This window comes from Ambystoma mexicanum, chromosome 5q (assembly GCF_040938575.1).
Source record: "Ambystoma mexicanum isolate Mex_15411 chromosome 5q, UKY_AmexF1_1, whole genome shotgun sequence".
Taxonomy (NCBI): Eukaryota; Metazoa; Chordata; class Amphibia; order Caudata; family Ambystomatidae; genus Ambystoma; species Ambystoma mexicanum.
Window position 1 is genome coordinate 965,291,592 of NC_090933.1, and position 72,089 is coordinate 965,363,680.

Sequence of the window (72,089 nt, forward strand, 5' to 3'; positions counted from 1 at the left end):
GATATCTGTAGAGCACCATAGAAGTAGAAACCCTTGTGCCAGGAGAGCTCCAGCGAGAGGCTGCTAAGGACAATAACCACCTTGGACCTCATAAGAGGGGTGTGCTCCATTATGGGGGAGAAGATCCCCTTTAATCTAGAAGAGGGATGACCTCCAGTGATGGGAAAAAGAGCCCCTTAAAGTACAGAAAAGGGGTGTGCTCCAGTAAGGGGAGAAGAGCCCTCTGAACTCCAGAAGAGGGCTGTGCTCCCGTGAGGAAGAAGTGAACCCCTGGGATCCAAAGAGAGGGGGATGCCCTAATGAGGAAGAGAAAGCCCTTTAAGACCAGAAAAAATAAACCCTTGACCCAGGAGAAGGAGGTGAGAAACAGTAAGAGGGGATCTGTAACAGAAGGGGTGAGTGCATTGAATACCACGGGGGGGGGTGCTCCAGTGAGAGGTACTAGAGCTTTGTACGCCCAGAAGAGGAGAGTCCTTCAATGAAGAGAGAGAGAGACAGAGAGAGAGAGCGAGAGGGTGAGTTTGATCCGCAGGCAAGGGGATTTGTATCAGAGGGGAGAGTTCCTTAGCTCTGCAGGAGGGGAGTAAATAAAGAGAGAAGGTGAACCCCGAATAAGGCAAGGTGAGAAAGCCCTAAAATCCAGAGAGAGTGATACAGAGGTCTTGTGGTCCCCAGAAGAAGGGATAAGGACTGAAATCTAAACGGTATGCCTTTTTATTGCTATCCTTCATATATAACCCCGAGCTCAGCTACTACGTTTCCCAAGAACCTTTATGTTATGCATCCTGAACCAATTTCCATGCAATAGTCTTTGTTTAATAAAACCCTTTTACGTTATTCCTGTTTGGGTGAATGACACCCTAAAGCCTCAAGAAGGGCAGAAGATGACTTCCAGTCTGGAGCAGAAGGGGGGGGGGTGCGTGCGTGCGTGCGTGTGTGTGTGTGTATATAATGGCCTGCCCTGTTTTGAAGTGCACCAATGTGTTAGGTTTGGTGTGAAACATTGTGCTATGTTGTGCTTCTTTAAACTGTAGAAACATGTGTAATGGCGTGCTGTGCTGAAGTCAATGTGTTTTATTCCCAAAGATATTCACATTTTCAAGAATCTACCTCAGTGCTACTGTATGTACTCATTCACTTCTTTTCGGGGTGCGGGATATGATGTGAGTTTCCTTTAATATACTCACTAGTTATATCAAGTCAGATTATGTTGTGCTTTCATTGCAATGTTTTGCTTTCAATGTCTAATTTTCAAGACTCTGAAATCTTACCTGTTCACTAGACCATACATCCTTTTTCTGACCTAGCATTCACATGATTCCCTCTATTACCAGTACATAGTAACTGCAGCCCAGGGTGAGAAGGCTATTCAATGCCTGGATTATGTAAGAACTCCCATAAGAGTCCAGCCTCAGTCTAAGCAGAGGCCTGCCTGACGTATCAATATAACCATTACCTTAGAGGCCCTAGCACGACTCAGGAACTTCAAGGAAGGCTGGAATGGGCTTCTGTTTCCAAGTAAGCCATGGATGAAACCCCACCCTCAGTTAAATGTGCCCATATTTCCTTCCAGCTTTCCGATATATACAAACTGGCCATCTGTGGCCGTTTGCTGCTTAGGGGAGAAAGTAGAGGGGCTATACACACAGTGATTTCATGTTTGCATATCAGGCAGGGATTCATTGTAATTGTGAGCATCGCTTGCCATGCGAGCATGCCAAGTGGTGCTCACAATTAAAAGTAAACTCTTCCTGGCATGTTAACATGCCAGGCAGCATTTGCTCACTTTGCGCGGTGGAGTGCAAAAAGTGCAGGGTAAAAAGTGGTGTACACATGTGTATGCGGTCTTTTGACATGCACTTTTGCACTCCGACGTGCAAAAAATGAAGAATCGCTTTACATTGCACTGCAAACATAACAGTTTCTGCGGTCCCATTACGCATTTCAGGAGCATTTGTTCCTTTGTCCCTTTGGAATCTTTATGGAGCTATCCACTATTTGACTTCTACACATTTGTGTACCTGCCCTGATACTCTGAGCGCATCCTGCACTGTAGGTTAAAGGCTCTGTGTCACCATATCATCCCATCCTCGCTTGTAGGGGGTGGCTCTGTATCCCTGTAATAGTACTCTGAACTATCCAGCCATAGAGAGGGAAAGCTCTGTACCCATATGCTAATACTAGATGTTGTTACTGTTTTAACAGGTACTCTGCCACTTGGTTAAAAATAATGCTTTTGTGTTGTGCTTCCTGGTGGTTTCCTCATCTTCTAAACCCTTTAATAATAGGTGTTGTCATTAGCCTTTGTAATTGTACTCAATTTATAGACCTCAGACTGGCGAAGGGCTAAGTCAGTCTTGCTGGGCTTTGAACCTGTGCCCTTTTGGTTAAATATAAATGTCTAAGGAAAGTACTTAATGTAGAACTGTGTCCCTGGCCAATGATGACTCTGGCATCTTGGTGTATACTGGTAACTTCTTTACTTAGTTCCTAGTACATTTCATTTAGTTCATCAATTTAGGTATATATAAGATAGGGACATCATCCACCGGCATCCTCTATCAGTAGTGACATTCACCAACTGACATCCATACACACACTCATACAACAACATTCTCTCAGCCTGCATGCTACATCAATCACTCCAACATTCCATGCATTCCAGGAAGGGTCCAGGGAAGACTACATCACAACGTATCTTACCCCATAATAACACAAGACAACACCCACAAGCAAGACACATACACCCAAACACACAATCCTAACGCACGTATGTCTCTAAACTCTTATACTGGAACTATCCACAACGCACCCACACAAACCCTGCGACTGTCCTCAACAAGTGGGAACATTTCTGCTCCATACAATGCCTCTCCCTTTTTCTACATAGTAAGGGAGTGACACCAACAACATAAGAAAAGATATTGCTCCATAACTCTTCAACAAAATCAGTCCACCAGCCCCTCTACACATCTGCTCAACACGCAGTGCAGCACACACTTGAACATACACTCGGCTCCCTCTCAACCCACAAACCATTCACGCACAACTCGCTGGCTGTGCACCCCATATGTGTCCCATTCAACAAGGATGGGTATTCCAAATACCCAGGTAGCCAACACCACAACAACAAAGTCACCCGATAGTGCTCCAGTGTTACCACCCCACAAGACGCCTGTGTCCAATGACAACATTCCACACAACAACACCTCAAATTTAGGGAGTCTCGCAACACCAACACATATCTGCATCATACATTCAGACATAAGCAAATAAGCAACAACTTATCTTCACTAAACTGAATTTAATAATTTAAACCTGCTCATTTCATCATACTATCCATTTAAACTGTGCATGTTATACTTTAAACTCTACTAAATTCCTAATGAAGTCCAAACTGTAAAAGCAAACTTTAACATTGCAAGTTTCATAAACATTACATTTCTAAATTCCCTACATAATTTAGCCAGTCCTTACCAGCTATAATTATAATCAAAGTCCAGCTGTGGAGAGAACAACAAGTTAACAGCAAAACAAACACTGTGTATAACTCACTACTCTCACAGTTCTAAATTCTAAATTTCACTAACAGAGCCCATGCTATAAAATCATACCATTAAATGCACACCAGACACAACACTGAATCTCCTCACGCCTCTGATCACTCCCAAACTGTTGGAAATGTTTTTCAGGCCTCACATCACAATTCCCTATACTCTATGAACTACACATCTACTTACAATAACTGACAAAGACAATAAAAACACTGCATCCACTTTTATGACTCTCTTTACTCAACCGAAATTTCTTTTGAAAAATCTCAACAAATCCTGATCTACCTCTTACAGCGTCAACAGATAACCATTTTCTAGGAAATTTAGAACAGTACCACACAGTGAGCAAACATGTAAATTCACTGGCAACTTCTACTTCAACTCTTCCTCTAGTGCTGACCCATAACAATCTTTGCATAGCCCCTCACAGCACCCTATGGGCAGATTAGGAACTCATTCATTGTCCTCCTTGCTCTCGTAGGGATTCACTTCCCCTTTGTTACCTGACAGCCTCTACACAATGGGGCCTCCTACACAGTATCCGGTCGCTCTCCGCACTTCTGACTGGCACCCGTTTTAACTGTGCCTCACACAGTGCATGAAAGTAGCTTTCCTGTTCCAGTCCAAAACATCTTCAGTGCTTTCACTCCTAAGCAAAGTCAGATTTTTAGCTCTCAGGCCCCTCCAAAGCCCTGCAATGGGCTCCAAGTCCTCCAAATGCTCTGCTAGTGGGCCCTTAGCCCCACCAATGTTCACTTTTCCTTTCAGCCCCTTGGGACTCACTATTAATTTGTCTTCTTGCTGGAAGACTCACTGGCACTTGGCCCTAGTGCTGCCCCTCTACATCCAGCGCTGGACTTCTCTGCGCCTATTAGCAAACAACGCCGCCCCTACCTGAGAGAAGATCTTCTGTTTGGTTGGGGGGGGGGGGGGTGGTGGATGTCCCCTTCCTTGTTCTGTCCCCCCAGTGCAGCCAGCATCCTTTCATCCCATCCTTGTCACCAATGTAGAACTGGGTCCCTGGTCAATGATGAGTCTGACATCCCAGTGTATACTGGTAACTTTTTTACTTCATTCTAAGTAAATTTCATTTAGTTCATCAAGTCAGGTACATATAAAATAGGGACAACATCCACCGACATTCTCTCTCAGTAGTGACATTTAACAACTGACATCCATAGAACCCACTCATACAACAACATTCTCTCAGCTTGCATTCTACTTCAATCACTCCAACATTCCATGCATTCCAGGAAGGGTCCAGGGAAGACTACATCATAACACTTAACTTGCCAACCTTTCTCATACACTTAATCTCCAAACAACATTCCTATTCCCTTGAGGGTATCCTTCGACAACCTTCTTTCCTACAGGCACTAACCCGATCATCTATAAAGAATGCCCAGACCCATTCTTTCTGCATAGTGAGGATTATCCTTCCCTGGAAGAACCCATCTTTTCTATGATCAGTAGTTTCCCCATCCATGTGAACCCACCTTTAGTACAATTAACCTGCTTTTTATCACTGAATCACAATATGTAGACTGGCCTTGCTACAGGTACATGCTGCCCGGCCTTGTTTTAAAGACAGAGACCAGGTTGTTCCTCGGAGTTATAATTATAATTGGTTATTTATATCACGCTTAATAGCAGACCCTGGGATCAGAGGCATTGTTAGGGGGTGTCAAGGGGGATATAGCCCCTGGTCTTTTGGTTGTAGCCCCAGATAGAATCTCAGGCGCTACAACGAAAATGCTAGCTAGCCCCCAGTCCCGACAGTTCCAACATTAGCATAGCCCCTGATCTTTTCCAGAACTTGCAACACCCCTGCTGGGGATCAAACCTGTGTTGCTCTGTGTCGTCTTGCTTTCTAGGTGAGGGCGTTGCCCTGAAGCTATCCTCCTCAGACAGGTTGTTCCTCTGAGTGACAAGTGTTATATCCCTAGTAATCTCCGAATCCATTCTTCCTACAGGTGACAGAATGTATTTGGCTTGTGAATTTCATGTGAATTTCATGAATGCATTCTTGATCCAAACGATTTTTATTTTGCATTGTTATTGTGGGTCAAAAATCACCGGACAGATTGGGCAGAGAGAAGTCTTGAGCTTCACTTATGCTGCATATGTGTACGATTGGCATACTTTGTGTTATACTTTGTGGAGGCACTTGACTTGTCTCTGATTATGGATGGTTGAATGGGGTGTTGTTGGTTTCCCCTGAGAAAAGCAACAAGTTCTATCCACAGGCAAACTACTAGAGTTCATCAATGGGTGACAGTGCATGGGACTTGGTAAATTCCCTTAGCTCATGCTTTTCTCAGGTAAAATCCTATCTCAAAAAGTCATCCTTTCGAAATGAAAAGCTGTCCCCACTTCATCCATCCTTCCTACAAGTTACAGACCCTTCGATCCTTCCAGTAGGCTGCAACTTTATTGTCTCTATATACAGGATATTTTGCAACCAGAACTAGGAAGTAATTCTGTTAAGTACGTAGGTACACTTCTCCAGTGCTGCAATCTTAAATGTACCTCAAGCACATTGGTCCCTCCAACATTTCAGGGTAGTTGCTCCTATGCCATGTGTGTATATTGCTCACTTTAAAATACAGATACTCACTGGTATCTCGGCTCTCCCTAACTGTTTGCATTCAACTGGATTTTCTGGGTCTCCGGCTCCTCCCATGTGTCACCCAATAACATGTGTGTCATTCACTCGTGTCAAGAAATGGGCAATGATTGGTATCTCCTGCTTCCCTGACTCATTGACACTTTCTCCCAAGAAAATTACATAAGTATGTTTGTGCACAGCCTGCCCTCATGGCTTTTCTGCCCTGCCCTCAAAGTGGCACCTGATTGTCTTGGGGCCATTTGCTAACTTCAAGAGACTGACACTAAATTGTAGCTTCCACCACCCTGAATCTTAGCTGCCTTCTCTCACACAAATCACACCAGCATGAGCCTCACACACGCAGGATGCTCTGCTCCCCCTAAATGTACAGTGTTTTCATCTTGTAGTACATGTGCCATTTATAGTAACACTGAATATCTGATGACTCCTGCCTTACACAAGCACTGGTATATTCTCCCAACTCCTTTCATTCTTCCTCAAAATCAAAAGTCACATGAGTGTCTCTCTGACGGCCACTCAAGCTGCTCTGACTCTTAGGGATTTCCTCTCCTTAGACTGACTAGTTGTCACTTGTATTGCTCACTCACTTAAACCCCTTGAATGTGTTAAACAACAGAAACATAATCTAAATCTGTAATTATAACCAGTTCCTGGAGTTGATGATTTATGGCAGCAAGATAGCTTTACACATGGCCATCACTACTGGTACTTCACTACTCTCAGGACCAATTCCATAACTGGCTGAGGGTTCAGTGGTGTCTTTCACCCAAGCCTTTCCGATGCCAGCTACTAATACCTTCTCTGTATTTTCTTCATTGTGAAGGAATATCTAACCACACAAACTATGGGCATTCCGTGACAGGTGTTTTCTTCATACACCTTTGAAGAGACGCTAGATATGCCTCCATATGATCCTTTAAAAAAAAAAAAAAATTATTCATCTTCTAAATAGTTATCCTCAACGCAGCCATGTAGATGTGCTAATCCTTGAGCCATTGGAATTTTTATTTTTGCTCTATCCGATTTATAAAGGGAAGCCCTGCATAGATGCATAGAAAATATCCAGGAAGCAGACCTGGAATTAGAGGCATTCACAATCCTTATTTGGTCACTCTTCAGATATTGTAGAGGGTGGTGGGAGGTCTCAACTATAATATGCTTCCCAGGGGTCAACAGGTGGACGTTTATTAAGGCCCATGCCATTGCCATGAGTGATTTTTCACATTCCTTTAACTGAAATTCAAAAGGAGATCATGTTTTACTTGCATGTGAAATTACCTTAGTAACATGGTCATGCTTCTGGCTCAAGTAGTTAAACAGATATCGGAAAATCCTGTTTCCAAGAAAAACTCTTTATTTTGAATAGCGGAAGCCAAGCAGGATGCTTGGGAAGGATGTCTTTTCAGTTGTTTCACAGCCGCTGTTTGAAAGTCCCCACCTTCCATGCTTAAAATAGATGGATCATGAGCTGTGGGGTCTATGCATAATTTACTGAATTTAGGACTGCAGTCAGTCAATCCTACGAAACTTCAAAACTCATGCAGATTTGTGGGTTTCTTCAACTTCAGTGATCCCTTAAACTCCTTTTTCTGAGGATTAAGGCACTCATCTGTGATTTCCTGGTCTGGAAAGTTTACTTTGGTTCTGCACCACTGTGCTTTCTGAAGAGACCATTTCACGCTTGCATTCCCTAATTTTGTCAGTACAAGGAGGACTGCATGTTCTTCTACAGTTGTACTTTTTATTAGTGGGTAATTTTCATAGGACAATGACATTCCTTCTACCAGATCAGGCATGTCTTCATGCTGGAATACTTTAAATTAATTCCCACTGATAATGTTTCCAAACAGTGTATGGATCCACACAGTCTGCTAACACTAAAAGATAAAGGAAAGTTGGTCTTCACAAAGTACATAGAAAATCCAATATCCATTCGTCAAATTGAGAGCACAGCATACTTTGGAAACTTGGATCTGTGCAAGTCCCTGAATGATATATGGGAGAGGCTACCTTAATATGCACCCTCTTGCTCAGTTCCCTTAGGTCTGCATAGAATCTCTACTGTCTGTTAATATTTTTAGGTTACTAAAGGTAGTTTGGATTAGACGAATGATCCCATGGGTTCCAAATTTTCATTAATCTCTGTGAGTGATTCCATGGAATGGAGAGGGCAACCAGTATTTTGTTACAAATATCAGCACCAAAATGGGGTCCATAGGTATTGTTGGGTAATGAAGAGATGGATGTTCACAATCATATTAACTGACAGAAAACATTTTCTAGAAAACCAGAAATGTGTTTGTCAATTGTTTTCTCTCTTCTTCTGTCGTAAAGGCATCAGCCATACTGATCTCTACTTCTACCATCTGACGGAAGTCTGGCAGTAAAATGCAAACGTTCATGAGTAAAAGGTCAAAAACATGATCCTGCCTGTATTTTTAGAGGGAACTTTTTTTTTTCTATCTTTTTTCTATTGCCTGTGCGATGGACCATACTATTTCCGCTTAATTAGTATACATTAAACAACATTAGTGTGGATTATGTTCGTTATTGATCCCTTGTAATGCTTTCTCTACCAGTATTTATTTTATTTTATTTTGTAGTTTTGTAATGGGCATCCTCTCAGAGAATGACTTTGAAGTGGAGAAGTAGAGCCAGGTACTCCCTCAAACTCATCTTCAATGGAGACTTTAACATCATCTTGACACTCTAGATGTGGCTTCTGTACTATTTCATGACCTCTGCCACTCTCTTTGCCTCACTATCCTTCCCTCTGGCCCAACCCACTCTGCCGGACACACCTTGGATGCTCTCATCTAAACAGACATCCCGCTCTCCAACCGTCTTACTACGCAACTCTAATGGTCTGACCACTCTCTCCTTTCTTCCCACCTTAACCTCCATGATCTCATGACGATGCCTCCACCCGCACTACCAGTCTCCTTCTCCGTCATTCGACCGATGAAGCATGTGTCAGTCGATGCATTTACTACTTTCTGCATCCCTCCTCTATCCCCTTCTTTGGACTCTCCTTCTGACTCTGTTCTAACTAACCTCCATCTCTCTATCTCTAACATCCTGGACACCCTTGACCCTGTCATTAGGATCTGCATGAAGCCTGCCTCCAAATGCTACTCTTGGTATGATTCTAACCTGGCAGCTTTGAAATGCAAGTGCAAAGCTGCAGAGCAGAAGTGGCAGGCATCTACATCATCCTCTGACAAACTGGCCTGCCGCCTACTCCGAAGGCAAAATCGTCTCACTGTCTGCTCCAAGAAGAGGGCCCATGTCTAAGCCTGTATCTCTGGAGTCACCAATAACACTGCTGAGCTCTTTAAAATCTGCAAGGAATCTTGCCAAGAAGTCCAACTTTCAACTTCACCTCCTGAGGGGCATTCTACCTTTCCTCACCTTCCCCCAGAAGCTCAACGTCTCCAGAACCCTGGTTCTCTTTAGGCTGGATTACTGCAACAGCTTCTTCCTCAATCTGCGTATTTTCTCCCTTTGCCCCTTCAACTAATCCAGAAGACGACTGCAAGACATATCCTTGGCCTCAAACCCAGGTACCCAGGACCGCATTTGTCCATCCCTAAAATCTCTCCACTTGGTTCCGGTGACCAGAAGGATCAAATTCAAGCCCCTTTGAATCATCCACAAGGCTTTGTGGGGCCTGGGACCTCTCCACATCCAGCTTTCCCTCCCTAAATACCTCCCTACCAGAGTACTTTGGTCCTCTGGCTCCAACTCTCTACAGGTCAAATGATTCTCCAAGCAGAGGGTGGGAGGTAGATCCGGATCTATGTTGTTACTGCAACGCTGAAAATGTCACCTTTTAAAATGCTGAGGACATTCACAGCGACACAGTAACAACATAGATGTAATGCATGAAGAATACAGATAAAGAAAACATAACTCAAAATAGGCAGGATGCAGACAAGTGTAAGGAGAGATAATCATTTTAATATTTACTGAAAGGAATGACAAAAAATCTACGTTGTTAGTAGATACGAAGGGATCTTAGTAGATGCGAAGGACCGCAGGCGTTGTTTTCGTTCTCTAATGAAGCCGTAACAAATGGGTTTATTATTTTACTTTTTGTTTTGCATGCCTGCACGCATAAAAAATGGAAATAGCGATGTGCATGCATATTGTAATGTAAAAAACAAAGGTTATGTGTTTGTTTGAACCATGATATTAAGGGCGTAATTCATAGAAATCGGCGAACAAGTGGCGGACGCGGCTGGCGCACAGAGTGCGCATGCGGCAGTCTGCGCCAGCCGCGTGCGCCAAAACCCATTTAGGCGTACAGCGTATTCATGGATTTTAACATCCATAAGCAGCAGTGGCACAGAGTGGCGCAGCAACCTTGCAGCAGCGCCAGTTACACCCCCAACCCTGCCCCGTACGCCAAAAACATCACACAAATCCAGTACATGCCGCAAAGGCCAGTGGACCAGCTTACAGCCCCCCAACCACGAAAACGTGTGTAAAAATCCCCGCCCCAAAATACACGTACCCTGCTTGCGCCAGGTGTCATGGGTACTAGACGGAACTGGTCACTCTGGCGCCGTTGGCGTGTTATACATTTCATCAGTGTATACCCTACCAAGATGGCGGCGTGCACTTTGAGGGCCGGTTCAGCTCTTCAGTTGCCGAGATGAACTTCGACTCCTCCCCGTATACAAGAAACAGTTTTCTGGACTCTCAACAGGCACGGCAGTGCGTTGCTACGATTTGTGATAAGTTAAGATTATTCATCTTTTCCTTTCTGCTTTCCCCCTGATCTTACCTATTTTCTGCCCCTTGTCAGCAGCGGTCCTCCTCCTACGAACCGAAACCTCGGAATCGATCGGTTCTTAATCAGCATAAAGCCGACACACCTCTTTCATTACCGTAAATCCAGAACCTCCCCTCTCGATTCCCATTCGATTGTCAGGCTGACACACTTACACTCCCGCTTGTGCTCATAGCCACAGGAACACGCTCTCCGCCAACCCGGGACTACAATTCCCAGCTATCCTTGCAGTACAGTGCAAGCAGATACAAACGGAGCTAATATTCAGCAACGTTTGTCCATCGGTAGGTGTGGTTTCTACTCCATTCAATCCAGCTAAGCAGTCTATCTCACTCCTAATAGTATTTCTTTCATGTGCAGCACAAACCTCTTACATTCCAAAAAGTTCTGTTCATTTCTCACAGATTTGGAAGTACTCACGGCTTCTGCCGTCCTCAGTCCGCTTAAGACCTACTTGTTAGAATCTCAGGTACTATTGCCAATCATATCTTTCTTTCCTTTACAACTTCACAACTTTCTTACCTGAATCCCTCTCTAACACATATCCTTTATCTCGGCAGCCACCCTTGAAACCCAGAAAACAAGACTAGCCACCTCCAGCATCTCCTAAATCCAGCGCTTTCTGGCAGTGAGAACAGACTGGTTTCACATCGCTCCCTAGCTACACAGGGTTTTTTTCCCCACAAGGGTTTCCCTGGCACCTTCTCTCCCCACCTGTTCTACAGGCCGGGTGAAGGGGTGCCGGGTAGATTCCTCCTTTCTACATTGGGTTTCCGAAGACAAGGTAGGATTACTATTATATTACGGTTGATTCATTTGCTGACTTATGTCAAAGTCTATTTCTGCCTTTGCTCCTACAAGCCTGATCCTTTATATAGTCAGCAGAGCTTAAGTGATAACACCAGGCCCATTGCATGTAAAACTCCCAGTGCACCCATTGGAATACACGTACCCCGCTCACGCCAGCGAAAATGCATGTAAAACTCCCTGCGCACGCCCTGGAATACACGTACCCTGCTCGTGCCTGCGGAAATGCGTGTAAAACTCCCCGTGCATGCCCCAAAATACACGTACCCCGCTCGCGCCAGGCCCATCGCATGTAAAACTCCCCTCGCACCCCTCGGAATACACGTACCCCACTCACGCCAGCAAAAATGCATGTAAAACTCCCCATGCATGCCCCAAAATACACATACCCCGCTCGCGCCAGGCCCATCGCATGTAAAACTCCCTTCGTACCCCTCGGAATACACGTACCCTGCTCACGCCAGCAAAAATGCATGTAAAACTCCCCGCCCACTGCCTGGAATACACGTACCCGGCTTGCGCCAGCGAAAATGCATGTAAAACTCCCCACGCACGCCCCAAAACACACGTATCCCGCTCGCACCAGGCCCATCGCATGTAAAACTCCCAGCGCACCAATCGAAATACACGTACTCCGCTCGCACCAGCGTAAATGCTTGTAAAACTCCCCGCGCACTCCCTGGAATACATGTACCCCGCTCGCGCCAGTGAAAATGCGTGTAAAACTCCCTGCGCACGCCCCAAAATACACGTACCCCGCTCGCGCCAGGCCTATTGTGTGTAAAACTTCCCTGCACCCCTTGGAATACACGTACCCTGCTCCCGCCAGGTAAATTGCATAGAAAAAGCACCCCCCTGTGTTGTGGGCTGCCTCTGGGGCATGGCCAGGGTAGATGGCCTGCCTGTGGGGCATGGCCGGGGTGAGTGGGCTGCCTGTGGGGCATGCCCAGGGTGGATGGGGTGCCTGCGTGTATTTTGGGGCTGCGCAGGAAGTTTCACACACGACAGGCCTTGGGCGAGCGAGGAATGTGTATTTCGGGGGTGCGCAGGAAGTTTCACACGCGACAGGCCTTGGCCGAGCGGGGAACGTGTATCTCGGGGGTGTGCGGGAAGTTTCACCTGCGATTTGGCATCAGGCCCCCTCCCGGGTGTGCGATTTCCCCCCTCCCCATGCCCTGCAGGCAGCCCACACCGCAGGGGACTACCCTACAACCCTCACCATGACCTGCAGGCAGCCCACAGGCACCATACACTCGTGAGCGCACTTGTGAGCCCCGACTCATGTCTCCCACCCAGCCACCCACCCACAATTGACAGGCACCTGCCAGCCGGCCCCAACTCATGTCCCCCACCCAACACATCATCATGATCCACACTCATGGGCCTTATGGCCACCCAAATCCCACGCCATCCCAGTCCAAACACCCAACCAAGCATTCCATCCTCTCCACAATGAAATCCCCATGTCATGATAGATCCCAAATGACAAGTATGCACATCAATACATGTCTGTCAGACACACACAATGGGGGCACGTGAATGAGAAAACCCTTATTGTGACATGCACGAAACAAATGAGAGAATACCACACAAATGAAGTATGAAATAAAAATGTATTATATACAAAATTGAAGGAATGAAAGAAAATAACACAAGAAAAGAAATAATAAATAAAACCCTGGATGTCCAAGATGAATGAAAAATGTGAATGCTGAATCCAATAAAATCCAAATTAAAATGGCTCCAAAGCGTTTGTCCATTAAACCAAATCCAAAGTTTAAAAAATAAGAAAACCATTGCTCCATGGAAAAAAAAATCAACAAAGTCAAAACCAGTCCAGAACTATATACAATGTAAAAATCCAGGGTCCATGAGCCCAACAATCCAAATGAAACCTACCAAAAAGCCTACCTAATAAATAACTATATACAAAAAGGTGGGGAATAGTCCATGCGCCCCAAAGGAAAAAAAATAGAAAGGAAACTTACACCTACAGAACTATTTACAAAGGTGGCAGGCAAGTCCAATGGGTCACTTGTTGATGTCCCGGGCCAGGACATCATTGAACTCTTCTTCAACGTCCTGGAGGCGGCCCTTCCCTGGCCCCGAGGTCTCGCAGGGATAAAGTCATGTCCACCTCCAACTCCACCTCCAACTTCCTGCAAATTTCCTCGAGGCACTCAGCCCGCCTCAACGTCCTGCGCATGGAGTTCTCCGCCCTGACCATAGTGAGCCGTGCCTCTTCAGCCCGCCGCCGCTCTGCATCTATTTGCTGGCCCAATTGTTGCCACACGGAAGACACTCCCAATCAAGGGTCCTCCTGCCTTCTGGCCGATGCCAGCCCCTGTGATGTTGATGGCCCCAAGCCATCATCGCTCCCACCTTGAGCCTGCTGCTGCCGTGCATGTGCCCTGCCTGTAGATGCTTGCAAGGCCTCCTCCTTCTGGGGTCCAGTTGTTGTGGTGGCCACCCCTGCTGGACCTCCGACTCCCAAATGTGACAGGGATGTGCCCTCCACCAGCCTGGCCGCTGGGTCAGGGCCAGCTCAACAGGGTGGCCAGGTGATACCTGGAAGATGGCACGGAGGACAACTGGCACATAGGGGGTTCAGTTGAGGAGGGGGTCAGTAGAAGGTCCAGCACACAGAGGAACCCAGAACTGGTGACCCATCCTAGTAGGTCGACGCGGTCAACGAGGCATCCGAAAAAAACGTGCATTGTCCACATGGGAACCCTGCACGTCTTCCCGAATGCCACGTTGACGCAACACCACCCCAGCCAGGAGAGGCTCAACACAGTCCCGGATTGCCACGTCCGCAGGGAGAGGAAGGCCAGTTGGTGCGGGATGATGCAGTCACAGGATCAGGGACAGGATTACACACAGGCACCTCCGCGGCCACCTGTGCTGCCAGTCACAGGATTGGGGACAGGATTACACACATGCACCTCCGCGGCCGCCTGTGCTGCCTCCTGTCCCTGCCCCTGGACTGCACCACTAGCACCAGAGGAATCCCCCCTCCAGACCCCGTGCGTGGGCCTTCCATGGCTGCCTCCTCAACCAAACCCCCCAACAACCTGGGTGACTCCGTGCCATCTTCCTCCATTGGCCCCTGTGGGGTCTCAGCTGCCCCTTCTGCTGCTGAGGAGTCCACCTCCGACCTCCGCCTCTTTGACTTACCCTCGGCAGCTGCAGCCGTGGACACGGCACCAGACTCCTCACTCCCCGATGAGATGACAACATGGGAGGGGAGCTGGGCCTTGCATCTCCGGCTGGCGATGGGATCCCTGCCACTGTGCTCCACAGCACCATCTCCGCCCTCTTCATCAGTTGACGCTGCAGACAGGGAGAGACAGAACACAGGCATCAGGGCACTGTACAATGGTCTGATACACACATGACAGTTGCACATGAGTTGCAGTGTCAAACTTCACAGATGGCATCACACTCCCCAACACACATATCATTTGAACCCACACACATGCGCAAATTAACAGGAATGTTGCAGCAGGCAGCACCATCCATACATATACAACAGCATGAGTATCCGAAGGTTAGCCTGACGTCACATGCAACACGGGGAGTGCCAAACACATGCACACACGCCACCAGACATACATGCATCTGTACATCTCCACCACCTGTTACAGTGAAATCATCGGCATCCATGTCACATCTGCCAATCAGCCTCCTACATGTGGTTGTCACATGCATCCATGGTGTATCACAGTGGCACACATGTCAAATACACCCACACGCACATGTACATTGTGCACATACATGAAGGTGGAACCAGCATCCATGTGCCACACCACAACCATGCCACAGTACATACTCAGAAATGTATACATGTGTGCACCTACACATGCATTTGGCCATCATGCATTTGAACACATACAACATTGATGTGCCTCACACATGACTTGACTCACATGCGGCAGGCTCATGTCCCTGTACATACACATCCATACATGGGCCTTTCAAGACATATGTCCAACCTGCACCTTCCTGGCACACCTCAACATGCACTGAGTCCAATCAGTACGCATGGACACTTACCGCTCGACTCCCGACGGGTCTGCCTCTGAAGGACCTGGAGGTGGAGCGCTGGGTGTATGCATTCCAGGACCCTCATCTGGATTTTGGTATGGTGGACCCGGCACCCCTCTGCATGCTTTGCCTTCAAGAGGCACTGGGCCTTGCTGAGGGTCCTGGACCTGAAATCCTCCCAGCGCTTCCGGACCTGTTGCATGTCACGGGCTGCCACCCCTTCCATGTTGATGACAGCCACGATGTCCTTCCAGATCCTCTTCCGTCCATCATTGTCGGCGTGTGAACTTCCAAAGAGGGCATCATAATTCACCAGGACTTGCTCCAACAGGATACCAACTTCTGCAGCACTGAAGCTAAGCTGGTAGCCCTCTGCCTCTCTGGCAGGGGGTTGCCAGTGGTCTCTGATGGTGTTTCCCCCGACATGGCAACCCCTGAGGCAGGTGTGGGTGGGCAACTGGTTCCTGGTGCTGGGCTGTGGAGCGATGGAACTTCAGTCAGGAGTCTTCTGTTCCAGCAGGGGTGTTCACAGCAACTGGACCCCTGCAGATGGTTGACGTGCAGGCACCAAACAACAGGGCACGTGGCAAGCAGGCAGCCAGGCAGCAGGCGATGGCAGGTGGGAGCGGGCTCAGGGATCTGGGGGGCAGGAAAATGGCCTTCTGGGTAGGAGCATGGTCTTCCGTGTGTTGTCGCGTAGCCAGCTTGATATGGAGTGATTTGGCACGTGAAATAACTGCACGTCAGCATGTAATTTGAGGAAAGGCCCTTAGAGCGTAAGCGCATCTGTGACGTGACATGTGCGGGCATTCCCCTGGCACGGGTTGAAGGTCCCACGTGGGTTTCCATCGCTATGTACGTGCTTTTCGTGGGAAGCGGTGCGTGTGTTTTCCAGGCGTTGGGGTTCACCCGTGATTACTTTACAGCGGGTGGGTGTTGGCTACGCGTTCTTCTTCTACACGCAAGGAAGACGGTGAGTCGCACACACTATTTTTCCCACTGCGGGTATCCATGTTTGTCACGTACCCTTTTTTTACAGGCATACTAGCCTGCGTGTTGATCGTGTACGTATTTTTTGGGCTCCTGGCTGCCACAGTATACTGCGTGTGTTTTTTTACATGCATGTGGGCAACGGGGGTCGCTTATCTCTTTTTTTTGCTTTTCGGGGATGCCTGTGCGTTGCGTCATTTCTCGTAGGGGGCCACAGAATGGGACATTCATCGTAGCTGCATGTTTTTTGTTTGCGCACACTTTTGTAATGTGCAGGGACGCTACCGCCTGCCTTTGTGTGGCGTACGTGTTTAGGCCTGTGCGTGTCTTTGGCCGTGCACTGGTTTCCCCTATTCGATTCCATGAATACGTGTGGTTTGTGTGCGTGTGGGGGTTCTGTGTACTTCCCAGCAGTACATCCCGTTACGCCCTTATTTTCACGCGTTGTTCCCAATTCCATGCGTTACACCCCATGTTCCGCCCCCTTTTTGGTGTGTGCGCTAACATTATGCGCTTTCACTGTGCGCCTCACTTGGCTTTCTGGATGTTGCAATGACGTGTGTGCCCATGTGCGCCACAGAATGGCAGAAAGTGAACACTGGCTAATGGATGGAACTTTCAAAAGTTGTCCTAGACCGTTCACACAACATTATAATATACATGCAAAAATTAGTAATGACTTCTTCCCTGTGGTATATATTCTAATGAACAACCGTTTGGAAAAAACATACATTAAAATGTTCGAAAAAATTAAAGGAAAACTACCAAAACAGATTTTGCATACAATCCGATGTGGAATGGACTATGAATTGGTGGCTATTAAAGCAATACAGCAAGTTTTCCCAAATAATCAGATCCAGGGGTGCTTCTTTCATTACAGCCAAAATATATGGAAGAATATTCAGACACATGGTTTGCAAACAAAATATGCATCTGACAGTGAATTTCAATTCGAGATTAAAAAGTTGTGTGCATTAGCATATGTGCCAGAAGAATCTGTAATCAAAGGCTACGAAGATATGGTAACAAGTGAATACTATAGAGAAAATGATGAATTACTTGCACAATTTCTGAATTACTAAGATTAGACATGGTTGGGCAAACAAACACGCTATGGTAGACGCCATTCAAGAATCTCAGTGGAATACTGGAATTGCTATGAAGCAATAATCACAGAGGTACCCAAAACACATAATAAAATAGAAGGTTGGCATCAGAGCCTGAATGTGGCAATTGGAAGAGGCAAACCAACATTATGAAAATGTTTACATTCATTACAAATTGAAGAAAGCGTCCAAGAAATGAAATACAAATGTTGCAGCACATAAATGGCCTGGCTGTAGCAATGCATTAAAAAAAACAACAGTAAAACAGAACCAAAAGCTAAAAGAAATAGCTCTAACGTTTGACAAAATGAATTTACAAGAATACATTACAAGTGTTACATTTAATGTGGCGTTTTTCAATAATTGAAAATATACATAGTGTGAGATCATTGCAAAAAAGTGAACAAACTGTTGGCATAGCAAAATGCATTTGCAAAAGTGATTGGTTCTTTTTAAGAATGTTGTCAGATTTGTATTGTTTAATAAAATATTTGTTGTTTCAATAATGCTCACAATTCGTTTTGTAATTGCTCACAACAGATATAAATTAAATAATAAAGACGTTGTTTGAAAACATGCTATTTGTCAGATAATAGATAACTATATAATGCAACCAAACCGACCGCATTGTACATAAAAGCAATTTGCCCCGAAGATCCTCTGACCGCATCGAGCTGAATAGCACAAAGAAACATGGAAACAAACGGACCCCTCTGAGTTTGAAAGCGAATGAAGCAGGGGAAATGTAGTGTTCATAATTGGTCTATAATTGGAGGGCTTAATGGGGCAGATATTTGGTTTTTTCAAAAGTGGTGTAATCCAGGCAATTTTAATAACGTCTGGAACCCAATTTTGCTCAAAAGAGGCATTAACACATTTCGTAAGTGCCGGAATCAATATAGGGGAGCACTCCTTGATCATAAGGCAGAACATGGATCACCATTGCAGCTCGTGCTTTTTCATTGAGCTATGGTTTTGGCAAGTTCATCTTCGGATATTGGGGAGAAATTAAATGTTTGAAGCTCATTAGCCTTATTGGGAGTATATGCATTGGCTTCAAGATCTTGTTTGCTTATGGACATTTTTTTCTCCTCAGTTCCGGCTCTAATCTTATCTAGTTTACTAAACATAGCTTTCTGTATTTCTGTACACCAGGTATCATTTTTAGGAATGGGGTCTTGAATCAGGCCCTGAATATGTTCTTGCTCTTTTAATATTTTAAAGAGTTCCTTACTATCTGATTTAGCGTCCAGAGCTCTGGTGCTCGTTCCAACAGAGAAGTTAATCGCTCCAAATCGCTGGGGGTCTTGTTTTTCTTCACTGACGTTGCTGTCATCTGCTGGAGACTGTTGAGACTGCAACACATCAGCAAACACCTCCAAAAACCCTATGCTTTGGAGTTAGTGTTTTTAAATGATATGCTCCTCCTGCTGGAATGCGAATACAATGAATGAAAGACTGCAGGCAAATCGAGCAGAGCGGCACCAAACAGCAATTCCTGCTGAGACTTCAACACCTCAGTAAACACCACTGTTGTTTATGGATGACTGTCCTTAGCCGTGCAATTAATGCTACATGATAAGTTATAAGACGACTAATCATTTGAGAATAAAGTAACAGCTACATTATATAGAGCTGGCGGAGCCAAAAAATGTGCTAGCACCCCACAGAGAAGTAGGTTTTGGTGTTATATTTTTAGGCTATAGACCAGGGATAACCTACCCTCTAGATATAAAAAATTATCCTGGAGTCCCTAATTATGACATATATGCAGGCCCTTTTGCAATACTGACAATTGTCTTCAAATTGTTACTGTCAGGCTCAGCAGCTCAATGAAGGTAGTGCAGCTATGCCCAGATTCATTGCTGCCTCTTGTTGAAGAGTTTCTAGCTGGAACTTGGAATAAGAGCAACCACTTTGGAAGAAGCAATGATCTAAGTTCTTCAAGGGCTCCAGATTTCAACATACTATCATGCATATCCTTTACTAGTCACTACTAAACTAAACCCTGCAAAGCCCTTACCTACCAAAAACCTGTTGGTTGATGTCACTCACAGGTTATTGCATTTACATGTTTTGTGAATGTTTAAACTATCATATCTGTTGAACTGAGAACCTTCAACCTATAGAACATGTGATGAATAACAGACTACACTCAACTCGACTAGCAATCAAACTTGGCTGCCTCCAACATAGCACATTTTATCGCATCAAATGGAAACGTTGATTTACTGTGCTTTATTAGTTGTCAAAAAGCAAATGCACACAATTTGGAAAACAAGATTTGTTGAAAATGTAAAGACTGGATTCAGGGCATGGTGAAATTCTCAGCAATAGAGAGAATATTTTTTTTTACATAGAGTTAAATTAGAGCAAATGATGATATTTGGAATTTGTTCAATACGGCGTACGTTTAATGTGAGTTATGTCTATGTCAGTAACTTTTGTTGTGAATTATCCTTTTTGACATCCCTTTTGTATGGTGCTAAAAGTATGATAAGAAATTAAAGCGTTTGAGGGGAAAATACTTAAATCCCTGTTTAGAAAGCCTGTATCCATGCAAATGGTTTACAATCATTTGGAATTTCAAATTCAGACAATAACAATGATTGTGTTGTATAAAAGGTTGATGGTATACCCGAAGTTTGCAGGTCAGATTGGAAGTGCATTATTGAGGAAATTCACAGAGACCCTTAGGGAATTTAGGAACACTACGTATGTGGATTCTTTTGGAAAGATAAAATCCCTGATGGAATTTTGTTTCCCAGATGCACCATCACTGTTATGATATGATATGATATGGTATTTGTAACGCGCCTATACACAAGTGATGCAATGGCGAGGTCTACGTGCAAGAGCTTGGTGAAAGCGAGACTGCGGGAATTGGATAAGGAGAAGGGGATAGTGGCGTTGGCCACCAAGGTAAACAACAGCAGCAATTGTATCCATTATATACTCGATCGAAAAGGTCTAGCGTCATATACTAAGGCTTTTCCAGCTAGCAGTACGATGAGAGATTATCAAATTTAATGTTGCCGGTTCCTTCGAAATTCTAGTAGTCGGGATGGGAACAGAGCATAGTGCTTGGTTGTGTTGACTCTGCAGGGCTGAATGTATAGTATCAGCCAAGCATCTACTGACAGAGTTGTGAAGCCTTGCGTACGTAGCACTTTTGGTAAATCATCTAGTAATGAAAATGTATTTATGAATGGATGTATTTTACGGGGCGTGCTTATAAGGGGTGGTGATTGCAATATTTTATGCTGTTAAAATTTGGCAAAATGTCATCTCAATTTTACAAGGACTGTTTTTTGAAGAATTTGAAAGTGTTCATTTATATAGATGGATTTTCGACAATGTGGAAGGTTTTAAGGAAATGTTATAACATAGTTTTAGGTTTTGCCATAAGGGATGGAGACTGTACTACGTGTTTTAGGGGTTTTATTTGGGATATGTGGTTGTACGTGTTTTATTCTTGCGGAAGCTGGTATGCAAGGTCTTTCCGACCATAGTATACGGTAATAAATAAATAAATGTTTCTATGCCCTGAGTTAGTCCACCTCTTCCTTGACGCTCTTACCCATTGCCCTTATCCACAGATATGTTTACAAGTTATTTTCATAATATCATTGAAACTACTATTACTAGGGTTCAGTGACATCTCTTTGTATGGACGAACTTATATTTTGTAACAACTACAAATGTAGTCATGCAACAAGCGTATGCCATATGTGGGAACTGTGCAAAATATGTTTTATTTCAGATGCAAGCCGCCTCTTCTCTAATATATGTGAAGTGAAAAAACATTCTGATATGAAACATTCAAACCAAATGAACCTTTACCTATTCATTGTGCTCCCACATACATTAGAAAACAATATGAATAAATCAAAATGAGCACTGCTGTGCACCAAGTCAATGGCTATGCAAGAACATGCCTCTGATAGACTGTTCTTTGGAATTACGCCTCGGTGATCAGGATAATGAGGCAGCCAGTATACCGGAGCACACTCCTGCCACAGCACTAATTACAGCCTCAATACATCACTTACAAGCTGATTTATGCGCCTTCTTTTAAAATGTGCACACTCTAGTTTTGGAGGCTGTTTTTTTTCAAAGGTTATAAAGCCAGCCAGGACATGGTTGCTGGACTTTCTTGCAAAGTCAAGCCTGTGAAGGCAAGTGGCTCAGAGGAGGGCGACTTCTGAGGTTTGATTTCTGGTGATTGGTAAACTATTTGAATGAGGTTGCAATGCCAAAGGAGGCACACACTGGTGTGGGGCAGTTCATGTGTGGTTGACCGGGTGGTCTAAAATGCGATTAAAATACAAGCAAAAACACTGATTTATCGAAGTGTTTTTAAATGGCAAACGAATTTATGAAAAATATGTTAGCTCTTCTGCAGGCTATACAAACGATCTGGTTACTTTGTTTCAGGGTCGCATTGCGCATGCCTTCTCAATATTTGTGGCCCACACTCTGAACATATTTTAGACATGGTCATCTAAGCATTTTTTTCACCTGGCGAAAACATATTGTTGCATGCAGAGCATCACTGCTGTAGCATCAGCGACTCACCTTCTGCTAGTCTGACTCGACACAGTTTTGTGCTGATGTTAAATTAGGGCAAGGGGAGAGTATGCTTAGCTGCTATCTTGCAGTGGCATGAGGGCCACCTTGATCCTGTCCTGGATTTGTAGTTCATAGAATATTTAATGTTGAGTTTATAGTCCTACTTGTTCCAAAACTAATATTTGTCTTTTAAGTCCCAGCATGCAAAGTGTAGTTGGCTTAAAGGTCAAGAAGGGAAGAAGATGATTTGCCTTCAGTATTTGGTTTTATATTTGGGATTAATATGGCACAAACCTAGTTCAGGGCACAGCAGAATGCTGCACATGATGTTATGGGTAACATATGAGGTACATTGGGGGGTTACAATATGCAACATGGGATGCATGCCCATTAGGATGGGATGTGATCTGGGAATGCAAGGATCCTAGGTGGCACCTAGGTATTGACAGAAGAAAAGGTCTTGAGTTCTTTCCTAAACTGTAACAGTGTTGGTGGGGTCTGAATTGCCAACAGGATGGTGTTCCAGCAGGGCAGAGCATAGCAAAAGAAGGCCTGTTTTTTTGGACCCAAGTGTTGTCTCAAGCCTAGTAATGGTCTGGCTCCTGGGGGAGTACGACCCACCTGTTTTGCAGAGTTTTGAAGGTAGTCACGTTTGGTAGCAATGGTTGCCCTATAGCTAATGCAGGCAGCCTTAAAGCTTATTCTCGCTGGGATTGGGAAGCCAGTGGAGCTCCCTTAGGATGGGAAACATATGTAGGGGCCTGGATTGTGGTTTTAATGACTTTGAGTGGAAGGCCAGGTTTATATCCCGGAAGTTGGGTTGCTAGTACCGGGTTGGCATTTATGTTGATATGTTGTCTGAAGGAGAGAGTGCCATTTATAGTGAACCCAACTGATTTTTCATCTGGGGCTATGTTTGGTATGAAGCCATCAAGGTGCACATCGTTTTGTGGGGGTGAACCTTTAATCTCCTCAACCCAAAACAGGCCCACCAATTATGAAGTAAAGAAGCCTCTCTTGGCCCTCTTCCTGCTCCCACCTGTTAGGCTAAAACCCTTGTGGCCATCTTCGACTTCACACTCTCCTTCTCTCCTCACATCTCCGACGTCTCTAAGAAGTCGCACTACCAGCTACACCTCCTCAGAGGTATTCTCCCTTTCCTATCCTTCGCCCAAAAACTCACTGGGCCTCATTACGGCTTTGGCGGTAGCCATGCCCTTAATAAGGGCACGGCTGCCACCAAAACTGGGTCCGGGTTCCCTGAATGGGGAATTACCGGGCCATTCCGAGTTTGGAGTGCCCGGTAATTCCCCCTACAGGGAACCCGGGCCCGGACCTTCCGCATTCCCATTGGAGCCCCCATAGGGCTCAATGGGAATGGGTGCAGGTAGCTAACAACGGGCCGATTACGACCGCCCATTGTTAGCTCACTGGTCCTCTTGCGGGACCCGGTAAGGACATCTGGTAAAACCAGACGTCCACATCGGGTCCCGCGAGGGAACCTCGTAATGAGGCGGAATGGGTTTAACGGGTCCGCCACCATTAGCGGCACCCGTTAACCCATTCCGCCAAAGCCGTAATGAGGCCCACTGTCTCCAGAGCTCTGGTTATCTCTAGGCTTGACTATTGCAACAGCCTCTTTCTAAATCTGCCTACTTCTACTCTCCGCCCTCTGCAACTCATCCAGAATAGGACTGTGAGACTTGTCCTTGGCCTCAAGCCCAGGGATTGTATCTCTCCAGGACTGAAATCTCTGCACTGGCTCCCTGTGGCTGCGAGGATTAAGTTCAAAACCCTCTGCTTTGTCCACAAGGCCTTCCGGGGCCTGGGGCTTCAATACCTTCAACTCTATCTTTCTAAATATCTTCATTCTCAAGCTCTTCACTCATCCGCCTCCAACTCCCTCAGGGTCAGTCACTTCTCCAAGCAAGGAACTCTGGAACGGCCACCCTGAAACTTGAAGAGAATCATCTCCGGTTCCGGAAGCACCTCAAAACCTTTCTCTTTGCTTCTGCTTTTTCTCCTCCTCTCCCCTGCTGACTTCCTGGCTGAAACCTAAACTGCACTGGTTACCTGGCCACCCTCTGATCTCCGGCCCAGGTCCACTCCCCCACCAGTCGCAAACCTGCACTGCCTTCCTTGCAACGCCAGCACTTGGGGACTGTTTCTGTATCCCTACAGTCCCACTACCAGCACCTGACACATGTTGTCTGCACTTACCCTTGCCACCTGCTGGCCGTACTTCTACTTTGTTATTTATTCTTTATCCCGTGTACTGTACTGTCGCCTCCCCTTCCCTCTACACTCTCCCTCTTCCCCTTTCCCATGCACTTGCACGATCTGAATTACACCTGGCCTATTAGGATCGTTGTCTGTCTTCCCTCTGTTCCCCCTCATGTTATAAATGTCATATCATATCATACATGGTTGTACATAAAGTAAGTTTATTTTATAAAAGCTCTAGGGAGCGGTTAGATGGTATTGCAGGACCAAACAATAGTTCTGCTGAGCGTGCCATTCTCAGTGTTATTTGAAGGCACATATGTATAGCAGGTACGACATATTTTCCGGCATACTCCACCCTCCATTTTGTCAAGAGGTCGAGTATGTGCCAGTTTTGTAAAGATATGAGCCTCCGTTCACGCAATTCTTCCTTAATGTCACTAACTACTGACTCGGAAGGGTTCAAAAAGAGCAAGAGTTCATACCTGGTCATGTGGAGGTATTTGGTATTTGCTGCTGCTTGAATGCCAGGTGCTAGGAGGGAGGGAAAAAACGTTTCTGTGTGGCTAAACAACTGATATCAATCAGGACTCTCTGCTAAGGCCTGTGAACATGTCGCTGAGAGGTAGTTGGACCTTTCCCTTTATTATAATTGTCCGGGATGTCCTCCATCAGGAATAGTCTCACATTTGCCCTTATGTGATGATGATGGAGATGCAAGGGGCACAGGTGCAATTTAAGGCATTGGATGAGCCATAATCAAATCCTCTTCAGGGATTAGAAGGATGGGAACATGAAGAGTAGAGAGACTGCACACACCTCACCAGGCTGTGTGTATGCATGCTGTCCACAGATCCAGACATTGTCGAGAAGGGCAGCTGTAGCTCAAATATGCAATGCGTAGAGTGTTACTGCAGATCCCATTTGTGCCAATGGTCAAGGTGACATCACCCTTAAAACATAGAGAAAAATGGGTGTCTGTATCTTAACAGGCTTTTCTGGTTCTTTGAGCCACATCAGATACTGCAAATGATTTATCCATCCTGTCCCTAAACCTTTGTTTATTTGCCACCCTTTCTTCCAAGAATCCTCTCATTCCTCCAGCTCTGCAACTCTTCACCTCTTGTTCCCGTCGATTGTTAGAAAAAAAGCTCCTTCCAAAATCAATTGAACTCCTTAACTGCACCTAATATTTGTGTGCTCTGCCCGCTTGGCCATTGAACAGTTCTCATCACTTGGTATAACTGATGCTGTAATTGACTGCCCTTTAAACTGCCCTTGAAACCTGCACAGGGCTAAGTGCACTAGACATACCTCCATCTCAATTGGAAGAAACACCGTAGGAACGCCAGAAGCATGGGGAATGAGAGAGCAGATGTATCAATATCCTACGGATCTCTCTCTCCCCACCTTCCTCACATGGCTGTACCATATGCTATCAGCTGTGAAACCATCTGCATCCATTATGGGATTTAACTTATCACCATCATTATTGAAAAAATAATTTTGAACATTTATTTTCGCTCTTAACATTTTCCCCTCATACTTCATAAGGTTAGACAATTCCAATTGGTTTCCATTTGTCATCATTCAGACATGATAACCCAAGGACCAAACATTTTAAAAAACATGAATTGTTACACAATTAACAATCATAAACATTCCTTTTCTTATGCAAAAATGATTTAAACTCCAGATCTCCAACTGAACCCCCCCACACTGAAACAAATTGCAAAGTCCTTATGGAGTTCTTAACTTCTATGCCTGCTCCTGCTCCTGTGCAGCTGGAGGGTTGCTGGTATCCCTTTGAGTGTCTTATAGATGGATCCAACTCTTACTGCCCTCCACCTTTACTGCAGTCGGAGTCACATAGACTACTGTGTGTGGACCATGGAAACACAGCTTGTTCCTGTGATGCAAAAAGGTGCAGTTGTAGTCTCTGTCCTCGGGTAGAAGCTGTATCTTGTGCTGATCGTCGGTAGTGTTGCCGTTTTCTCCTGTTGCGTCTATTGGTGAGAACACACAACATGTGAAGATATACTTTTAACACTTTGTGTACACAGAGACCAACTTCAAACCACTGGACAAGTCATGACAATTAAATATTTGAAGTTACTGTACCTCATTATCATGACCACAAAATCAATATGGAGCTCCTTGAATAGACCTGATGGCCTGGGCAAGACCCTCGTCACTGACCTCATGGTATATCTGGGATTGAACTCCTTGCACACTACACAGTTCCCTACACATCTACTTACCTGTTCTTGTAAATTAGGGATAAACCAATACTCCTGGAGCTCTGCTGCGATTTTTCATCGAGAAGTATGTGATGGGTAAGGTAGTTGCAGCTCTAGAGTCATTACTACCTTCGCTGTCACCTCCTGTCTCCAAAGCACATCTGTGGGTGAGAGAACACAGCCTCCCTTTTTCCAGAGCCCCTGCTCTTATTTAGGGGCTTTCACTTGTATTTCTATTATTTGGAGCACCGGGACTGCGGTGTACAGGGCTGGTAACTGTACTTGTTTGGACAAGGTTTACTTTTTCTGGGAATCTGTGAAAGGAAAATATGCTGCTTCCTTCGCTGCCATCTGCTGCATCACTTCCAAAAGCTGTTGAATTAGTGTGGTTATTATGGGCAGCGCACTTCACAAGACCTATCTCTGCTGGCAAGGTTAACGCTTCAATCAACTGGGAAAGCAGCGCAGCATGTGGGACAGGTGCGTAGTCAGATCTTCCAAATCCTCTTCTCTGCCATCTTGATAACCCAGAATGGACGATGGAGGTGACATGCACGTAGTCAGAATAAACAGTAACTGCCTTCCCCTTACACATTTCTAGCACCTCTATAAGTGACACCAGTTCTGATGCTGGTGCAGAGTAACGGGAAGGCAACCGTTTCTTCAGTCCAACCCGGTACTCCCCACCCACAAGACCCACAACAGCTGTGCCCTTATGCCTCTCTCCCATCTTTCGATTGATGGTCAAAGACCCATCAACAAAAATCACTTCACCCCCCATTCATGGCATTTCACATTTACCCCATCTTCATCTTCTTCCTCATACGTGCTGCAATCGTGAACAATATCATTAGATTCACTGTGACTGTGTGAGGTGTACTTTGAACTGCGCTAGCTCTTTCTTGCATGTCTTCCTGGCTTCCTGTGGCACATCAGGCCAAAATAAAAACTCAATCGGTACCTGCCATGCTTGATTTCTGATTACCGGTACCCAACTCAGCAAAACCATAAACCCATAAAGAAACAATGTGATATGCAGGGGAACCCCCCCTTATCACACTGTCACTAAAATAGGTCTGAAAATTGTGCTGGTTCCCTTAATGAATACAACACTGGGGTTGAGCATGCAATACCTTCCTCCGTGAAAACAATCAATATCCAGAACTTGCTCAGGAGGTCCCATCTCAAAAGATTGCTGGGGTACCCATAGAATACAACAAAGGGGCTGATACATTTTCATTACTCACCCTAATACGAAGATCGTCAGTATAAGGAACAGGCAGGACAGCCCCAGAGAATCTCTTTGTCCATGGTTTTGCGTGCCAAATGGAACTCAGCTTCCTTAATACAAAGCCTGGCAGCTCCTGTGTCAACCATGAATGAAAACATTTGGTCACCTACCTGCACACCTATCCAGGGTTTCTCTTCCGGATCGGTGGTAATGGACAGGACTGGACACATCAGAGATCCCTGTGGGCTCTCCTACTCCTAGCACATATTAGCACCTAGGAGAGAAAAAAGATTTCCACTGAAAACACTTGCTCCTATGTAGTGTGCAATTATCTTTTGGGGTAAAGGATTCATGTCCAATGGCGGCACTGATGCTTGTGCTGGCATTGTTGGTGGGGTCCAAAAGGTCTGTGCAGCCCCAGTTTCTGGGATATGTTCAACCCGTGCCTACTGCAATTGCACAGGATCTGGGACAAATGGCAGGGTCGATGCCTGCATCTGTTGAGCTCCCAAGTTAAAATACTGTGGCCGTTCATGACAATCCCGTGACACATGCCCAATTTACCACACAACCAACACTGAATCCCGTAAAATCCTCCAAAATGATTTCCTGTTGGACCATTAAACCGGGCACCCATTCCTCTGAACCCATCAAATGACCCACTTACCCCATGGAAATCCTCCTCTGTCCCTCAGAAACCCTTTCATGGGCCTCGAAAAGGGAACATACTGTCCACCCAACCCTGCGTCATACCTGATTTACTGTGACCCAGTTGCTCCTGCTTTCCCGCCATAGAATTTGGAATTACTGCTCCTTCTAAGCAAATCTTTTTGAACACGTTTAGCACCCGTTTTTTGTGCCTTCTCTAAATTCTCCCTCTCTTTTTTCCTGTCTTCTCTTGCAGAAATACACAATGTGTAACAAAACAAAAAGGAGTTGGGGTGCCCTAGTGGACATGGAGCAGCCTGGCCACTAAAGATACTTAAACCAAAGAGAAGGAACTGCTGCCTCACGTTGATACCAGGGTGGTTAATAATTTGAAACCTTGCAGTATCAAACAATAGTTTAGATAATGAATTAATCAAAATTAAGTAGTTATATGCCAGAAACACTTAGACACAGACCACTTAAGTGAATTCGTATAACATTAATTATTATTTATCTGATAATTCAACAGACAGTGAAAAACATTTAATTTCATAGTTGTATGCATTCGACAGGAAAGAACAACTGCAATACAATGTGCATACCTTATAAAGTAGGTATATGTCTAGAGTGTAGAGAGACCACACTGAAATCATGAAGAGAGCAACGAAAAGTAGCAGTGCATAGTAGTGGATGAAAAAGACCAAGTGTTGAAAGTTTGTGGATGTCCAAAGCTTGTCAGTAAGAATATAAAGAGTGAAAAAAAGTGAAAAAGAGGACCAAAAACCCCACCTATTTACAAAAAAGTTATTTCGTGTTGTCGTCCTCAAACAGTATCATAGCTTGAAAGGGTAGTATCCTTGTTATTCAGAGACTTAGTTATAACTAAATAAAAAAATTATGAATTGTGGGATATATTGACCCACTCAACGGCATTGCCTCACATCACTGAGCTGCCTGTGCGCAAGAAACAGTAATCTGGCTGTGCTGGCTCCTGTGCGCACCAGGACCTCAAAACTGCTTTTGGCAGCAACAACTGAAAATTGGCTGCACCATTTTGCCTCACACACTTCGGGCAAAATGGAACAATGGGGACACACTGAAAAATATGCCAGTGTGTTCTGAAACATATGTTTGTTTGTTTGTTTGTTTGTTTATTGAATTTATAAAGCGCACCAGGCCCGGGGGCAGCAGGGCGCCGCAAAGGTTATGCAAGGCTTACACTATATGGGATCAAATTAAAAGGAAAGCCTGCCATTGCTCCAAAAGCCAAAATCGCCTTCAAAATGAAACTGTTTTCACCCTTTCAAAATGCTGCTTTGTTGCCAATTTCATCTGTCATTCTGAAACCACTGTGAGTAAAAAGGCCCAGTTAAAACCAACTCTCAGTGAAATCAAAAGCAACTTCATTTTCACTTGCACAAGAAACACGCATTTATTTCTTGATAAAATGTATCCAGGCGCAGCAGTTCAAAGAGACTTTTTACCCTCTGAGCCAGGTCAAGGATAACTGTATCTATCCTTTAGATAAGAGTCCTGCTGCAAGGAAAATGACTACAGCTGCCAAGACAGTGGCAATCTGAGGAGCTGCAAACCGAATTAAAGTAAGAAATTAAACAGTTTAGAACACATAGGGCCTCATTACAACCCAGGCGGTAAGGGGTTTACGGCAGCGTTAACAGCGCCGACCCTTACCGCCTGAGTACGAGGTCCCTTAGCGCCATGGCGCTTTTAACACCTGCTTTTAGCAGGTGTTAAAATCCATGGTGCTAAGGGACCATGGAGTTAATTACGCCACCGTAATTTACAGTGGCGTAATTAACGCCTTCCCCACTCCCATTATGCCCTATGGGGCAAAAATGGGAATGGGGAAGGGTAAATGGGGATTGGGGACTTACCGCCCCGCCAAGGTCGGAATGGGGCGGTAAGTCCGCCAACCACCATGGCGTAAACGTAGTTTACGCCATGGTGGTAAAGTCACGGCCCAGGCGGTAACTTACCGCCTGGGTCGTAATGAGGCCCATAGGCTGGAGTTGCAGGCTCTCAGAAACCTGTAATTCCAGTTGCCAGCTATGAAACTCCTCCTAGGAAGGGAGATACACCCTAAATCCAGGACACTTAGGTGCGAAGTACCAGCTTGAAAAACTTTGAATGGAATAGGACAATGACAGTTCACATGCTTTGCTCCAGGCTGGGACAATAGCAGTCCTGGGATATCACCTGTCAAGCGTAAAGGGCAGTACAACCTTCAATTAAGAGAGTGGCCCCCATCCTGCTTGAAAGAAACAGCCAGTTGGTGTCAGCAGGGAGAAAAAATGACAGACAATGACTCTCATTTGTCTTTAAACTATTTTATAAAGAACTTTAAAAAGACTTATATCTCATCTGTCAAAAGTGGTAAACATGCGGAATTTTCACAGCGTAAAAGTGGAATTGTGGGCTGTGGTTGAGAACTAGGTAGAATGTCGTGGCACACTCTGGACAGAAAAGGTGATATATGTTGTATTATCAGAAAAGCTTCCATGTTGCAAATGTCAAATTTTGTACATACATTCCTGGGGACAATTCGCATCTGTGTATAAAATTGTAGAATTTTAGGCCAAATCTTTAATGTGTAAAATTACTAAAATGTGTCAGAAAGATGAAACAAGGTCTCACAGACTGGAGTTTTGGACTATTATGTGCTGCACAAAATATGTAACCTGTGTATCTGATTTGCTAAGAGGTGGCAACTGCATAAATATCTGTTTTTGGCAAAATTGGATTTCAGTAAAGGAAATGTGGGAGTTTCTAGATACAGTAAAAATCACCTCATAAACATGACATCACTTTTCTGATATCCAAACAATTGTGAGCAAGGCGGAGACTATGCCCTTGCCTAATCCTATTGGTAGGGGCGTGGGTAGTGAATCCTGCCCCTGTCATATACTGTAATGATGTCATCTGGCATTATAAATAAGAGCCCCTGACTAGCACTCAGGACACACACTGATTCCTGATTCCTACGCCGGCGTCCTTCATCTTTCATCTATCCATCTAAACTCCAGATCCCAACCACAAGGCCAAACAATTGCGGATCCTGCTTCACCTAGGCCTCAATTCTAAAATAATCCCCATAACCAAGGGAAGCGCTGTGGTGTATTGGGGAAGCATCCTAAATTTACCTGGCTTGCTGCCACTCACTGCTATCCTGCTATCCTGCTATCCTGATGCCCTATAGAATCCAGTAACCAGAACTGCCAGTCCAGAAAAACTATCCTTTGGTATTCAGTCTCTGCCCAACTGACTCTGTCCCGCTGAGTTTGTCTGGCAGCCATGTGTTAGACCAGACCCGTGTGGCAACCAGAACCTTGACTGTCCAAAACCCAAACTAAAAGTGGACTGTGAGTAACAATAGGAACCATAGAAACATAGTAAACCTTTCCTTGCTTTGTTCCATCCCAATCTCTAAGTCATCCTATATGTATTCTGATAATTGTAATATTGTCATAATCATTCTTGCTACCCTGCTTTGATTCCTTGTGCTAGCACCAATATCTTTCATAATTTTGTCTTGTGAAATTCTAAGCCCTCGGGTAATCGGACTGGGTCCACCAGGGCGGGCGCGGAGGTGCTAGGGTTGATTGCGTGGATCAACCCCGGAGCTTACTGTGTCTCAATCTGGTCGCCTAGCCCGAATGCCGTAGTGTAGAGTAAAACTGTCCTTGTCAAAATTGATTTCTGTTCCTTTTTTGCGCCTTTACTTTCAATCATGCATAACTCACTCAATTTAACAGCTAGAGACCTTATTTCACTTTCATATGGTACCTAGGATCAATAGCTACCCCCCCGTCCCCAAACCAAATAACCACATTACAATATTTCACCCATTTTTATTAAAAACAGTTTTGGTAAATTCAGGCGGGATTTGCAAAAGTGTGTAATTTTACGTGTCATACGTGTCATTTTGCTTATAAACAGTTTTCAATTTTGCATTCAATTTCGAATTATATGCTTTTGCTCAATTTATTGCTTGTGATTGCTAGTAACCTTCCAGTGTTGCTCCAGTAAATAATTGTTTATGTTTCAAGAGTTTTAGACACATTCATTGTTTATCCATCCATTTCCGAGTGTCATTTTAGCATTGCCAGGGTTTAAATCCGTTTTTCTCTCCATTGTGACCTGGGGTAATTGAAAAGGGGGTGTGATATGAGTGGTGTATCTCTCAAATATTGAACCTATGTATATAACAAAATAATCCTTTCAGTCGTGCTCTGCATACTAGGCTGAGACCAGGGTGTATCGCCTGATGGAAATCCTTAACAGAATGGATGACTATTGTCTGATGTGGACAGAGAGAACCACACTGATTTATACTGACTTCACAAGAACAATCATCAAGTCCATTGGTACATTAGTCATTCTATCAAGTAGAAATCAGTACACTTCCTGTTATGTTGTGTTCCAGTATCAATTCATCAGTTTTTGGAAGTGTACCTAATTGGGAATGCCGACGCAGCCAGGGGTGAATAAAATGGACGAAAAAGTAAGAGAAATGTCCACAGTTGGTAAAATTGTTCCAAACAATTGGACCACTGATAACCTATTGCGTAGTCACGTTTCGGCGGCAAGTATGGAAGTCAAGCTGCCTTCTTCAAGGTGTGATTAGAAGACCTTGTTGGATATACGTGCAAAATGAAAGCAATTAGTGAGCTGTGTGTCTGTGAAGGCAACTAAAAGCATGAATCATGAGAAAAACTACGTTCATTTTTAAGATGGAACATGAGGTCTGATAGGTACCTTATAAGACAGTAAGACAGACCAGCAAGCGTATGGGCACACGACCTGGAAGAGGAACTCAGTCACCTTTCACAAGCTCTTGCACCAGTAACCTAACAACAGATATGATATAGCATGATATGGCATTTATAAGGGTTGCAGACAACGCATGACAGGGAGTCAAATGCTGGTGAGAAACTATTTTTCGAGGATGGTTGAGTAGTGGGAGAGTCATGGAGGAAATCTATGAACCATCCCAGCAGTTGGGTACTGGCAAGGAGGTTTAGGTAATACGCACGTACATTGACATTTTAACATGTGTTGGTTCTGTTGCTGATGCACATGTCTGAAAGGGAATAAAGCTATAGGGAGAATAGTCATGCACTGATGATCACGTTTAACACAGGCCGAATGCTCGGTGGGACCACACAACATAGGGCAGGGAAAGGGAATCGGGCAATACGTTTTGTTATCTAACTCCTGGATAGAAGAGATGTTTCTCCTGCCAAAAGCACAGTAGAGATGATCCAAAAAGTAATGTAAATTAGAGAGATTTCTTCATTTAGGGGTTCTCTGGTGTCCGATATGAATGTTTTGTGCATTCTTCGTTGTTGTTCTAACTTTATAGTATTTATTTGAACTTTCCCTTTGATGTACAAGACCCCGGTGCCTGCTGAAAGGACAGGCTTTGCAGCTGGGCAATTTGGGGGTCTTGAGTGCAGTGCTTCTTATACCAGGTACATTCTTTTGAAAACGCAGTGGACCTTTAGTGAAATCATTCATAAAAGAACCAAAACTTCTGTTGTCCGATCAACTTGTTGGTTGTCTGAGACTAATAGTTTCCCTGGAATAGTCTAAACAGTAAAATCGATAATATTTCTATTTGGATAAACAATGTTATTTTAATGAAAAGTTGAAGTTGGAGTAGCAGGACCTTAGCCCAGTCATTTATGTGTTGGCCAAGCTGCAGTTTAATGTCTGATGTTAAAACCAATGATTTAATGCGTGCAACCACCGGTTAAAACATTTACATTCACTCCAAAGCGTCATCTAGCTTTAAATGCGGGGATGACAGAGAGATGCGTTTAGCAACACATATTAATCTCGTTCAGTCTTAACATGAAAGGGGACTTTCCAATATCTTGCAGAACATGCAGGTGGTCTACTATTAAGTACCTGCCCAGGTGCTTTCAATTCTCAGAAAGAGGCTGAAGCCTCATGCAGGAGTATGATGAGCGAATGAGCACAGCATTCTAGTGTGATGGAAATAGAAAACAGGCTCGTGGTTAAGAAGTATGATGTCACAAGACGAACATAAACAGAAATAACCGTTTTTATTATTCATATTATTGGTGTTTAGGTAGACTCGGTTTCAAGCTGCAAATCACATTTATCTCCCGAATTGTGACCAAACAGCATCAGATAGAGGGTGAGACATTTCTGTTTTTTGTGGCGTAGTTCGAGGTTTAGAACAGAATGTCAAAGGCAATCCACTCGCCTGACAATTGGTATGTTTCACATTCTTGCAGGGCGTTAGAAGTTAGAATGGTGATAGGTGTTGCCAACTAGCTGCAACAAGAATACATATTTAAAAGAGAGGTGTCCATGTTTTTCGCGTCATTTTACAGGGTTAGTGCAGAACAGTGCATACATGTAAGTCAAGTAAAAAGAAGACACATACGTTTTTATGAACCAACAACATAGTCAGATTCTGTGGGTGTGTCTCTGATTTTCCCAGCGATGTGGACATATTGATGCGTGGGTTAATAGTCTACAGAGAGATATCAACCACGTTTGATGGAAAAAACTGATCACACAGAGGTCTATGAGGAAGGTGACGGAAACATGACCTCCACACCCCTTTTCCTCGTCCCAGTACCTACATTATTCTATGAAGGTGTCTTCCTTCCTGACAGCCTTTCCAAAGCAAAATCCGAATTTTGTCCTAGCCCCTCCACCCCGCACGTCCCTGCCCCTAAATTGGGCAAAACACTATACAGCATCTTTTTTCTTCTCTGTCCTTCCAGGCATCATCTCCTGCTGAGCTGCAGAAGGCAAATCACGTGGGGCATCTGCCCCCTGCCTGCTTGGGCTTGTGGGGCAGTAGAATCAAGAAGGGAGAGAGGCCTCCTGATAAGTGGGGAGTCCCCTCATTACCCACGCAGAGCCAGGTCTGCGGTGTTCCAGGGAGACTCTCCCCAGGACAGTCCTGCTGTGTCTGGACACCACCAGAACCCTGGTGGCTTTGCAAAGCCAGGTTGGAAGATTGTTTAAGCCTCACACCCTCATCCAGAGTATTATGCTACTCTCATCATGTGCACTGTGCACCTGCACAGGCTCAGAGTGGGGAGGGCGGGAGTGACAGCCATCTGCCACCCAGCAGGCAGCAGCCAAATGGAATTAAAACATGAAGTGGCTCGCCACTTAAGGAGGGGCCCCAGATCGGTGGGCACTGGGTGAGGTGGTGTGGGGGGTTTCAGGTTAGGGACTCGCTCCTACCTCTGACCACCTGGATTAAGAATGCTGTTCCCCCCGGCCCCCACAGATCCCACTGCATTTGAACTTTAGGAGAGGAGGCAAGCCCCAGGCCTGGTGAATATGGGGCACTCCGTGTGATTCTGCTGAGCTGAGCATTAGGGGTGCCCACGTTTGTGGGTGGCTGCAGATAGCTCTCCCTGGCCCTACATAGTGAAAACAACCAGGATTGAGCAACAAGTCAACAGTGCTAGGGGGCCCTTGCTTTGGCCATGCCCTAATGGAGGAGCACTTTAGGGGGATTTGTGGACTGCTGGTGCCCCTCCAAGGAGCCTTGAGGTCGCAGTGAATAGAAGAAATTAAGATTCCCGTCACTGTCACTGTGTGTTCTCATTGTCTCATGTATGTTGTTACTGTATGGATTTACAATCAATAAAGCCTCTTGCAGGTTCTACTTGACTTCCCAGTCTCTTGGTGGTGGTTTGACTCTAGGTGCTGCCCTAGTGTGTATAATTAGTATGATTGCTTATTTATAACACGCTTAATACCGAAGAGGTTTCTAAGCACGGAGCCGGGATTCGAACCTGTGTTGCTCTGCGTCGTCTTAGCCCATTGCCACTGATCTATACTACCCGTGCTGTGTGGTAGTGGTTACCTGAGAACAATCTGAGCCGTAGGGGGTAAACTACATTTTGCATTATGATTCCTCCCACATCACAGTGGAGAGGCTGAAGATTCTACTGGGTATACCCTATCTCCTGCACCCTGCTCACATTTAAGAACTTAGCACTGCATGATGTGAAGTGAAGACGCCTGTCAAGGAGCTTAGAAGGTACATTGAGTAGGGAGCAATGGTGCTGCCGTAAATGTGCTATACTCTATCTCTCACTGTGTGGATATGAGTCTGGGCACTGCCCCCTGTTATGACAATGGCTAATTGATCAGCTACTAGGAAAACCTTATCTTTCCCCCCTCATCAAATTTGGGTTGGGCTTTCATTGCTGTCCCAAATAAGGGCTCCAAAAAGCAGACTAATCTAAAGTATTCCTAAGGTCCCACCATCGCTCCAGTGTTGTTGTACTTGTATGTCTTTACAGCCAGTCCCAGCTTGATCTGGATAATATGAGAAACCTAGTGTGGATGTATTTGGTGCCTTGTGCATGGGGCGTGGGATTCCTAGCAACAGTAATATCCTATGCTGTCAGGACTGCCTGTCCTTGTGAATGAGCATGTGGCACTGGTTACAATGGTAACCTGGGAAACACCGGCAGCTGGAAGCAGTTTATGAACCAAGCTGCATCCAAAGCACCTCTACTGATTGAAGCACATTCAGGTGTGGGGTGACCAATCATGTTTTTCTGTTTTCCTTTTCGTTCTGGCAGAAATCTGTTTGACCTCAAGCAGATTATGTCAGCTGTGATAGTTTATGAAGGAAAATAACCATGTGGTAGAAGCATGATTCTCGAATGCAGGTTTTCTTTTCTGTGAAAAACATGTGTGCAACTACATTTGAATTGAATGTAATGTTCAAGTAAGTCATTATTCAGGTGTCTGTATTTATAGCATTTGACTATATGCTTCAAAGGTGGAACAGCAGTGCTTACGCAGGTTTGAAGCTTGAAACTATGCATCTTACTTTTGTGAACCCATTTAAAGACAAAAAGAACAAACAGACGGATTTTTAGATACACAGTGTTAAAGTCGCAGTGTGAATTTATAAAGGAAGCAGATCAGTCCTTCTCAAAAAGCTGGAGAAAGTTTATTAAGCAGGCTCTTCAAGATGCAAAAATGAAAATGCATCAGCATTATTGGATAGTGACAATGACTAGGGCAAAAGGATATAATTCTATTCTAATTCTAGCCATACTGACTTATTACTTGAAAAAGGATGAAAACAACGGAAAGCTACCTGCTCAAATCTACGCGCTCAGTCTTTAGACAAATCAGTTTACGCTTCCAGTTAAATATACTAGAGAAATACAAGCAAGAGGAAGGATAGTGAAACCAACAGATAGTGGCAGCAGGTTTGGATGTGGTGCAAACCAAATAGAAACTGTTGAACATCTGCTATCCGAATGCCCTAAACTTCAAGACAAGAGAAATTATTATTTCAAACATCTATTTGAAGACTATAAAATATTTACGGCAAGACAGCTATGGGTGCGGATTCTATTGGCAAAAAGTATGAGGATTGGTAAAATGTGTACTTTCTTTGAACTTGAACTTGGAACGATAAAACTTGAGAAAACTGTATACATTAATGTGAATCATGATAATTTAAATATGCAAAAATGTTTATTTTTTGTAAGGTTTAATAAACCATAAACAAATAAAATAAAAAAATAAAAACAAACATGTATGTTGTCAGTGGTACCGCACCTATCCAATGAACTACAACCTGCAGTTGTTCTCGCGACTTATTTTATTGGTGAGGTGCTGTACCACTCACAACATGCAGATGTCCTCATAGGAAATGACATTAAGATTGGAGAGGTGCAGTACTACCGACAACCCAACATACAGATGTCGTCATAAGAATTGTCCTATGAGGACATCTGTATGCTGCCAGTTATACTGCACCTCTCCAAATAATTATCACTTTCATGGTAACAGTATCCAGAAAGGGAAACCTACATGTAGCCTAACAGGCGAAGGACATTAACCCAAACATAACCCAACCCCTATGGCTGTGAATAGAAAGATTACTAAGCCATCCCAACTTTGAAAGTGACACAGTCACATGACATGGCACAGAACTCCTGATGGGGACAAGATGAGTTAAACAAGTCCCTATTGGATTACATCATCATAATGGAACGAGAGTAAACATTTAATGTGTCGGGTACAGCATTTCTAGTTGTTATGCCAACCACAAAGTCCGCTTTCTGGCATCCATCCCTTTACTCTCTCTCGTCTCTTTATACAATAATGTTGGCAATATTTTGGTGGTTGTGTAGGGGGGATATTGACCCTCTTCAGGTTTGTACCTTATGCCTGCTTCTGCCTGCTGAAGGCATGTGGCCTGTTATTTGCAATGTAGTAGTGTACTTTGGTTAACCCTTAACTGCTTAAAGACGAGAATACTCATCCTCAGCACTTAAGAGGTTAAACCATTGCAACATGGTTGAGAGGGATCTCCCTATCAGTCCTCTAACACTATTTGATTGGTTGTGATCGGGAGGCCAATCTCACACTGGGTATGCCGAAGGATTGTGTCTGGCAGTGTTTAAGTTGTTTTGGGCTGCCTGTTCCCTTAATTAGACTTTGTCCTCCTTTTCCCCAAAACCTTAAATCTGTTTGCATCGGTGGTAGCCAGTAGAATAAGCTGGAGCAACAAGTTAGATGTCCTGGATGTGGGTCTGAACATAGGTACTTTGGCACCTGGTTCTACCCGCTTGGGATGTCTGCTTCTTCCATCTTCCTGAGATGCGGCTCTAGGGACTGCAGGATGGAGGACATGATTACTTGTTGGTTATTTTTAGGGCTCCTGTATCAGGGTTGGAGATATTTGGTGGCGCCCCCTCATACATGGGGCTTATTCTGCCTTATGATGGTTGTTATCTTAGTGGGGGTCAGGGCTTTAGGAACCCCAGCCTCATTTTGGTGGGATCACTGCCGGTGGTTGTTTGACTTTCCACGGCCCTAAAAGCATTTTTAGAGGTGCTTTGGTTCCCCCTTTCGGGCAGTTGGGTTCACCCTCACTCTGACTACAGCAGGCCAGTAGTTTGTTGGTTAATCTCAAATATAGTTCTTTTCTGGAGGGCTATTCCTGATCATCTGGCTCTAGAAATAGAGTTCTGGTTTTTGCCTCATCCCTAGTCTACTCTTTGAGTGGGGCTCATTTTTCTCTCAGGGGTTCTGATTTGGTCCGCCAGAGGGATGGTAGCCAGCCTCTTAGGCAGAAGCCAAAGGAATATTTGTGTTGGAGATGTGTTAGCCAGAAACCTTGTCTTCTCATCGTGCCTTCTCCCCTCACCTTTTTGAGGTACCCAGGTGATCCTTCCTGGGCAGGAGTATCTCTCGTTTGCTCAAGCTGTCTTGAATGCAGCTGCATGTTGAAATGGGTCAATGAATGAATCCAGTATTACATTTAAAGGGTTTCCGTGTACTGGGAGCTGGCTATGCTGCCAGTAGTTGGCATTCTTCATAGCATAATGTAAGCACTGGGATGAGGAAGAGGGACATGGAGGTTATGCTCTGATTAATTCCTAGTAATGTTAATGACCCCTAGTCTCTTCCTCATCCCAACATAGGTCCCACCCCCCCAAACCTGCCTGAGGCGCATCAGGAGCTTTTTTAATTCAGGATGTTGTGTGGGGACCTGTCCCTTTTAATGGCAGGGGGAAAAATGGGTGGTGTCTAGGACAACCTAAGGATTTTGATAGGGTAAGGCTGTTGGGAAGGCGGCCTTCATAGTGTAATGTAAGTAGCAGGACGAGGAAGATTAGGACTAGGAGTAATGAATATTATCATTAAGTAATTGGAGCATTATTTACTTATACCCAACCTGGCAACAAGAGCAATAGGGTTGTTTCTCTTTTCTGTTACCAAGTTCTTAACTCATATGACATATATCACCTGACTAATGTTTAATTACATGTTTTCATAAGTTAAAGCACACTGGGCCTCATTACGAGGTATGCCGGTAGCCATGCCGCTATTGGCGGCATGGCTGCCGGCAAAACCGCATCCGTGTCCTCGGAATGAGGACTTACCGGACCATTCCGAGTTTGGATGGCCCGGTAATTCCTCACTCGAGGACACGGACACGGTTCATCCCCATTCCCATTTCAGCCCCCATAGGGCTGAATGGGAATGGGAGAGGGAGTAAACAACGGGCCATTACGAGATGGCCCGTTGTTTGCTCCCTCTTCCCCCCGCGGGACCCGGTATGCACGCCTGGTTTTCCCAGGCGTGCTTAACGTGTCCCGCGAGGGGACCTCGTAATGTGGCGGAATGGGTTGAACGGCGCCGCAGCCTTTTACGGCGCCGTTTAACCCGTTCCGCCAGGGTCGTAATGAGGCCCACTGTATATATTGGTCTCTTGATGAATCATTTCTCTAATTAAACATGTTAGGCTTGCTCTCAATTGGAGGGCATAGTGACAAGAACTGTTATTTGATGTAGTTGCATGAAAATAGAGATTAGTACCAATGGTTCAACTGACAGTTGTCTGAGAAGACATTAATGTTAATAAATAAAGCATCAAAGGCCAATCGGAAAGATAGCACAATTCCTACCTGAGAGACACAGACCAGTCCAGATGTTTTATGCATTGGCTCTATTGAAGTAATAGGGTCCATAGACAAGAAAAGCATTAAAACATTGGCAAGGATAAAACATGTAATTACCCAGTGGGCAACCAGCACACCTACAACTTTACAACCACACTGCAACCACCATCAACACTTTACGAAAGAGCCTAAATACATAGCTGTTTTCCCACATTATCCAGCTCATCCACCTCTCCTGCTACTGATTGCCTATCCTAATCTTCCTATCCCAGCCTGAAAACATTTTCTTACTTCTTTTTCACCTCCCACCTTTTGAACTTTTAAACCTTGTAAGGTGCTCCAAGACCCTCTGGGTAGGACCAGCACTGATAAGAAATTCCAATAAAAAGTAATATAGTAAAATAAAGCAGGTATTTCAGCATTATTCTCTGATGTAATGCAAAGTGCTCTTGTATAGTGCACCTCTACCATTTCTGTTCATGCTGACCAGCAAGCATAGAGGGGGGTTAATTGTTAGTGGAATAAAGGGGAGTCAGATGCAAAACCTGAGGTGTTGATGCGTGCAGGCCATAAGTAACTGAGTCATGAATGTTGGTGTGATTCCAAGTGGTTTGCGGAAGTGATGCTTGAGTGTGTGGTTCAACCAGAGTGGAAAGCCCAAGACCAGTAAAATGGAAGTCAATGCTGTGAGACCAGGTTAGTTATTTCCTTGGGTGTTCTGTGACAGACCCAAAGATATGTGCAGTGGCCTTGCTCTTTTAGTGTGGCACTTTGTGGACACATCACTACCTGGTAGGGGAGTTGACTATGAGTAGTGTGCAGAGGTAGGAGAAGGAGTTTATGAGTCAGCTAAGCATTAGGATAGGGGAATTGGTTAGTGATAACAGATGTCCTAGAAATTTCAAGCTCGAAAGAGCCTTTTTAGATACAGACTGTTGGTTAACTGTGATGGTGGTTTTGTCGATCTGTTGCCCATTAGGGAGGCATGTTGTTACCATTCAGTTTGCCAAATAAAAGAGGATCATTTACATTTGTTTGGGGATCTGACTGAGAAGTCTATCGGGGGGATCCAACTGAGTCCGATCCCCGATATAGTTTGGTTCATGGGTTGTGAGCAGACCTGTGTCATGCTGGCGAGAGTAAGCAGAAAGTTTCTCTCTGATGTGTCCTCATTTGTGTATTTGTTCCTCTTGTCATTGTTCACACTAGATAATCTTTGAGTCTGTGTAAATGATGTTTATCCATGATGTAAATGTATGTTGCATATCGCCTGCTGATTGCATTTCCATGCACGATATGTGTTTTCGATATAACTCAAAATAACAAATAACAAACAATAACAAATGCCCACGTGTCTCATTGTTTACTGCTAGTCAATGGGCCTCATTACACGTCAGGCTGCTGCGGAATGAACGGTGCTGGTAAGGGACCGGCACCATTCATTCCGGGCCACCCTATTACAAGGTCTGCAGCGGTTCCCGCTCTGGAACGCCTGGTTCAGACCAGGCGTCCTTAGCGGGACCCGCTAGCAGACCAGGATGCTAACAACGGGCCCGTCATTAACGGGACCGTTGTTAGCATCCTCCCCATTCCCATTGAGCCCCTATGGGGCTCAATGGGAATGTACCTGATCCGGGTCCCAAGAATGGGAATTACCGGGCCTGCCAAAGTTGGCATGGCCCGGTAATTCCCTATTTCTGGAACCCAGACCCGGTACCGGGTATGGGGGTATCCATGCCGCTAAATGCGGCATGGCTACCTCCATACTAGTAATGAGGACCAATGTGTCAAAAATTGGACTGTCTGTTGCTTCCTGGTTAGTCCGTGTCCTTATGGTTGGTCCAGGCTTTTTACATGTGATGTGCTAGTATGCCATTTTAATAGCCAGGTTTGTAGAGATGTTCTGATGGTTAGTTTTTTTATTCTCTGTGTGCCGATGTCTTGGTTTGGAGATGCAGTCATGGCACTGTTGGAAAAGTCCTGGTTATTGGATAGCAGAACTCTGGTTGCCATGCAATAGATGAATTTGCCATTTGTAAATTCCTGGCCACTGCCATGGAAATCTCTATGTCCAATACTTAGACTTTAATTGGGAGCAAGCAGAGCATTCCACAAGTAGAGAATTCCGTAGACTAAAGTGGTGTATTCATATCTGTGGCACCTTATAGGGCGACTTGCTGCCTCATCATGAATTCTTTGTGTTCTGTTCAACAAGTAATCACTGTGCAAAAACACCACCCCCATCCTAATAAGCATACACGTCAATAAAGTTGTGATTGTTACTTTTTTCGCTGCAAGCATTTTTTGGGGCAACCTGTGAGGTTAAAAGTGGGAAGCCAATGCACCTAATGTTAACTTCCATCCCATGGAAATGGAAAAAGTAACCCTTGAAGTACAATTCAGATTAGGTCAAGGGGAATTTATAATTCCAACCAATCAATGAAGCAGACTCGTTTACTGGAGAAAAAAGTGCAGACATGAAGATCATGCCTCATAAAAGGATCAGGACACTGGGGAAGAGAAAGTGAAAATGAGGGATGTTCTGGGGTTCTACCAAGGCCAAGAACTACCACTCTTTCAAAATCATGTTCCTTTTTGAGAGTCACATTCCTGACTCTGTTTCATTCCTTTTATGGAAACCCTAATGCAGCTCCTCGCAAAATAGCATAAATAGCTGAAATAGTCTTAAAAGCTCAAGGGGAATGACAGAGTTCAGTAAACAAGGGTCAACACAAGCCCTTCGCCAATTGTGAGAAGCCATTGTCTCTTCAGGAGTACACCCAAAAGTACAAGCCTCAGTTCTCCAGAAGTATACTGAGATGAGGATCCAACAGTATTTTTTATAAACCATTAGAAGAAATAAAACAAAAGTATATTCCAGCACCTTTAGTTTCACACATGTTAGGCTGAGAAATCACCTATAGGGCATAGTGGTTTCAGCTAAAACTCCGGAGCAACTGTACTAAACATTGGCAGAATTTCTATACTGAAAAAGGTGTTAAGACCTAACTAAAGTGCCACCTGCCATTATGAGAATTGCCTACTCTAACACACAGTCTCATGGTTACAGTTCCCAGCATGCTTCCTGGCTCAAAGCTCACTGTATCATGGATATAAAATCTAGTATGCTTCTTGTCTACTCAGTTCCAGGGATATAGTGACCTGCCCCTCTCACTTCTTCAATTCTCATTCCCAGAGAGATACTGCCCCATTCAATTATTTACAGACCGCTATGAGCAAGACTTCCCCTTGCTTACGATATTACCTTTTACACACTACTACCAGCAAGAATTTCAAGTCCTTAAATTAGGATTCTTGTCATGCTGCAATATTCTCAGAAGTAAAGTAAATTTGCAAGAATTCCAAACACTGTACCTCGACTTGTACCAACCAAAAGGCCTCTTTCCGGACACGGGAGAGGGGAAGCCCGAAGCGGAACGGACCCCCTCGAGAACTATTTTTCTTTTTTTTTTTGGCATACTTATGGTTTTACAATTTAGAAAACCTTTCGCCAAATTTCCAAAGTCCTCAATTCAATCAAAACTGTAAAATGATTACAAAACAAGAAAAAAAAGAGAAAAGAAAAAGACAAAAGACATAAAAGTAGAATCAAAAAGAGGGCCATTAAATGTAATTTAACATTAAAAACATAGCCCAACGTGCGTGAGATTTGAAACAACTGTTTTTAAAGGAAGATGTCTTAGTTCTCATTCAGCGTATTAACTTCCAGTCTAGCCTGAATCAAAGTCAATAATTTCGCCAAAGCCAATTTCAGGTGGGTTTGTTCTCCATCAATTATCGTACACCACCAGTCCTCAACAGATTATTGATTAAGGATTTTTCCCAACTCTTGTTCTCTTTCCGCTGAAAGTTCGGGGCACTTGAGAAGCAGGTGTTTGATGGATTCAATTACATTTCCTTGCCTACATAACCTACAGGTTGGAGAAATCTTTGAATTCTTCCTTTCACTGAGCCGCAGATTAGAGGGGAATAGATTCAGGCGCATATGCAAATATTGGGACCTAAAGAATGGATTAGGAAACATATTTATGTAACAGGGCAACACATTTAATTTGCGAGGCCCTGCCCAGAAGTCTTCGTAGTGTTTGTACCTCTGTAATGACTCTAAAGTGTCTATCCAATCCACTCTGTACAGCTTCAAATTAATCCGCTCGGGGTTTAGAATGAGAGATTCTGATTTTTCATTCAGGCAGGTTAGAGACTTCTGGCAGATATGTTTCCAATCTTGCAGTAGTTTTTCACTAGGGTCTTGAAGAGCCACTTTTACAGCTGAGAAGTCCCCCTTTGGTGAATCTCCAATAGATTTGCGGTAAAAAGATAAAGATTTCCACAGAGCTATAGCTCTCAGCAATGTTAGTGTCAACTCTCTTCTAATGATAGCCAGATGGGTACTTTTTGGCAGACACAGGGCATTTCTCCAGAATAGCCCCTCTACACGGGGCCAGGTCTCTTCGGGCAACAGAACCGAGGTCTCAGCTCCGTAGGTCAGAATAGGCACCACCTTTGACCTAAAAAATTGCACCAGTGGGGCAAGAGAGTACCGGCAGTATTCTTTAACTAAAATTCTGCTTTGAGCTGCCCGATTTTTAGCTTTCTTCTGCAAACTCTCTGCTCGGGGTGCCTCACAGTTACTTTTATTAATACAGATGCCTAAATAGGTGAATTTGTTTACAAATTCTACTCATTACCCTTTTAGAAACCAGGTGTATTTTTTGTTCTTTCTCCCTGATCCTTCAGTACCAAAAACCATAATCCTTGATTTCCCAGGATTTATTTTCTAAATGGTTTTCCTCCAAAAATGTTTGGATGGCGTCAAGCTGACTTTGCAGGCTAATCGGTGTTTGGTCGATGACCACTATATCCTCAGCATAAAGGAGTGTTCCAATTGCATTCTTACCAATTTGAGGCGGGAATGATCATATCTCACTGAAAGCTTCTTCGATGTCGGATAAAAGTAGGTTGAAAAGTTCTGGTGCCAGAGGGCAACCTTGTTTCAAACCTACATTTATAGGAATTTCATCAGTAAGTTTTCCTTCCCTATTCAGTCTAACTTTAATGATAGTTCCAGAGTGAAGATCTTTCATGTTAGACACAATTAGATTCAGGCATTTCCAACATTCAAGTTTTTTGTACAGCATGTCTCTATCAACCGAGTCGAAAGCCTTTGAGAGATCAATAAATGCCATGAATATTTGCCCTTCTTTCTTATACTTAGGGCCTCATTCAGAGTTGGGTGGTTCTGAGCTGCTTAGCTAAGGGACCAGGGCGCTAATTAATGGCCCGCTATTTGCGGGTCCATAATTAGCGCCTACCCCATTCCCATTGAGCCCGTTATGGCTCAATGGGAATGGGGAATAGTTTATTGAATGGGGACTTACCGGGTCCTCCAAGGTCGGAATGACCCAGTAAGTCCCCATTCAGCCAGACCGAACCTGGGTTTGGAGGCAGCAATGGTGCTAATAGCACCATGGCTACCTCCAAACTCGGAATGAGGCCCATAGTCTTTACTTTTAGCAAGTTGATCAAAAAGACATTAAGCGAGGGCCCAATGCCTTTAACAAATCCGGCTTGCCACTTACCTTGGTTGCCTGAGATGTTACACCATTTTACCAGAGCTTTTAGTATTATAGTTCCAAATACTTTTCCCACCACATCTAGTAAGGCGATCAGCCAATAATAATCAGGATTTGACCTTAATCCCTTCTTGAAAATAGGTACTACTATCGCCGATTTCCAAGAGGGTGGTGCCTTAGATGTTCTCAATATCTCTTTGTATAAAAAATGAAGGAGCGTAGCCCAGAGTTTAGGATATTTCTTCAATTCGGCATTAGACAGTCCATCAGGGCCCGCTATTTCAAGCTATTGATGATTCCCTCGATTGCTTCGATGTCTATATCTAAGGTTACAGCTTGCAGATCTGTTTTTTCTTACACTGGCGGATCATGATAGCATACCGGTTTAGCAATCTTCTTCTGTATTGATATTTGAAAGAAGTGTTTTTGCCATTCGGATGCTGCAATTGAATTTGTCATTAGGGCATCCTGTGGAGCATCAATTTCATTGATGAAAGCCCATGTAGCTGATATATCCTTTTTTACAATAGTAGCTAACATTGCTTGAGCATCATGGTTAATCAACGCATTTTTACGCCTCTGCAGCCAATTATGACATATATGCTGTAATTTATGAATTATCTCTGACGCTTTTTCAGATTTTGTCTTTTTTCCATAGCTGGATGTTTTTCTTCAGCTTTCTTTTCTTGGTTGATATCTCTTTATTGTAGGTATGACGATGGACCATCTGCGGTTTTGCAGGATTAGAGTTTGCCTTAGTTGCAAAATCTTGGACTAGTGTGAGGTAGTTGAATCTTCCTGGAACTTTAGCATCCCACCTTTTATTCACTTCTTTGCATAATACTTGTGATAGGACCGGCAGCTTCTTCGCATTGATGACCAATCTGTTTATCCCTGGGTTTATTTGGATCTTTTGAACATATTTATTTGATCTTCTTGAGTTCAACTCTTGACATATCAACTTAAGTTGTTTACGATCGCTTCTTTGACTTTCTTGAACCGTCAATGACTTTAAGATCAGTGACATATTTGAAGATACACAAATATAATCCAACAGGTGCTCTCCTACCGTTCCTCTCCACGTGGGTTTTGCTGGGATGTCACCTTCCAAACTCCCATTTAGAATTAAACGGTGTCTTGAATGGAGCATCTGATTCCAAGCAATCCCCCTTGTTTTCTTCAAGTTTGTGGAGTCTCCTTCATTTAAGAAATGTTCATTATTCTTATCTATGCAGGTGCAGTTTAAGCCTCCCGCTAATAATATGATCAGGGCGTTTGAAGTCGACCACTTGAACAAATGGTGATGGGAAGTTACTACTCACCATCAACCATCCCAGACTGTTCTTCACTGCCATCAATAGGCCACTTTTTGCTCGACCCATTTGGTTTTTAATTGCCGGATTTAATGAAACCCAGTATCTGTTTACCATGCGTTGGCTTATTCTTCAGACTATGTTTTAATCTGGTTTGAAGAATACATTGTTTGCAAATGAATTCTGTACACTACTATAGGCAGTTTTTTTCTGTTGATGTCTGCTCAAGGAAATGTTTCTCTATGTCTGTTTAAGTAAATGAATATATGTAATATATGTTTTTTGAAAACATTGATTTCATTAAAGTTTAGAATTAGAGTGCAGTATCTGTTTGTTAACTGCACAATTTCCAGACATGGCTATGTGGTCTGCACAAGAGAGGGTGGAGTAGCCTAGAACCCACACCTCTGTTCTCTGTAAAAGGGTTCCACATTAAGCATGTGTATTCATGGACCATTGTTTGAAAATACCATACACTGGTATACAGCTGTCAGACACTTGCTTCCTGTGCACAGTACCTGCACTTCACAATGGGATGGGTTTGTCAATGCTGCATCCTCTAACTGTTGCCTCCCTTTCAGCGCTGCTCAAAACTGCTGAATGGACTTGTGGGATGACCACTCTCCCAGACTGCCACTTCAATACCACACATCCAGCATTTGCATTGTTCCCTACAGGTGCAGTTCTAAACTGATTTTGGGAGAACCCCCCCCCCTCAACATGACAACAATACAGAGCCTACTGCCCCACTCAGTAATGGGACCTCCCCCCGCTTAGCTGGTCACCTCCTTCCAGATGACCCCAGAATTGCTGGCCCCCTTCTCCTTACCAATGGGTCCGTGCTTGCTCGTCTGAACCAGTGCTCTTTCCTAGCGCCACACTCCTCACTGTTTGGGGTGCGGATGGTTCCTCCTTTGGGGGGTGGTGGTTGTAAAGATGTTCGCTGCTCCCGCAGCAGACCGCTCTTCTGGCAGGATTCCTTCCAAGGACCACCTTGTCGCCAATGATGTAACCAGGTTATTCATAGTGAAATTCCACGCTGGACCCAAAGTCAGCACGTAAGCAGCTGTACTACCAGTTCCAGTAAGTCACTTAAATACATTATTAAAAGACATAAAGGACAGTGCAAACACTGGATCATCCACACCCCAGCCAACTCTCTCTACAACTGTCATACCTTGGAACACTCACCCAGGACTGCACCAACATTCCATCCTTGCATCCAAAAATCCTTACAGACTACTACAGAATCCTTGTCTGATGCATAGTGTGGTCCTATTCGCGGCTACCAAACCTTAGCTTGCTGAGAAGACTAGCATGAACAAGGGTGAAGGAAGAGGGAGGGAAAGTAGGAGAGGAGTTTGCAGACATAGCGAGTGAGTTAGATAAATCAAAATACTTGTATTACCATGGATACCTGTGCATCAGTTATATATAAACAAGCTTATAAAGAGAGGCGACCCAGAAAAGTATGCACACTGGAATTGCTAGGCAATTTTGGAGTATTAAATATAGAGATCTTGTAGTGCTGGGCTTGTGATAAGATTACTCGGTTTCTGGTATGTGTGTGTGTGTGTGTGTGTGTACTGGTGTATTTATTAAATAGGCATGACAACTTAGCACTTCACTACGCTGGTGATGTTCTTCTTCTCATTCTTTTTTAGCATCTTATTTTTCCTATCCATTTATGCTGCCACCTGCTACCACTCCTCTCTTTCGAGTTGATTTATTGCCTTACCGAAAGTTGAGCAGAGCTCACACTGCTCTTAATGGGCTTCCTTTGATAGCCAATTACATTGCATAACAATATCTCTCCTAAGATAGTCATCAACCTACAAAACATACAATTCATTGGTGCAACATCTAACATGAGATCAGACACACTCGAGAAGTATGGGATCACACCAGTGCTTGTGAAGACTGGTTAGAACCAGATGCTGGTTTAAATAGCATAGTACGCTTGAACTGCCAGGAACAGAAGGAAAAGGGGAGAAGAATAACTTGTTATTGTGGTCCAATATGCCCTGCTGCACAGATGTAGCTGCTGTTGCTGGATCTGCTTAGGGGTCAATCCTAAAAAAAGAAGTTTAGGGACTCATTAACAGACTCAATGGGATGTGACGTCGCCAGAAATTAGCATATCAAGGTGAAATAATTCATTGAATTCGCTTTGCGTAACCACCCAAATTGCACAGGACAAATGACATTTGCCTTTCATAAAATCAACACACACACAAAACCAAGAGAGCATATTTTCTTCTAGTAGTGTTTTTGAAAACATGCATGTTTTAAACTTCAAGAACCAATACCAATGTTTCCCCTGGAACATGCAGTACCAAAATGGGACATAGCACCTTTAGTTGTTTGATAGAAAGAGATCTGTATGTAAGGGAATGTCTTGGAAGTATTGGCAATAAGGTGATAGAAGAAAGTGAGGGAGAGGAAGAAAGCTGGGATGAGGAAGAAGAGAAAGAAGATGAAGAGGTAACACAAGCTCCTCAAGTAGGTGCCCCCGGAACACCAGAAGATTATCCACAAATAGATCTGTGAGATAGTGAGATCCAACAGAGTGGGGGCCCATCGCTCCCGGAGCTTTCCCCAGTAAATTCAGGAAGGGGAATGCCATATGTAAACAGATTAAAGAACCTGCCAGACCGTCAAACAAATCGCATAGCATCTCCATAAAATTGAAAGGGAAGTAGGGTGTGGTTGCACCCATACAAAAGTCAGGGATGACTCAATTACCTTTTTTCCAGAAAAGGAAGGGGCTGGCTCAGTATATACCATGGCCATACAAAGACAAAGACAACGGGCTGGCTCAGTATATACCATGGCCATACAAAGACAAAGACAACTTAATAACTAAATTACCATTGCTCACAGCAGGAGCAAGGAAGTGAATTTAGGAGTTGGAAAAACAGACTTCAGGGATGAAATTGCCAATAGAGTATATGAAGGGTTGATTTGCTTCTATATTGGGGAACAAACAGAAGACATATGGAAAAGGGCAGCCTACCCTCGGCTAACAGAACACAACACCACACATGATGGGTCACCCTTTAAAAATTGCTGAGCAGAAATTTGGGGGCAGTGAGGGTACAATTCGCAGAGACGTCAGACATGAGCGTGATCATGACACGCAAAATGGGGATAAATGAGGACCCAGCTGCATACCTATAGGAGATAAAGGAGAAGTGGTGATTGTGGACGAGAGCGAACTGGGACAAAAATGTACTTGTGTTTTATCACATCTTATGTCAGGGTCTCCCTGTAGACATGCAAAAACCATCAAAGAAAATAGTGGGGATTGAAATAAAACTACGGCCTGAAATACAGTTGAACATAGTACATTTTTGTCTAATGAATGTAAGTGATATCAATCCAGCACACACCCAAGTCATGCCCAGCATGTAGTGTGCAAATGAAACCCTTATTTATTTTATCTATAAATTCAATATTCTGAACGATTTACCACTCATATAACACCCTTCTCCTGACACCCCCCAGTCACACTGAACCAGGCTGGTTTGCAAAGGTAAATATTTATTTATGCATTTCGAATTTAGATCATAATATAGGTAAACAACAATCACCAATGGGGTGACAGAACACTGAATAATGTATTTAATGCACTAGGAGTCAAATAATGAACACAAAAACGAATGCAGCACAGAAAAGAATACTGTTGTGTTGGGTTGGAACAGATAGCACTATGGTTAGAGGTTCCCTCTACAACACCCCCAACCCCCCAATAGGCAAATTAAATAGATGTGAGGAGAGAGAAGGTATTCAGGAATAACACAAATCAAACAGAATGTCACTCCCACCTTCCCCCTTCAAACACAAGAGAAAAACGGAATTGCCTTTTCAACTCTCAGGATGGGTTTGAAATTGTCTTTGGAATTGGCTGAGCAAACACACCAAATGTGGTCAAAAATACTTAAATTGTTATACATTCCTATGGGGGATGCTTTGAACAGATGCAAACAATCACAAGCAATGATTTAGTCAGAAGAAAACATTTGAAATCTCAAAGTCAAAGTAGGAAATAATTTAAAGCTAATTCACAGGTAAAATTTCTCAGATTGTCAAATCACGGCAAACATTTCCTTATGCAATTTTTGCTATAACGGGCCAATCACACTGTTTCGCCCTATGGTTCTAAGGATGTTAGGTACAAGTAGGAGTTGAAACTTCGCTTCTATCATAAAAACTGGGGAAGTTATAGAGGTTTTAGTAAAAGTTGTTTTTGCAAAATAGGCGCGAGAATGGAAAACAGAAATTCGGATTTAGAAATGATAGATATGTTTTCTGATACTATATCAAGGACTACAGAAAAGAGAATGCCACACAGGACTCAGTCATTCACGGTCGCTTATAACAATTCATGTGTGATACTCCATTTTCCGTTTGGTTTGGGAATTACTTTTCTTAATCAGATCAATAAGAAGTTAGGGTTTAGTAACACAGATGAGAGAAAAGTCAGCACAAAGATAGTTCTAGCAATACTATGGTTCTGAATAAAAGATGGGATGGGTTTGAGATTGGGATCATACAATGCAGATATATTATGGGTCACAGTTCTTCCTATTAATACTTACAGAATAAGTTATTAAATTGGACCATCAGTTCTGGTCATGGATTGGGTCTGTCAAGGAGAAACAGCACATCAGGCACAGGACTGGATCAGATAGGCCGGTCACCGGATTTGCACAAGATCTGCCCTTCTTGTTTGTGGGTATTTCAAATCAGTTGGATAGCAAGTTCCTCAGGCCAGCCTTGTGGTAGCAAGCCAGATAGTTTCAGGAGGCCTTCCCACACCACAGTGCTGCACTGGGTTGTGAGAATAAGTTTGAGGATTTAGGCCTTGCTGAAGTCAATAGTTCTCTGATGCTTTGCAAGAGTCTTGGCATCTGGATCTGGAAGGATTTTAAAGCTGGATGTAAAATACTGGAACAAAGTGCTTCGCCAGAATCAGGAAAGTGAGTGAATCAGTGAGTCCCTATGTGTTGTCAGCTGTCTCAATTTATCCTTCAAATGACATCACAGAATGGGTGCATGGGCCGGCTTAGCTAAGCTCGCCCCTGTGAACTGGAATTGTGTCAGGACCTCATTTTCGCCTTGTATCTGAGTGATTGGATCAAGGACGGACGATGTCACATTTATGGTTTAGCTTTACAGTCCTTAGAAACCTCCCCTCAGCCACTAGTGTCAAAATCGGATTTTATCCTAAATACATATTCCTAAATTGGTCACCTCTACACAAATCTCAAACACAAAGATTACATATTTTATGTAGCATCTGTTCATCACAATCCTGCAGCTGTGGGATCTTGTCCTTTTCGCCATGAACAGAGTTTCTAAATGTTCTGCAAATGTTCACAAATGGGTGTGTTTAACATAGGGATGTGTGTGTACATTTTCACAATTCCAACATTAATATCGTTCACATAAAATCACATATATTGCCATTCCTGTCCAGAATATGTTACACAGTTCTACTGCCTCTTAAAACGTGCAGCCAAAAATTAGATTAACAACTCCGTCCTTTTTATATTTTTCACCACTTTGAATCACAAGTTATGAGTCTCTAAAAATTGTTCATTGATCATTCTTAACAGCAAATGGTCTGCCCCTTTGTGTCATGAACCCTCTCGGTTGGCGATGGATGCCGTTGTTACGGCTTCGCCGCCATTAAACACTGCCACCACGTTGTTCACGTTTCTCTGTTTACGGTCTAGCGTTTTCCTCTGTTCTTTCCTCTCGCCTATTTACTTCCTGCTACCCATGGTTCCTTGCGTTGCAACCGTCTCCTTTTGTTTTCACGGTGAGACGCTTCCAGTGCTTTTTCTTTCGCTCGCTCCTTTTCTTCCCTTTTGGGGATCTCCTCCTCTTTTTCTCCTTCCTCTCTGCTTCCCTGGCGGCTCCCCCCTTCCGCAGGGTTTCTCTCTGCTTTTGCATCTCGGCGCTTACCTGCTTTCTGCCAGTGTTCTTTCCCTCCTTGTTATTTTCTCTCCGGGTTAATCTTCGCATTGTTTTCCTCGAGGATTCCCGATGCAATTTAATTCTACTACAACTACAGCTACATATCTCATCGCAATCCGCGGCCAGCCGTTCTACTGTGACACAGGGTTTTTTTCCACCTTCGGGCTTTTTCCCCTTACCCGCCTGCATACGGGACCGGAGCCGAGGTGGTAACCAATTCAGAGTTCCACCACGGCTTCATTCCGTGTCAGAGCTCTAACAACAAAGAGTAAAAAGGATTACCTTGCCCACCGACACGGCGTCGGAGCGTCAGACCCTGAAGACTCAGGTGAGGAGAGTGGTGCATCGGGTGGGAAAGCGGAGCAGTTGGACAATACCCCTACGGTAACTTCAAGTCTTACACAAGGTTGTGACACTTTGTCTCTCCCTGGAGTACAGGAGTAGCCCACTCCTTTGGGGAATTCCTTCCAGGAGCAGTTTATGACCCTTTCACACATCCGTTTCCTGGGCTGGAGAATCTGCCATTGTTCATTCTCTTTTTGTATACAAAAGTCTGGCCTAACCCACAATTATCATCTACCAGTGAGTTTCTGCTGAGAGGATTTCCTTCCCCTTGGGAGAAACCTGTTTTTCCACTTCTTGCAGCTCAACCAGGCTAATTTATTCATAATTTCTTGAAATCCAGTAAAATCCAAACTTGCTGCATCAAATAACATACATACATTACTTTCTTAGCTTTAAACCTGTAGGATCAAAAACAACTGAGATCTGTATTCTTTTTAGCAACAATCCTTTTATGTTTGCTAATCCGGCAGACTTTTAGTTTAGATACTTTGAAGTTTCATCAGGAGCTCATCTGACAACTGTCATTCACAGGAAGCCCAGTGTACTGCACACAAATTTTGACAGGAGCTGTCAGTTTACAGACAATCCAGTTTGTATGAGGACATGTTTTGCTCTATACACTTTAGGACTTTGTATTTTCGCCATGCTTCATTAGATTACATGAATTTTAGTGGCAAGCAAGATTTTGAATGTTGAGAAGTGTTGTGTATATGCATTGTAGAGTTTTTATCAACAAAGCCAATGTCATTTAGAGGCACATTTTTGAGTTTCATTTGCAAAGTGCTGCTTCTCTCTCTGCACTCTGTTTGCTGCTCATGGAGCCCACTGACACATTTTCTGTGGTGTGTGCTCTATCCCACCACATATGCACCATGGTTGGCAGGTTGTGCATCCATCTTTTGTGCATTTAAACACACGGTTTTTGGAGGTTTTTGGTGCACACAAGGGTCTTGCTGCCATTGTTGCTGTTTGTTGTGCCATAACTATCAGAGTGATGCCGCATAAGATAGGGCAGTGGGTCAATACATCCCACATGAAGCAGGAGAAGGAAAGGAATACAAGTGAGAGAGACAGAGGGATGAAATTAAATTTGTGCAAAAGAAATTGTCAAAGATATTGACAGAGGGAGCAGTGATTATGAATGTTGGGGAAGAGCAGAATGGGCAGGAAGGTCCTCAGCCAGGTACCTGTAGATTTTTTCAGGATGAGAGGAAGTTATTATCACCCCATTGGGAGGGGGTATGGGCTGAAAGGAAGAGGGTGGTTACGCTCTCAACTGGTCTCTGCGGAGGCGTTGGGGCATGGTTGCTGCCCTCCCGGGGGTGAGGTCGCTCGGGTCTGACTTTGCCCTCTGCGCTTAAGTGGTGACTGGTGGTAATAGGTGATGCTGCTCGGGACTGCTCCTGTGTGGAGAATAGGGGGTGTGAGTATGCCAGCTTGTGCGCCTCATCCCCTTCCAGACCCCTTATCCTAAATCGTGGTACCCGTGGGATGTGCTGTCCCTGGAAAGCTTGCCTGTTGATTAGTTTTGGCAAGCCCTCCATCCTGCTGCTTTCAGTAGGGGCAATTGTATGATATGGACCGAGTTCCTTCACTGGTTCCTTGCACATGGTAGTCCAGTCCTGCTGCAACTAAGCCACTCTACTTCAGTTAAGTGTTCCTGTCTTTCCTCGTCTGTTTTTGTTGTATTGTAAAGTTTGTTGTCTTGTATTGCTGTCTGTTCCACTTTTGATGTTTGCGCTTTTGCTCTCTTCCCTTGCAGGTGATGTTGCCGGCACGGCAGAAGCTTCGGAGCTCGAGGCGACAGCCGGAGGGAATGAGGAAAGAAGCTGCAGTGGTACAGTAGCTGGTAAGTTGTTAAGCAGGGGGTATGCAGGGTTCAAATGTGGCGTGGCCCTAGGACAGATGTTCTAACCTTGTCTTTATTCTTCTTCTTCACAGGGTCCGAGTTTATGGATGCGGAGTGCAGTGCTGCGCATTGGGATCAAGATCACTGGATGTCAGGAGATGAGTCTGCAGATGAAGTGATGAAGCACCGGTTTCCTGGAGGTGAGTATGCAGGAGAACACCTGGTCTCAAAGGTAAGTAAACTGGTCCAAGCCGTGGTGAGTGTCAAGTTGCACGCGAGTGCACAGTTACGCGAAGCACCGGCCTTAAGGATGGAGCAGCTTATATAGCTGAGCTTCTGAAGCTACGCCCACCAGGTCCAGCCTGCCTGCCATACCCTGCCACACCCGATGAGTCAGAACATGAGGATGTTCTCCGGAATAAAGGCTTTCAGCTCCTGGAAAATTCTTGTCAAATAAAAGCACTCCTGCACTGAAATAAATCATTCCTGCTCACATCTCTATATGAGCCTGGTGCAAAAGGTTTCAGGACTGAGTCCAGCCATGGCCCCTGTGTTTATATGTCCCAAAGGGACATAAGTGAATCAGGTGACCCATTGCCCCATCACTAGATGGTGTGGTTTTTGTGTTCTGGGGCCTGTGGCCATGACAAGGGTATGGGTTTGGAACTGGATTCAGAGGAGAATTTGATGGCACAAGACCACGATTTGGGGGCCCAAGAGGATTTGGGGGCAATGTTGGACATGTGGAAGTATGGGGCATTAGTTGCAAACATGCAGAAGCAGAGGGGTGGCACAGTAGGGATGGCAGCAGTATGGCCCTAGGGGCAGGCCTGTATACCCCCATCATATGGCGCTTATGACTCACCCAAATTGCAGGAAGAGCATAACATATTTGATTTTGATTACACACAACAATCATTTCCAAATGATAATGAACAGCAAAAGGCACGTGTAACACAATACGCAACACAGCCACAAGAGCAGATATTGTAGCAACAGCCACAAGTATCGATATCAAAGATATAGCAACCACACACACAACAGTCATTGAATGCATTACAAAAGCAAACACAACAGTTTGAACAGGAACATAGCGATGAGCATGTATGTGGTAAAGAGAAGTTGTTACGCTGAGGTAACATTACTGTGCTTTAATGTCCTGACCCAACACTTCTCAAGCATAGTATACACACAGGGATGGTAGGGGCCTCAGTAGACAAAGTACAGAGGAGGAATACCGGGCTTGCCCCACACCCACACAGCTGCTCTCACTCTACCAGACCAACCGTCTCCTACAGAACACTACGACCCTCACATTCCTTGACATCACCAACTTATGACATCACAACACTCCAAGCTACATTACCACACTTCTCCTTCCCTAGAGAAACACAGCAGAATGATCAAGTGAGACATGCCACCACCAGCTTCTAAATCTACATTACCACACCTCTCCCTCTCTCTGGCACACGCCCAAAAAAAACACACCCAACACCAGAAAAGAGAACATGTGACCTGCACTAACCCACTCTCAAAAAAGACAAAACACCATGGGAACCAAATTCCCCAATACGTGGCGGCCGTCCATGACTAAAACACCAGGAACCCTCAACAGGCCAAACAGACCTGTACAAAATGCCGGAAACACTGCTGACCCAATTACAGAACTCTTTACCTCCAGCTACACACACTCCCAAATGGTACACACCACTTAGGACTACCTCGACCCAACACCACTAGGCGGAAATACCCTCAAGGACCAAAAACAACAAAACCGCACATCCACAAGTTCTGAGCTGCCCCTCAGAATGTAGGCCTGCCACACCTATACCTATTACTTGTCTGGAAACAAGACCTGACTCCCACTCTTTACCAACAGCGTGCCAACTCCTCCCGCTCTGGGTTGCCCCCCAGAGCCTCAGCACTGCCACTGCTGAGCACTACCCTGCTAAACCGGGAGCGTCAACAATTGCCCAACACCCGCCAAGGCACTCAACAATGATGATCCAGATACCTAAATGAAAACACATTCATCAAACTTCACCAAACATGTGATACCGCTACCTGAACCACTAACTCACTGGGCCACTACTATCACCTTAAACCCTGGCAAATTGCACCCCAACAACCCAGCAAAAACGCCCACATCCAAACGGAAACAAGCTGCTGTGAACTTAAATACAGCACAGTGGAAGTACCACAACCTAGTCACTACGCACCACTAAAAACAAACGCTCTGGTCAATACCAACAGAAGGCCCTTAGCTCCTATAGACTCACGTAAGTGTACTCTCATGCTCAGGAGCAACCCTACTCTCCAAGATCAAAATCCCCCATAAACCGAGGAAAACCAATTGAACACACCAAAAAACCTAGAGGAGCACACTCCAGCTCTCGCACCATACCTCGATCCCCAACAGAACACACCCTTACTCTGACCACAACAGAGCACACCCTTGCTCTAAATCCACCACTGCAACCAACAACAGAGCACACCCTTGCTCTGACCACATCAGAGCACACCATTGCTCTAAAACCACAACAGAGCACACCCTTGCTCTAAAACCACAACAGCGCACACCTTTGCTCCACAACAGAGCACTCCCTTGCTCTAAAATCCCAACAGAGCACACCTTTGCTCCACAACAGAGCACACCCTTGCTCTAAAACCACAACAGAACACACCCTTGCTCTAAAACCACAACAGAGCACACCCTTGCTCTAAAACCACAACAGAGCACACCTTTGCTCCACAACAGAGCACACCCTTGCTCTAAAACCACAACAGATCACACCCTTCCTCTAACTACCTTAGTTCTGACAGACCCACCTGGCATCTGCACACCCAACACAACCAAAAGCCATACATTTAGCTTCCCCACACCGCTAGCAACCAGGATCACAGAAACACCATCCTTGCACCGATCACCCCAACGGACCTGACACCCTGCACTCCCCATGGAAACAACCACATTCAGCCATGAGAGAATGAAGCTCATTAATGCCACCCCACACACTATCACTCCAACCAGGACAAAGGAATGCACATAATGCAGAACAAATATTTTCGAATTGACATGAGTGATGACAATGTCTGACAGATGCAAGAAAAATATTGCCTCTCGACAGGAACAACATCCTTATCTGGAACTGCATCATCTGAAACTGTACCCTCCAACTCTATTACAATTTCCCTAATTGAAAGTCCACAACCAACCTTCCATTTCATGATAAGTTGGCAGACTTCATCCCGAAACGCAAAATGGTAAAAGATAAGGCAAGAAAAACTACCCATGAGTCCATGTCTCCCCCTCCCACATGTCCAAAACGAGGGGAAAAATACCTCACACTGAGACCAGTACCCACGTCGGTGGCGGTACCAGTATTGGTGCTAGTCATGGCGCTAATAATAGCGCCATGACTAGCACCAACCTTGGAATGAGGGCCATTGTCTTCAAATAAGTCATCATCTGTCACGTCACTTAGTACTGTTCTGAGTCAAGTGCTATCACTATAGGTGGCTTGCCCTAAAAAGAAAAGTGGGGGGACTCATTAACATACCAATTGAATGTGGCATCACCAGAAATAAGCATATTAAGGGGCCCTCTGAAAAAAGTATGGGGACTCTGTCCACCCGCATGTACCCTCGACTTGAACCCTGATCACTGTGCACTAACACCTTTGTTATCCATCACATGTATTACTACTCTATCCTCTTGCAGCACTGCTGCTTCTAGCTGTATCATAATAACCTTTCATTCTGCTACATCCATGGACACCTCCACTCTGAATAGAAACTTTGCAGGCAAGCACAACCATTTTTCTTTTATCCATGGAGCCATCCTAACAACACGTGTATGCCCTAAAAGAATAGTTCTGTGGTCAACGGTACCCTTGTCAGTTCTGTTTGGCCATAAAAGACTTGTTTAATTCCTTTTCATTTACATTACTTGGTGTTGGACAAATTATTTCTTCCTCAGTAAATACAATCATCATATTCAGCTTGCTCATTAAATTCCCCCCAATATATTCACTTGTGTCTTTCGGGAATATAACAATGGCGCAGCCATCATGTGCTCACCTACTGTTATGGGCAATTTCTATAAAAAGAACCCCTGTCATAGCCCCAGAGAATCTTTGCATGCCCATCACATTTTCTGACAGCAGAGACCTCCCTTCCCTGACACAAGATTGTGTAGCCCTGGTGCCTACTAAACAGGAAAGTTTTCTGTCTGCTATTCTCACCCCCAATCGGGGTTCCTCATCCAAGTCGGGAGTTACTGATAGTACTGGACACATCAAGACACTCTGTGGGCTGTCCTGTTGTGGGTTAATTGTAGTAATGGAGCTTGGAGTGTTGTGATGTCATGAGAATTTCCTGTGGTGCTAAATTCCGGCTACCCTTTTGTGTAACATACCAACTACTGCCACACATTGTACAGTGATTGATTTGAAGAACACTTTATTTTCCATCCCTTTACACATAGACCTGCAGTGTTTGACAGTGCTTAACTTTAGATCGACCAGACTACAACACATGAGACTCCCACAGGGGTACTGTGATTCCCCTAATGTGTTTAATAGGGTGCTACAAATGGACTTGGCTGACTTGCAGATCCCCAGTACAATCATACAATTTGTAGATGACCTGTTAGTGTGTAGCTCCACAAAAGAAGAATGCAGGACAGGCTCAGTGATGTTATTGACCCTGTTGGCTGAAAAGGGAAACAATGTGCACAAGGAGAATGTCAGGAAGAAGTACTTTATCTGGTCTAGTTAATACGAAATTAAGGCAGAAAGGTGACACCTGAAAGAGCAGAGGTAATAGTTAATATGCCTTGACCAGAGACAGTGAAAGAATTGCAGTGGTTTTTTGGGCTATTCAATTACTGCTGCGTCTGGGCCTTTGACTATGTAGCACGTATGTTCTGCCCCGTTAGAAGGACTTAAAGAAGCACGGAAACAAAACAGCACGGAAACAAAACAGCACCATATTGTGGAGAAGGAGGACAGAGGCATTTGACATTTGAGTATAAAGAAGAATTTGATTTGTTCTCCCATTGAAATGGGTATGTGATGATAGCTGTCCTCACACAAACTATTACCATATAACAGTTGAATTCTGGATCCAGTGTTGAGCGGACATTACCCATATGAGTAAGTGCTAGCAGCAGCAGATTTTACAATAGAAAGTGTTCCACAGTAAAAATGGGCTGTTTTGGCACAATGTACGTGGAACATGCCCTTTTTGCCATCTTGAGAAGCCAGAATCCACACTCACCACACAGCGGGCATCTAAATATGAGGTTATATTGTCCAACCCATTGATTAACAGTGTTAGGTGCAAAAAAGTGAACCCAGCAACATGTATTGCTGAACCAGTGGAGGAAGGAGACTGGGTCCACGATTGTACCGAATATGTTGAGATATGATGACTTCCCCCAAATTAAGGAGAGTACGCTAGAGGGGGGGCGTTCTTTGTTGATGGGTCATCGACAATAGATCAGAACATTGGATTGAATCATATGGGTGTAGCAGTGGTAAAAAGGAAAGGTGATGATTTGGCGGTAGTGCAAAGTTGCCAGGACATTTTTCAAATCAGGCGGCAGAGTTAGTGGCAATGATAGTTGTATCCGAACAACATGAGTACATCCAGGACTGTCACAGTGGAAAAGGAGGGGTTTTCAGTGCACAGATGGGACTCCAGTAAAGCATGTAACATTCTTAGAAAAATTGTTCGAGGTGCAGGCATACACAATGGTGGCTGACATGGTGAAAAGTTTAGCCCAAACTAATGTCACAGACTTGAATTCCTGTGGTAATGAAGCAGCAGATGCAAAAGCCAAAAGGGACAGATATTTATTTTTAAATTCTACAAATAACACATACCACACATAAACTGGAATGCAACAAGATGATGAGAAAGAGCTATAATGCATTACCATTGACACAGATAATTGAGCTAATGGGACACGCACCACAAGACAAAAAGATGGTGTGGGGGAAGGGAGGCTGTTTATTGTTCCCCACTGACCTGACAAGACAGTATGGGAAAACCTGTAATGTATCTCGAGTTACTTGCAGTAGCATTAAAGCAACTGCACTACTCAGCACATACCACAAGGGAATGTCTTGCAGTATCCCTTTCTAAAGAATGGTTTGTTCCTAATTTGCATGAGCACATTGTGAATTTCATCCTGCATTGCTCGGTGTGGCAAACATATACCACTGGACATACTTTGAGAACGGTGAGAGGCATAATACCCCACCCTAAAGGCCCATTTCAGCATTTTCATATAGACTATGCTGATATGCTAAAGAGTTGTAATGGATATCGATATATGATTGTGGTTGCATGTCTCTTTTCACGCTGGATAGAAGCAAGTCCATGTGACCATGCAGACAGCAAGTTGGCTTCTAAGTTCCTTATACCGGAGGTGTTTCCCCAATGGGGGGTATGCAAAGTGCTACAGTCAGATAACGTTCCACACTTTGCAAATGAACTATTTGGTGAAATGACATCCCTGCTTGGCATTAAGCACAAGCTTTGTTCTGCCTATCATTTCTGCCTATCATTTGAAGACCAGTGGCATTGTGGAACGTCTCAACAGCCTTTTGATGGAAAGCATTGCAAATTTGCAAGATAGTTTAAATAAAAATGGGTTGCATTGCCTTCCCCCTAGCTCTCTTTGCTTTACAAAATCAGCCAGGCTCAGATCACCACCTCACACCTCATGAAATAGTGTTGGGCAGAAGAATTAATGTCCCCATTGCTCCTCCCACACATGTTCAATTTAATGGAGAGAGTTCTTCGACTGTGTTGGGAAATTAAATGCATTATTATCTAACTGCCGTAATTAAATGTTTTGAAATTCGTTTCTCCACAGATACAGGCATGTCAACGGGGCCAAGAAGCAACCAACAACTGCAGAGAGAGAATTGTAGATGTAAATGCTGTAATACCACCCATGCAACTCTTCCCTGGGGATTTAGTTTACGTGCAGAATTTTTTCCACAAGTGGTATACACTGCGATTTCATGGCACATACTCTGTTGAGTATTCAATCCTTTACTCAGTAAAATTATGAGGAAAAAAGGCATGGGCGCATAGAGGTGATGTGAAAATATTCAGAGGCACGTCCCCCTGTTGGATGAAGAGAGGCCGGAAGAAGATGAGGTGACCAGACAGAAGATGAAGGCATGAGTGAGAGCTAACCAGAAACGTTACACGTGACGTCACACCACAGAAGGGTGCATAAAAGATGATATTCAGAGAAAATTGACTCTATAAGTATAATGATTGGTGCCTTTTTTTTCCTTTGTTTTGGTTTGCATATACTTTGGCATTGAGATTTTGTTTAGTGATGTTAGCATTAACACAGCTACCATCAAAAGTGAAAGTATGATCCAAACTAAGAGAGATGTGATTGATGATGGACATCTATAGTAAAGACATTTTGAAGGTTACTACCAAAGAATGTGTAACCTATGGTACAGACATATGACCAAGGTGGGTAGTTAAAAATTAGAGGATAACTGGTTTGTCTGCTCTCTCATTCCATATGTGTTCAGTGCCTTCAAAGTGTTAATGGCCAAGGAAATACCAGCACACACAGCACATTGCCTAATGCATCTCGCATGGGCAAAACGAGAGGGCAATTTCAGGGGAGGTGGGCATATATAAAAGGGGTTACATGAGCAAGAGTCCCCATATGAGGATAATTTTATCAAGCAAACGAAAGTGAAGGGACTAAAGAAGTGGTAATGAAGTATAGATTATTAGGGGGGCGCAGAGGTGAATGAACATCCATTGTTGAAGTGCACAGATCTACAAGGGAAAGAAATACCCTATTGTTTGGGTAGACCACAGTTGAATATGGAAGGGGATGTGTACACCTCTGAAGGATGGGTGGAAGGTGTAATGGGGTGTAGAGTAGAAGCTCCAATAGGAGTATGTAGGAACATTTTTAAAAAGCCAATAAACTTTGTTTTGAGGAATGGACACATACTGCCAACTTGCTGATATGGGTGGAGGATGAAAAGGGACTAATACACATTACAAAGATGGTCAATCCATCCCTATTCTTCAGAAACAGAAACAATGGCACAGAGAAAGTGTAAAAGAACAAAGGATGCAGTCATTGCATGGATTTATCAGGTATGAAATTTGGCAGAGCTGTGCTAACGGGCCATTATTGGGCCTGTGGTACAAGGGCTTATTTGCTTCTCCTGTTAAATTGATGCAGTATATCCTTACTGGCAGTGTTGCATACACTGGCACTGGTAGTGCTACAAATTAACATGCTGCAATTTGGAAATTACTCCATGACCAATAATATAAAAGAGAGAGATCCTTAACGTTACAGTGCACGAAAAGAGAAAATGATTTCTCAAAGATAAGCACAGAGTCACTGGATGACATACCACATGAACACAGGCTGTTCAGTAAAGCATCACTGTTCTTTATATCCCTCTTTGACCCTCGGTTGAAATCAGCTGCCGGTGCTAACTGGTTGCAGAGAACAAAATGGGAGCTGCTGCAAACAATCAATGCCACTGCAAATGGGTTTAACGCTATTAAGGAGGACCTTAGAGATGTCAGATTGATGACCCTTCAAAATAGATATGTCCTTGACCTCCTCACTGCTATGGAGGGGGGTGTGTGCACAAAGATAGGACCATGTTGCTGCACATTTTTATACCAACCAGTACCCGATAAGCAGAATGGGAGTTTGTCAGAAGCTATAAACGCCCTGCAGACAAATTGCATACAGAAATGGTGCAGGAGGCTGAGGAAACAGAAGATGATAACTGGTTTGTTTCTCTGTTTCTCTGTTCGCATGGGTGCCTACCTGGTTAGTAGATGTGTTTAAAATACTAATAGCAATACTCGTTTTAGTATTGACTGGCATCTGTGTCCGGCAGGTAATCCTGAAACAATGTAAAAGAGCAGGGAAGAAAATAGTAGCGAAAAACATACTGGCAATAATACTAGGTAAATATAACATGGCACATGCTCACACTCAGACAGATCAACCACACCGCATACATGTCGTAGAAAGACCAATTGGGACCCTTGGTACTAAATATAAAGCACCCGTTGGATTCTGAAAAGTATAGCCAGCATTGCGTGGCCTGTGATGGAGATGGGGACTGCTGTTTCATGGGGTCCAGACGAATATGACCAGAGGGGGGAGTGTCATGATGCAGATAAAATCAGCACAAGGTCTGGCCCAACCCCCACCTGGTTCTAGGCGTGAACGAAGGAACAAGCTGAAAAGTGATCTGTAAAAAAAACAGTCTAAACATTAGAGGTTATGCAAACACCATAAAGAATAGAATAGACTGAGCTACCCTAGTAGGGTGAGAAGTAAAGTGCACTCACAAGTTTAGGCAAAGGTTGCAGAATACACAGATAGGGTTATGCACATAGCATAGAAATGGGAGTAGGTAGGGATAGGTTACAGAATACATGGGCAGGTAATAATGTATGGTGGCATGTAACGCACGAGGCATGTAGGACATTAACGTGGCAGAGAATGAACCAGAGTATCGCCATTTTGCAGACAGACTTTGGAAGGCTTTTATTCTGAAATACTAAACACTGACTTCAAAACTGGTCCGTACACAATCCCAAGCCCCACGATGTTCAGACAGATGCTCAGACATCAAGTTCAGTAAGGAAGGGGGCCCGACAGGGAATCAAAACAGCACTAGATAACATTCTCAAGAAGCACACAGCATGCAAAGATATTGTTAATTTGTTTATATTGGTAGCAGTGAGAAAGTATGAATAACCTTGATCTCCAGGTGCAAGCTACTATGCCAAATGGCCTCCTTATGAATAAACAGTGCAGTGTATAGCGGTCAGTGATCATTTATTCCAGGCCTAACTAGGTAGTGCACCTGCTACTCCATTAGCACATCCATACACTGACATGTCAAGGCCTCAAACACATTGGGAAGCCTGGGGAAGAGAAGGGAGTAACTTCTTCAAACTGAATCCTAGCAGTCCGTCATCTCCCTTTCCTCACCACACACCCTGGCATCACATTAAAGTGCCCTCAGTCAGATGAGCAAACTATTAACCAGTTAGAATTATGTCCACTATGTTGGCTAATGGCTTACTGCCAATCAATAGTATGTTAGCTGGGTCGGAATGTGTCTGTTTCATGTTATGCTTTGTGTAAATGCTTGAGAATGTGATAACAATCTTTTGATCTTTTAAAAAAAGCATTATCACATAACTTAATACTTGTTTTGCAGAACCAGACTCGAAGCATGTCTGCTCGTTGCCACCAGTAATGAAAATAGAGTTGCATTTAATAAGAAGTACAGCCACATGATGACACCGGAATGTACCAGTTGTCAGTTGTATTTATGCTCAAACATTACATTACAACACAACTCACGACCCTTCAATTGCATCAATGTTGTTTGACTTATCCCAATACCAATGTCATTAGTACATGGTTATTCTAATGGAACACAACCATTTAGAAATATGTCTTCCTTTGGGTATTCCCAGCACGTATTCTCATCTTGCACACAGTGTGCATGGTTTCTGTCAAAGGCACCACTAAACCTCTCCTGTCGCAATCTGCCACAACCACTGTCAAGAAAATACTGGTCCTCAGACCCTGTTGTGTCATCTGTGTGCCATGGGGCAAATTTAACACCGCACCAATGCCAATGGTCGGATGGCATGGACGTTATTTAGGGGTCACCAGAGGTCGCAACTGTGACCTCTGAGGTCTCCCTTGCGACCTCTGTTGTCTCCCTTGCGACCTCAAAAAACATGTTTTGTAATGCAAGCTCCTGGGCTGTGGCCAGCACCATATGGCTCTTTAGTTCTGGCGTGGCTAGATTTCTTGTTCAGGCCCCTGAAAAAAAAAGAAGAAAAATAAGAATAGAAGTGCCAAAAGTCTAACACTTTCAGCACTGACCCTAAATAATAAAGAATAGGAATAACAAATAATGTCTTTCTGGAATTCTATACAGTAATTGCTAGACTCATTAAAGGTTTATTTCAGGCACACTTCAGGGGGTGAGTCACTTAAATGCCTCAACTCAGCCCTTCATGCTTCTGAGGTCGATAAATGAGTACCAACACAGGTTGGGTGATATTGGGTGTATATTTTTTCTATATAACGCGCTTAAGCGGAAGTGCTATGTAATACACATCATTATCATTTGGTCATGGATGTCTGCTTACATTCACAGTAATTTGGTGATATGGGCCTATACACACTAATCTTAACGATACATATGGCAATCCATTCTTGTATCAAATGTACATCACATTATAGTGATATTGTAACCATATTTTTTGTAGTGTACAATGCTATGTGATGCCACTTACTGTTTTGTAAACGGGTGAAAGGTCTTGTTCCATCACTACCCGGAATATCACTTTGGGGTGGGGTCAAATTACATCACATCCTGCGATGTCATCAGGGGGTCAAGGGTCATGTGATGTCATTCCACTACCCCTGGCATTTTGGTGAAATGACGTCCCTGTCGGATGGCTCCACAAATGTGCAAATCTGGAAGTGTTTGTGGAAAATTATGCTGCAAGAGGTCAACATATTCCATATAGCAAATTGTATAGGCAGGTGTGTGCCATGCTACAAAATAAGGGTTAATCGGATAAAAAGGCAAAGCAGCAGCGTTTTAAGCGTGTACACAAATAACAGTTGATGTGGTGATCTGATGCCGGGATTACCTGGTCGGGTAAGGCAGACTGGAATAATAATAATAATATTAATAATAATAAACATAATAACAATAATAATAATAATAATAATAATAATAACTTGTGGGCAGTGAGCCTCGCTGGGCTGGAGGTAACTAGATACATACACAGTGTCCCATTGTAGCAAAGGCAGCAATGTTAAACACTATTGGCGCATGCTAGCAAATCCATTCACAATTGGCTGTAATGATGTGCCCCTTTTAAACTAGAAAATAATTTCGAGTGGTTAAAAAAAAAAAAATAACAACCATAGTGTTTCCGAGAAATCAGTAGGCAGGTAGAAGATGTCCCTGCTTCTCTGCCACAGTGCCCAACTTAAAACTTGGCTATCGGCTTTACCTGCAACGCTTCCCGAAGGAGCTGTTTCTGTTCCTCCTCCCTCCCATGACCAGTCACCAACAGGCAATGTGCCTATCCACCCCCAGAAATCTCATTCCCCTAGTTTCCTAGACATACATTGGTTGAACCTGCCAGACAGAGGAGTGGCATTGCTTTCCTTTGCTTCCTACACGATCTTCTCTGAGAACAGCAAGCAGCATCTATCTTTTTGGGTCATCCCGATTTTAACAATACCAAATACAATATCTTTGCATGCAGGATCGAGCATCCTATTTTGCTCAAAAAATGGATGGGCAAATGACAGTATTTCTTGAGAAACGTTTCTATGGAGGAGGATTGATTAAACACACATATTTTAGGGATTGACGAATACTCCCGTTGACTGCAATTGCAGACATAGACGTGTTCTCATTCTGCACAATCCCTAGAGGCGGTAGGCGAGGGAGCGCGTTCTTTTCTTCCGATTTCCTTACCATAAGATATAACTGAGAATAAGCCCCCCCCCCCCTCTAAACTATGAAAGGATTGCTTAGAAACAGCACTGGCAGGCAAGCCCTGTTTGATGGTACTTACTGCTTGTTTGAGCTACCTAGAAGAGATCGCAGAAGAGTGTGCTTTTGGGGCCAGCTTGGGGGAGGTCTGGGGGGATCATGGGTGGGAATGGCAAGAGGGATTAGCATGGTGAATGGGTACCGACCGTAGGTAAACAGCCAAATGGGGTAGGTAAAAAAGTTAAACACCCACACGCTGTGTGAGATCCCTTCACCCTCCTGCCTGCCCGCCCTGCTGTAGTTTGAGCGTAGGTGGAGCTAAAGCACCTCCTAGCATACAAAAGTAAAAATGATAGAATATAACTGGTGCCGTAATACAGCCTATGGCCCCCCAACAACAGAGGGCCCGGACAGCCGACAAAGCCGCAATGTATTTGCCAGTCTAGAAATCGGCCATCGCAGCAACACCCTGTGATGGGGGTCTCCATGGGCAACTTAGGTCATGTGAATATTATTACACCTGTAACTGATGAACCCATATGCATGCATCGTTGTAAGCCGAACCCCGACCCTCACCCGAAATGATTTGTCTCACAACATTTTGTAAAGTGTTGGCAATAAAAGGCCGTAGGATTTTATTGTACAGATATGGTTATGCAGATAAACAAATAATCACATATCATAATAATATCATATTTTTGGGCACCGGGTCCTGAGGTTACCCCCTCTGGCCCGTGCCGCCTACTCATGTCCCACGACTCGTTTTGGACACTGTACAGTGCCCTGTACTTCTTCCCTTTGTTCTTCTCCCTTATTTGTAGAGTGGGAGTGTTTTGTTGTAAAGAAGCAATGTGTGGAAGACGTTGAGTGAAAAGCGAACCTCCTGTCAGTTTGGGTCCCAGTTCAGGGTCCGCAAACAGATTGTGTTCTCTTAGAGCATGCTGCTCTTATTTATCAGACCCCGGGAAGCCCTGGGTCTTTGATGTGTATAGTAGTGGGGGCTGTGCGCCAGCCTCCGGCCGGATAGCCGGAATGTCTGGCCCCCTGAGGAGGGGGCAGGTCTTTGAACCTGGGCCCTGCGCGCCTGTGGGTTTTCCGTAGGTGCTTAGCACCTTGTTGTTTGGAGGAAGGGTGAGGCGTTTGTTCGCACCTCACCCTTCCTCGGCTTTGTGTGACAGAGACTGCGTGTCTCTGCGCTTGTGCGGGAGAGGAGCAGGCATGGGGGCGGGAGCTTCCCCTCTCCTAACCTACAGGATGGTGACATCATTTACTCTGCCTCGCCTTGGGCGGCGGCCCCCCTGCGGCATTGCCCATAACTGTTGAAACATATGCATGCATCGTTGTAAGCCGAACCCCGACCCTCACCCGAAATGATTTGTCTCACAACATTTTGTAAAGTGTTGGCAATAAAAGGCTGTAGGATTTTATTGTAGAGTTATGGTTATGCAGATAAACAAATAATCACATATAATAATACCATACTTTTGGGCACCGGGTCCTGAAGTTACCCCCTCTGGCCCGTGCCGCCACACACGGGCAGGTTACTGGCTGACTGTGTTCCCCCGAAAGTATCTCCTAATAACAGCCTCTATATGCGAGAGTTGCAGAGATTTCCCGAAAGAAATGTTCCATGCCTTGGATTGATAAGTGATGCCGTCTTTGTGAAAAAGATCTGGATCCCCCAGGGTAATGGCCGGGTGTTTTATGATACCCAGCCCTCTTGCTGCACAAAATTTCTCTATTCCCCTGTTGAGTTTTCTTCTAGCAATGTCTACGGATTTATAACAGTGGGCCCCCAGCCCTTTCCTTCTGGGAAGGATGGCTGAAAAATATATTTCCGTTTCCCTCTAGTTGTGGGAAATGCCCGCCAAGGAGGAGCAGATTTCCTCAAATAAGTTTCTCCTTCCTGAGTTCACCAGGTCATTGCCCCACAAGTGTATTATGAGAAATTCAGGCTGGTCTCTGTATGTGACCAGCTCTGCTAGTGTTTCGTGGATGTCAGCCCACCGTAGGCCCCTGTAACCCCACCATGAAGCAATGGTATTTTTAAACGGCAGACCTTCTTTGGTTTCTTCCACCCATCGGCCTGTCCTGAAGACAAATGAGTGGCCGACAATCCATGCTGAGTCGAGCGAGGTCTTCCCGTTGCCTGTTGGTTCTGCAGTGGGGGGGTAGGAAGAAAACGACACGGGATGACTATATTAGTTGTGGTCTGATGTATCTTTTGCAGCAATCTGACTTCCATCCCCCTATGTTTTTTAGCTGTGCTGGTGCCAGGCCTCCCTGCCACGCCGAGGTGGCGGCACCTATTCTGAAGGAGTGGGTGCCAAAGTCCTTTGGGCCCCATCCTGCGTTTCCGATCGCATTCATCAGCACCCCTTTAAATTGGTAGCGGTTTAATGCCGAGGCATCTCGGTGGATTAAAAACCTCCCCCCAACCTGGGGCCTTTGTGCATAATAAAGGTTGGTGATACATACTGGGCAGTTTGTTGCATCGTCAATGGAACAATTGTTAATGGTTCTTTTGGCCCCAGTTTTTGTTTTTTGGATTTCTATGTTGACGCTGTCTTGTCTGACCCTGACTTCCATGACGCCTAAACCGTTTGTGGCCTTGATGCTGGAGGCGATGAGCTCTCCCACGCAGAAGGCCCCGAAGAAGGCCAGAAAAATTGCTGTTTTGATAGTACGATTTCATATGGGTGCCAGCATATGGCTTCTAACTGGTCTGCTATTTTTACCAGTTTGTGGAAATCGAGGGGGCGGCGAGTGTCTATCTAGGGCCCTTCCACTCTGGCCCATCCTTTCGTAGCGTAGGAAATTAGGGCGTTCTGGGTGGGATCTGAGTCACCAGGTAATTTTGAGAAATATGATATTGCTACTAGGTGTCTTTCTGCCCAGTCTCTCTTAAAGCCCTTCTCATGCGCCCATTTTAGAATATTTCTATGTCTTTAATCGTTATCAACTCGACATGGTTTAACCCTGTGGCTCTAAATACCGTTTGTAAGCACTTACTGTGCTGAGTTGCAGTAGTGCTTGTCAGTGCTCTCTCTGCCATCTCTATTAAGAACCCTGGGCCAGGAATCCTATTTTCTATGGGCAGTGAATTGTTGGCA